The sequence below is a fragment of the Pseudorasbora parva genome, chromosome 24 (genome assembly GCF_024679245.1).
Source record: "Pseudorasbora parva isolate DD20220531a chromosome 24, ASM2467924v1, whole genome shotgun sequence".
Classification (NCBI taxonomy): domain Eukaryota; kingdom Metazoa; phylum Chordata; class Actinopteri; order Cypriniformes; family Gobionidae; genus Pseudorasbora; species Pseudorasbora parva.
In genome coordinates this window covers 30,967,562-31,028,509 of record NC_090195.1, presented here as the reverse complement: position 1 = coordinate 31,028,509, position 60,948 = coordinate 30,967,562, and the positions used below count along the sequence as shown (strand labels likewise).

The 60,948-nt window shown below is 43.0% G+C and overlaps 1 protein-coding gene across 1 annotated transcript; it reads left to right on the top strand.

The window, feature by feature from the left end:
* Positions 1–1,970: 1,970 nt before the first annotated feature.
* Positions 1,971–15,752, top strand: LOC137063757 (uncharacterized). Its single transcript, XM_067435027.1, has 7 exons — positions 1,971–2,185; positions 2,646–2,718; positions 5,465–5,672; positions 8,742–9,733; positions 10,043–10,112; positions 10,724–10,898; positions 15,247–15,752. Exons 4-7 carry the CDS (start codon positions 9,056–9,058, stop codon positions 15,404–15,406), a joined length of 1,083 nt encoding a protein of 360 aa, XP_067291128.1. The 5' UTR covers positions 1,971–2,185; positions 2,646–2,718; positions 5,465–5,672; positions 8,742–9,055; the 3' UTR covers positions 15,407–15,752.
* Positions 15,753–60,948: the final 45,196 nt, after the last annotated feature.

Here is a 60,948-nt window from a genome sequence, read left to right as displayed (position 1 = left end):
CTATACGTACAGTGTACTATCAAGTTTTATCAATAAGACAGTGTGAAAATTATATACTGTCACTGTAAAAGGCCAGCGACTCTCAGATAATCCAATGAAGTGCTGAATTAATTAACACTAGCCTACACTAAGAAAAGCCCAATGTACTGTCTGTGCTAATATGAAGGAATTTTGATTTCCGCAGGGGTTTTATCCGTATTTTGAATTTCTGCATTGTTTTAGGGTTTAAGAAAATGTCTGTAAAATGGCAGAAAATTACCAGTACCTTTTCTGTTTTTCTATGGATTTTCTTTCTTGTAGCATTGAGTAAATCAAGTGCAAGATCCATAAAAATGAAAGGGACTCTCGGTCAGAAAAGGGGATTCACACTAGACACGACGAGCAACCAATGAAAAGAGAATCGTGAGCGAGATGGATGGTCAATGGCATCTGGGTTGACTTGTCAGACTCCTAGATAAGGCTGAGACAGCAATGAAACAGAATTGCCCCTTATCTGGCGAGCATGAGAAATCTTTAACCACAGTCAGGCATTCTTTGGTTGCAACACCTTGTTCCAGATATCATTGCAGCCATCAACTTCTCATGGCCCATGTCATCGGGGGAATTTGCAGCGTGAGCCGGTTATCTGATGAGGGGAGAGCGTTGGAAAGTATGCCTGCTCTCGTAAAGCATTTACAGGGCACTTGTTGACTATCTGCTTAGGCCTGGACCTGATTGAAGGTCACCAGAGCGAAGCCTCAGCTTTATTGCAAGGGATGCTAAAGGTTGTCCCAGTCGTACCATATCTGTCAGACTTATCTCCATCTGGAGGCTCTATAATTGTCCACTTGTGAATTTTCTGGCAAATGAAAAAAAAAGACCTCTGTGCTATACATCTGTTTTAATACCATTGAATAATGTACAGTCACCCGGAAATGGTGATTATGGCCATATTGCTTTTGTATCACTCTAAAAAGTAAAAAAAAAAAAAAAAAACTTGGGGGGACGTATGCCCAAATATAACTGTGCCAGCTTCATTCGGGTTATCTTTTTGTTTTTAGACCACAAAATCAATGCTAAACCACACTGTTTCTGGTTGTGAGGGCAAGATAATCTTGTCCAGCTTTACAAATAATTCAGTGTTAAGGAAACAGTGGATGCAGTTTGTCTTGCCAAAGCAGCAATGGAGTTCTGCAAGTGTGTTTGTTTGTTCCCGGTCATGAGTGGAAACCACAGGCCATAACTGAAACTGCATCAAATGTCTGTTTTTTGTTGGCAATTGCCTTGTAAGTGCATATAATGCAAACAACACAAACGTACAGTGAATCAAAAGTTATTCCAGGGATAATGCCATGCTGTGTGTGTATGTGTGTGTGTGTGTGTGTGTGTGTATGTGTGTGTGTGTATGTGTGTGTGTGTGTGTGTGTGTGTGTGTGTGTGTGTGTGTGTGTGTGTGTGTGTGTGTGTGTGTGTGTGTGTGTGTGTGTGTGTGTGTGTGTGCTTGCGTGCGTGTGTGAGCATCAACGAAAAGAATCGGTGCAGTGAATCTGTCTTTTATAAATATGATAAAACTAAAGACTCTTCTGACATATGAAGGATGTAATACTACTCTATAGATGCTCAAGATTAACATGCGATTGGCAGAAACATTGTGTAATGTACCCTTTAGCATATACACACATGAATATACATGAATATACAGTTACATTAGGAGTTTTGTTCTCATATCAACTAGCCATGTCATGCAATAAATACCCTACATTTTAAAATGACTTCAAATGATCATTATCTTCACTGGAATAACCATCATTGGGGTTAAGGTTAGGGTTATTTACCAAAAATAAAATAAAAAATCTCTTTGCAGCACATAGACGGTCTTTCCCTGGTCGTACACCCTGCGCACATAGATTCCAAAGCAAATATTACTCTTTGAAATTTACTACACTGTAATGGATTTTTGTAATTTGAACAGTATTTTACTGTAATATGTACAGTATAATACTGTTAAATGTACCTACAGTATAATACTGTTAATAGCAAAGGATTATGGGAAAATATATGTTTACTACTGTAATTATTCTCTACTGTAAATCGATTTACAGTAGCGACAATGCCCGCGAAAAACTGACCAATGACAATGGAGACTTCTTTTCAAGTTTTTTTTTTTCGGTTGGTGGGGGCAACTGAGGAAAGACTCAACAAAAAGGTTAGTATTATTTCTGTCATTATTTTATGTAAAACTGAGATATTTTCAAATGCATTCACTTAACAACAACATAACATGAACCAGTGCTACAAATTGAGTGAGTTAAGCAAATTTCTTGTCAGGAGCCTTTTTTTCTGCCTGTTTGTCAAGGCGAGTGTTTACGTGACTGCCGTCATCCTTGTGATTTAACGTAACGTTACTTCAACGGGGTGAATAAAGTTTACATTGACTAATAGTTAGTGAAACAGAAAAAAGAAGCTCTTTTATTGTTCCTCTACCTATTTAATGTAAATTAGCTAAGCAGGGGGACTTTACGTTAACAGCAAACTATCTTAAAATACCGAAAGAAAAGTGAGGCAACACTAAAGACGGCGGTTTTTTTTTTTTTTTTTTTTTTTTTACTAAAGACGGCGGTTGTAATAACAGTATTTTGAAGTGAATCTTTTGTTTTTGTTTAAAGTTCGCCGCCATTTGGAACGTCGGAGGTGTCTTGGGAGTTATTTTCTGGCAGTTACCGTCATCTGAGGAAACTGGTAAGCAGAAGCTGGTGATTATATGACGTTATAAGACTCTTATATTAAAACGTTAACCTTATATCGTTAACAGACGGTTTAACAAAACAACAGTCAAGATGGTTGCGCAGTTTGTGTGCAAACACTGCAAGTTATCTGTGCGAACGCATTGCAGATTTTACCACCATATCATAATGCATAGGAACCTGGCTAATTTTAGGTTCAACTGTGGTTTGCCGACTTGTCCTTGTAGTTTTCAGACTCTGTCTGCACTAAAGTCACATATGCGTCGTAAGCACACACAGACAAAAAAGGTTAACTGCAGACCTGCTCAAATGGATGCTGTGCTTTGTCAGTTTGCGGGATGCGAGCATACATCTCCCAATTTGTATAGCTTGTGCGACCATTTAAAATGGCATATACGAGATGGGAAAAAAGTTACCTGCCCCTTTCCCAACTGTGAAAAACATTTTCATGTGAAATCATCCTTCACAGCTCACATCAGCAGAAAACACAGAGCGTCTTTGGAGAACCCTTTTATAGCTAATGAAGCATCAAACTGTATACATGACAGTGATATCCATGATGACACTGACATTCATGATGACAGTCTTGTGCATTTTGAGGTTGATGATAATTGCAATGATAAAGACACATTTTTGACAAATTTGGCACTCTTCTATTTGAGGATGCAAGCTAAAATGCTGCTACCAGCCACCACTATCCAAATTTTAATTGATGAATTTCAGGTGATGCATGACAGCAACATGCAACATATTTTTTCTAAACTGAGAGATGAGTTAAGAAAGCTAAATATACCATCACCGGATATTGATAACATCATAGCTGGTCTAAATAAGAGCAATCTTCTGAGGTTGTATAATGAGGGAGTATTTAGGTCTGATGACACTCGGAAGACATATTTCAAGAGGAATTTTAATTATGTGGCACCTGAAAAGGTGTATCTAGGTAAAAATTCCAAAGGAAAGGACTGCTTTTTGCAGTATGTTCCAGTAAAGGAGACCCTCAAAGCACTTTTGAGCCATGAGTCAGTCAAAGCACAGTACATTGATGCAAAGTCACACAGATCAGATGACCCACATTTACTGGAGGATGTAAGAGATGGCAGGATTTTTAAAGAAAAGGATATTTTTCAGCAGTGTATGTCCTCAGTCTCCATTATCCTGTACCAGGATTCATTTGAAGTGGTGAATCCCCTTGGATCAGGGAGGAAAAAACACAAGCAACTCGCTGTTTACATGTCGCTGTCAGAAATCTCTCCTCATAATAGGTCATCTATAGACCCCATACAGCTTGTTTTGCTTTGTAAGGAGGACGATTTGCGTTTTTTTGGGCAGGAGAAAGTGTTTAGTCCACTTGTAAGAGATTTGAGGGATCTTGAAGAGGCAGGAGTTGAGCTGGGAAGTGGTCAAATAATACAAGGGGCAGTGCTTGCAATAGCTGGAGATAATCTTGGGTCACACATGATTGGTGGCTTCACAGAGAACTTCAGTAGAAGTAAACATTTCTGTCGCTACTGTGTTATTGACAGAGAAACTTTTCAAAATGCTCCAACAGAATTAGGCCTTCCACGCACAAAGCAAAGTTATAAGAACTCTGTTATTGAGCTTAACAGGAATCCTCAGTTATCTGATGTTCATGGCATAAAATTTGACTCTGTGTTTAATATCCTAAAACACTTCCATGTATGTGACCCAGGACTCCCACCATGCTTGGGACATGACCTTTTTGAAGGTGTCGTTTCAACAGATCTGTCTCTGTACATCAAGCAGCTTGTCACTGTGGGAAAACATTTTACTTACAACCAGCTGAATAGGATCATTTCTACTTTTAAGTATGCTGAGGCCGATGGCAACAATAAACCATGTGAAATTCGAGCAGACAGTCAAAAGTTGGGTGGTAATGCAGCTCAAAACTGGTGTTTGCTCCGGTTACTCCCACTGCTAGTAGGTGATCGCATAAAAAATCCACTGGAGGATGAGATTTGGCAGTTGTGCCTGCTGCTTCGAGAAATAGTTAATATGGTGACAGCTCCCAAAATACATGCTAACCAGGTAGCATATTTGAAAGCTCTCATTGAGCAGTATATTGATTCTAGATTTTCACTGTTTCCAACTACAACACTGAAACCAAAGCACCATTTCTTACTGCACTATCCAGAACTCATACTTCATTTTGGTCCACTAATTCGGTTATGGACTTTGCGTTTCGAAAGCAAGCACACATTTTTCAAGCAGTGTGCAAGAAAGCTGCATAACTTCAAAAATCTGAACAGTACTTTGGCAGAGAGACACCAGCTTCTGCAAGCCTATCTTCAGGCTGGCAGTCTCTTCACACCAATACTTCAAATGCAGCAAGCTAATGAATTTGATAGCCACTTATATAACCTTGGCATCCAGGAAGCTGTTAGGTTGAGAGGTATTCATGAGGCCACATTAGTGACACCAGCTGTTACTTACAAAGGCACCAAATACCAGAAATCTATGATTGTACTTATGGAGGACAGTGACATGGGATACACCTTTGGAAAAATTGCACTGATATTGAACAACTCATCAGATGTTTATTTTGTCATTGAAAAATACCAATCTGTGCCTTTAGTTGACCTAGGTGTGCACTGTCTCATTGACTCAGGTATTTCCTATGTATGTGTCAGTGTGGAGGACCTGGCTGATTACTACCCACTGTCTTTGTACAAAATATTTGATGTTAATCTTGTGCCTTTGCATCATTCTGTCTGTCTAAGGTAAATAAAAAGATGGACTCAGTGGAGGACGTCATCAGGAAGGTGCTACCCATGCTTCAGGAGAATGACTTTAACAATCTCATGACACATTTGACTGGTATTGGTGTGCAGATGGGCTGTGATCTCCAGTTTGTTACCTTAGAAGACATAAAAGATATTGTTCCTCTCATTGCTGCCCGAAGACTCATACACCACATCAATAACAGAGGTAAGAAATACTAGTGGAGCCCCTTGTTTACAATGCAAAATTCCTGCATTTATAATATTGGACATAAATAATATAGCGTTGTCCTATTTAAATACTAGAAACTATAGAAAATGTTCCCAATAGTTCATAATCAATGTTACCAACACGTCAAATCTGTCAGTAAGGTTATTTTTTCTCTTTTATAGTCAATTTAAAAGTGCCGTGTTAACTTTAGATTTACTCACATTCAGTCTGTGTGTTATTTGTTTTTAAGTTTTAAGGTTTGCATCTGACACCTTGGTGTTAGAAAAACAGAAGTCCACGCCTGGTGGTTCTGTTTGTGCCTAAATAGGGTATATTTGTACAAAGTTTGTTTGCAGTGGGTTGGACCCTGGCATATACATATTTCAATATTCAGTTAAAAAATGACATTTTAAAAGCTGATACCATTTCCTCAATGTACTTTACAAGGTCCACTATGCCTACCTTTTTGCATACATTTTAATTTATTTTGTTTCCTATATTGAATGATAGTTTTACAGTGTCTGATATCTCTCTTTTAGAAGTTTTAAGAATTGCATCTGATACCTTAGTATGAAAAACAGAGGTCCGCGCCTGGTGGTTCTGTTTGTGCATCTAGTGTTTATTTGTACATAGTTTGTTTGCAATGGGTTGGCCCTTTTGTATACTAATTTCATATGTTTGCTATGTTGATTTGCTGATAGATGTTCTATTAATCATGATGGTTCTGGTTGTGTCTATTAGTGTATATTTTGTGTATAGTTTGTTTGCAATAGGTTGGATCCTGAAATATTCATACATGCCCAACAATAAGGACTGCCCACTGTCCCAGGGCCAGCGTAAAAGACATTCAGTTGATTTTTTTTTTCTTGTTATGAATTGTATCCTATTTACTACAGTGAAATACGTGCAGTGATATGGAACGGTAATGCGGTCAAGATCTACTGAAAGTACTTTAGCCGTGCGTTTCCCTGAAAATAATTCCACCCCTTAGATTATAATGTTCGTCAACCAATCAGATTCAAGGATTCAACAGCCCCGTTACTATTTCTGTACCTGAGAATCTAGTTTAGACCTAATCTGAAAATAACTTCTTTTTTTTCTGTTTGTTTTTTCTGTTTGTATGTATTTGTACTAATGCTCATAATTTGATTATTTGTTTTTGATTATTTTATTTTATTACGGACTGTCAGTGTCCTTAACCATATTTAAAATTTTAGACCGGTAGAGTTAGACTAGTAGGTTTTGGTGTCACAACCTTATTTATTAAGGTTACATGGATCAAAATCAACTAAAACAATAACTAGGCCTATTTTATTTATTTATTACTTTTTTTGTGGTGGGACCAGTGAAAATTTTGGCAGGGCAAGTAGCATTTTTAAACACTGGCCCCACCATAGAAAAGTAGAAAAAATCCCTGTAATCTTTTAATATTCAGTTATGGTATTTTAGGAGTTTGGATAAAGTAGTAGCGGTGTTAGATGTTGACACAAAATCGTATCCCAATATTTTGGGGGATTTTGTTGATAACAGTGATTAGACAATATTTTGCTCAGTTCCTTTTTGTACCAGTACCTTGACTCTGTAAGCTTTTCATATTTTTTTTATATTCTGTGTGGTGGTCAGTTCCTTATGAGCCACCTGAAGAAACATTTTCATTAAAGGATTAGTTCACCCCTAAATGGAAATTAGCTGATAATTTGCTCACCCCAATGCCATCCAAGATGTTCATGACTTTCTTTCCTCAGTGGAAATTTTTTTTTTAGTTTTTTGAGGAAAATGTTTTAGCATTTTCTCCACAACAATGGACATCAATTGCAACCAATATGCTGGAGTCCATATCAATGCAGTTTCAAAGTACTTTAAAGTGCTTCAAATGACTCTCCTCTATCCCAGCTGAGGAATAGGGCCTTATATAGCAAATTGATCAGTCATTTTCTAAAAAAAAAGTGCAGGACTGCGACGCACGTGCAAGAACCGCCCGATTGTTTACTAGCGTGGAGAAGGAGGATCGTTAACATTTTATTGTATGTTGAATGACATATTTATGTCTTTTTGTCAGTTTATTATTTAAAATGGTCCTTTCGTGTGCGTATCCTGGATGTTTTATGAATGTTTAATTATGTCACCCGTGACCTTTCCAACGTGATGACGTCATGCCCAGCACGTCACAGTCCTGCAGGATATAAGTATTTATATCATCCATTATTAATATAAAAATATATTAATCTAGCCAGCTTTAAACATTTTATAATGACATTTTTTTGTAATGTATTCACATGAACCTGTGGACAGTATAGTGTACACTTTTTGTAAATATATGTAGTGGATATTAAATAGTTTTTCAGCTTTGGGTTTCAAAAGATTACCGTTGCTCCGGAGTATAAGTCGCATCAGTCAAAAAATGCGTCATGAAGAGGAAAAAGTCGCACTGGACTATAAGTCGCATTACACTGGACTATAACGCCAGCTTCAAACCGCACGCGCAAGTGTCGGCAGGGCAGAAGCAGTGCGGAGAGCGGGAGCCAGGGGACTCGTTCCTCCAGCTCTGGCCATCTTGCTTTCAGTCCGCGATTAGCTTTTTTTGTTTTCTTCATTACAGTTAAAGTAACCTCTGCTTTTCGCCAGTCCCTCACAAGTTTCTCACTCACTCCAAACTTTCTTTCTGCTACTCAATTACCGTTTTCGGCTGCATATTTTACTACTTGCAGTTTGTAATTTGCTGAATAGGATTTTCTTTATGGAGGGGCATTTTGTTTGTGTTCTCAGTTGTTGTCTTAAAGTTAACATTTCAGTTAACAGTTTTTTTTTCAGTTGTTTTCTTCAGGGGTAGGCTAAAGGAGAAGCATAGAGTGTCCTCTCGCGGCTGTTGACGCAGCTAAATGTTTATTCTAGTCAGTCAGTATGAATTAAATTTGATATATAAGTCGCACCTGACCATAAGTCGCAGAACCAGCCAAACTATGAAAAAAAGTGCGACTTATAGTCCGGAAAATACGGTACATATTGTGACTTGGCTCAAACAATACCTCCAATAATACAATAAAGATGTTTTAATTCATCACACAGGCCATGAAGATCATACATCTGGCCAGCTATCCAACTGTCCAGAAGGCTCTTCATCTTCAGGCCAAGCAACCCATGTCCCTGTTCAAGTCCCTGACTGGGTCTCATCATATGAAGTACCGTGGGAGAAGATGCCACCAAATTTGCGACAATGTGTTGCACAAGGCAAGCGACCCAGGAAGCAGGAGCTTTTAGTTATGGTGAGAACTATTGTAGACTCGATTCAAAAGGTATGCTTGAACCCTACTAGAAGCCAGTGTTCAGAAATTGCATGAAGAATCGTGGAAAAATATCCAAAAAGCTTTGCAGATGTAACAATGGAAGGAGAGCTGATTGGCTGTGGTTATGGATCCTTGCTAAATCAGATAAAAACAAGGGTTGAACATGTCAATCGTGACAACACACTGGTGAGAGTTAGAAAAGCAAAACGTTTCAACGACAAGGAGTCTACACCCAGCATTGAGAGCACCGCATCCAAATGTGCAAAAACTGATAGCTATGGCTGCATCAATTGGCACCCAGTTGACCTCCCTGAAGATGAGACTCCAGAATCAGTGGAGGAAAAAAGAAAGGAAATGGTTAAGTTATTTTCTCAAGAGGGACCCCGAGCAGCAGAGCGTGGCCAGGTGGAAGAATGGATGAAGATAACATATGCTTCTCAGCGATATGCCATCAATAACAACCCCCCACCCAGCATTGATGAACTCAAAGACCAGTGGCCATTCCTGTTCATGAAGAGATTTTTGTGTGCCCATTTCAACACTCTCACTGGGATTGATGTTAACACTAGGCTCACAGAATCTCTCAGCCTAAAAGGAAAAAAGGTGCTTCATTTTTTTGAAAGTCAACTTTCAAGGTGGAAAAAGGATGTCAGGACAGTCCTGAAAGACATCGACCAAGCTGGTAAAGAGGATGTCGACTATGGTGTTGCATCTATAATTACCACAATGGCTTACTTCAAAGAGAAAGAAGATGCCTTCTTTCTTCTTGCTGATGTAAGTATTAATGCTATTTGAATACTTATTGTAATTAATGTCATAGTTTAAATGACTATTACTGTTTTTGTATTTATGTGTCATGCATTTGAAGTTCAATTTCATTTTCATAATCATTTATCATCAAACTTCTATTTTGCAAGATACATGGCTGGTCAAGGGGTTGTATCACAAGATATCACAAAGTGACATATAAGCATAAACTTAATTGGAGAGTACATTGAGAAGTATTTTAAAACAATATGCAAGTATGTTCTTTATATATGTAATTCATTTCTCCCAACCTTTTGTTAATTGCTCTACTTTTAGGTTACTGCAACTCCAGCAGATGTAGAGGGAAGTCTCTCTCTGCCCAGTACCCCAAGACTGATTGCACTTGGTAAGTCTATTAAAATGCTTTTTTTAATTGATAGGCTGAGATTAAAGTTGGCCAAGTCCAACATCTACCAGCAGACCGACACACAAGAGCTGAACATCTGCTCTTGCGTCAACACAGCATGTATGCGTCGCAGTGCTCTTGTGAACGCATGCTGGAGATTAATATTTGTACATAAAATGGTAAATTATGTTTAATTATTTTAGGCAGCAGCCAATCCAACCAGGCTGTACATCACAAGCACTTATCTTAAAGCTTTTAGGCTGCATTTATTTGATCAGAAACATCAAATAATATTTGTAATATTTAATATTTTTAAATATTATTGCAATTTAAAATAACTTTAAAAAAAAAAAAAAATTTTAAAATGTAATGTATTCCTGTTATCATTACTCCAGTCTTCAGTGTCACTTGATCCTTCAGAAATCTTTGTAATAAGATGACTTGCTGCTCAAGAAACATTTCTGATTATTATCAGTGTTGAAAACAGTCATGCTGCTTTTTTATTTGCGTTGAGAAAGTGATAGATGTTTTTTTAAGATTCCAAAGAACAGTATGTATTTAAAAAAATCTGTCTTGCTAAAAAAAATCTGCTATGATGATGTCTGTTACAGGAGAATCTGTTTTCATTGCTAAAAAATGGATGCTGACAATGGAGGGCAGAGTCATCATTGAGCCACAAGAGCTAACAGATTTTCAATCTGCATTAGCTATCTTGTTTGGCTGCTACTATGTGTTCAATGTGCAGTACCAGGAAGAGGCAATGAATACGCTGGAGTTCATTCAGAGGTAATCATAAATTAATTCAAAAGCGTTATGATATTGACCAACAATGATGTAGAGCAGTGTTTCCCAAACGGTGTGCCGCTGCATCTGGGGTGTAAAAACGGCATACAACTTTTTTTAATATGTAAAAAAATACAATAAAAAAAGTGCAATACAAATACAATAAAAAAAAGTGCTCTTTCGCACTTCAATGAATAATAACACAATTATGCCAAAACGTCCGGTTTGTTGAGTATCCTCAAAAGAGCAGTTTTAAATGAGCGTAAAGAGTTGTGAGAAAATGGGATGCATGCTCCACATGTGCAGCAGTGACAGCAGAATCAAAGAACACAGGTAACAGAGAAAATTACGGAAGCCCTGAACCGCATGGTGATACATATTTTTTTCACTCAATTATGTCGTAATAACGAGATCTTATGTCGTAAAAACGACATAATTTTTTTGTTAAAACGACATATATTTTCTCCTAATAAGGACATGTGTTGTATGATGTGTACAAAATATGCCTTTATCCACATTAGAGAATTTATAAAGCATATGTGCCTTTGTCACACTTCCATGTTTGAAAAGCAGACGCAAGCTCAGCGTAATCTTCCGCTGCATGTATTAGTGGCAGTGCCCAAAGGACGAAATTGTTGTAGATAATTGATGTAGCTTACAGTTCATAACAGATCACCATCTTCTAAATGGACCACTCGTAATTTCGACGGACCCCGGTGTAGCCACGAATATCATAACTATCTATAGGCCTGTAAGACATATATTTTAGACGTATTAAAAACAGAAAGACTCTATAATTTCAGCTTCACTGGAAACAGGCCAGTGGGTTCGTTACGCACTCCAATTATAATGTAGTGTTGAATGGCAATACTTAATGTTTAAAATTGAAAAATAATAATAATTGAAGACATCAGTTGCAGTATTGGTATCAGTGATACTGGCCTTCATTCATAAAAAGATGCCATTAAACAATAATTTAAAATAACTTTATGTTGTTTCCACATTAATTTGGAGATTAACTGTGAAATTATTTTCTGTTTTTCATGCTAGTAAGTCAGTCAGGACAAAATGTATATAAATATATATAGCACAATTTGAAGTAGAGATCGATTTAAGATTCAAACTCTTCGTAACAAAAACATACCCTGTGTGAGTTACTGTGTTTAATGTTGATCACATACGAATATTCACTCAATTGCAAATGTGACATTGATTTTATACAACAGTTCAACAAACGAAAGGTATTAATATTAAGTGATGTTCATATTAAACACAGTTATTGTCAGTATTCTTTGCTACAAATAATAGCTCCAACGAAAGCCACTGCAGCACACAGCAGTGTTTGTGAACGAATCTGCGGCTTTGAATAAAGCATGAGAGTCAATGATTCATTCATAATTACAGCCACTTGCTTCGTTACTAAATTACCAGTAACATAGTTATACACTTGCCAAAAAGTGTATTGATTGACCCTTTACAAGGTATTTCCATAAGTAAAAAGGACTGAATGAGCTGTTAAATATAACCATCATGAATGAAATCAAGCAATATTTAGGCAGAAAGAACAGTTCAATCAATAAGTGGAGGCTTTAAATCACTTTTTGGCAAGTGTATAACTATGTTACTGGTCTAACTTGCCATTTAAAGACATTTCAAGAGGTAAAATGAGTGGATAAGATATAATCTGTCAAATATAATAACCATGATTGAAATAACGTCATTTACCATGCACAAAATGTTATGTCTATTTGCAGGTTATGGCCATTTGTTCCTGATAAAAGGAGCTAGACGTGTAGAAACGGGGGCGATAGCTTTAACATGCTGCGGGCGCTCCTTCTGCGCGATGGCTTCTGGTTCATTCAAGCCAGCAAATTTCCGACGAAAAAGCCCATTCAACTTAAGAATGCGCTTCAGTGTCTTTCACTTAATAACATAACCATTAGGGCTGGGACAACGCGTCGACGTCATCGATGACGTCGACGCAAAAAATACGTCGACGCAAAATATGCGCGTCGATTCGTCAGATTCAAAATAAAGATGGCGGCGCCGGAGAGTAGTAGCAACCATAGATGTACATAATAAAGTATATTATGTAATTAAGTATATTATTTATTATGTATATCTATGGTAGCAACACGAGTGGCTCCTCAGACTTTCAGAAGTGCAAGGCTTGCGGGTTGGCCACAGTCTATGCGGGTTGGCGCGCGGTGCGCACGGAGCATCACAGGCATGCGCGTCTGTGTTAAGAGCGCCTGCTCCAGGCGCGCACGCGTTTTGTTGTCACGGCTACATAAACAAACTTCTGAACACAGGAAGACAGATGTTTTGGTAATATTTGATGTATTTTAATCACAAAAACAAACGTTTGCATCAAGTGAAAGCATCGGACACATTGGCTACGTTACCTACATAATAAGCTGTTTTAAATTTAAAATGTTCAATGTCTAATCGCGCTGATGTGACCGAGGGTATCCATCCTCTAAGTGAGCAGTTTCATCCCAGGACTATTCCGGTTTTAAACGGAATATTGGCGCCCATAATGCACTCTACATGTAACTGTTTTCACTGTCATGCCGCGGATGCGCGTGGCGTTTCTGTTGCGGGTCAGCCACGGGGCTGCGTGGCGTTTTCTCTGCCTTTGCACACTAGAAGCGTGTCTGACGCGGCGCTGCTGCTATTGATGCGGAGGGAAGCCCTATTCCTAATGTTAAACATAAATAGCCTACTGATACAGCAAAGAAAACGTCGGGAGTAGCCACATATCTATGGTATTGATGGCAAATACTAGGCTACAGAATATTTCGTTCTGTATTGACAGTTGCAATATTTCAAAATCGATAATTGACGTTTTTTATTATTACAATTAGGCCTATATCTGCATTTATGTAAACCTACAGACTTTCAAACATGAAAATGTAATTTAATAATATGTATTCGTGTCAAAATTATATATAAACATCTTTTCCTATTCTATTTTGCCTGGAGACGCTCCCAACACACGTGAAAAATAGGCGCTCTTCTATTTCCAGCATGCACGCGTTTTCCGCGCGTCACAGTCAGTGTGCAAACTCCAACCTGTTAACATGGGAGCCGAAACAAAAACGGACACGCCACGCAGCCGAGACGCTCACGCTTGCAGTGTGTCCCTGGATTTGATTAACCAACTTGTTGATATTTAATCGATGGGCATAGCCTGTAGGCTGAGTTGCATACATAGAAAAATCGTATAATATGTTACTTTGTTGTAGGTTAATACTTATTTATTTGTGTGTGTGTGTGTGTGTGTGTGTGTGTGTGTGTGTGTGTGTGTGTGTGTGTGTGTGTGTGTGTGTGTGTGTGTGTGTGTGTGTGTGTTTACTTTATGTTTTGAAGGTTTTATTGAATGCATTGTATAGTCTTACTTTGGAATTTTAAGAGCAATAAACATATATTGCAATGTTAAGGAATTTGTTTTTTCATTCAGATAATTAAATCAACATGTATAAATTGCTATTAGGCAATTAATGGGGAGATAATCGGTAATCGAATCGAATCGCAACCGAATCGGACAGGAAAAATTAATCGTTAGATTAATCGATGCATCGAAAAAATAATCGCTAGATTAATCGTTTAAAAAATAATCGTTTATCCCAGCCCTAATAACCATGTCTTCATGCTAGAGACTGCACTATATCTGTATATGCCATTCCTAAATTAAAGTAAAATGATGTTTCATCAGTCATCTCCATCTCCGACTGCTGTGGTTACAGTAGGCTATACTGTGTGGTTCCCTAAACATAACTCGTGGCCACGAGAAATAAATGTCGTTCTCTCAAAATATGAAGTCGAGGCCACGACATGATGTTGTTAACTCAACAAAATGATCTCGTGGCCACGATTAATTATCACGTTCCCACGGCTTAATATGACATTCCCACAAATTAATATCTCGTGGCAACAACATATTATCACGTTCCCACGAGTATATATGTTGTGGCCACGACAAAACTAAGTGAACAGAACATGTCCCCTCCCGGTCACCGTACTGAATCACATAAATGTTTCCCGATAAATTATCTTCATTCACAAACCACTGTTAATTTTAACAGAAAATCAAGCTTAGGCTACTGGATGTTTGAGTTGGCATGGCAGAAAGCATGCAAAGAGCTGTCCCTTTATAATCACTAAAAATGTGTCCCTCGTTTTAATTGCAATCTCACAAAGTTCCATTATAATCTGTCTACACTGTACAATTAATTATTTATTTATATAGTACATATTGCTTTTATTAACATCAATGTGCATACAGCACCATGTTATGACTGTTGAGAAAGCAGTGGTTTGATAAATGTGTTTTTTCTTGTGCTTGCAGGTTCATTCTGAGAATAAACCCTGATGGCACCAAATGCCAATCAAAATCACAGATCAGCCGGACATCTGGAAAAAGGGTCCAGAGAAAAATCACCAGCATAAATCCCCTTGTGGCATCTTTCATCAGAGAGCTTGTTGACTTCGATTGGCAAAATTATTGAAGGCTTGTTCTGCTTTTCAGCATGTTTACATTTTTAGCCATGTTAAATACACAGGATGAATTCAAAAACATTTGAAAAATGTACTTTTTAAAGTAAATGTTAAACAGTTAAACAATTAAACAGCATATTTTAATGACAAATGTTCATGCGGACTCATGAATTTTTTGGGGGGTAAAAAACATAAAGTTTACAGTGCTGTAGTGGTTTTTCATTATTTAATCATCAGTTACACCTGTTGTTAATTTCATTAATTGGTTTGTCTTTTTAAACTCTGTGTTTGGTTTGGTTGTTTTGTTCCTTTGTTTTCTGAGTGTTTTGTGTTAAATAAAACTGACTGCTGTGATTAGATCCGTTTCATCAACTTTATTGCAACCTTACCTATGACATGTAGATTAAAATTAAATGAATTTTGTTTAAAGTAAATTAAGCTAAACTCAAATCGTAAAAAAAAATATAATTCTGTAAAAGGAAATCAATTCTAATACTGTAAATAAAAATACGGTACTTGTACTGTAAATAATACAATATACAGTATTATTACTGTAAATGAAAATACGGTACTTGTACTGTAAATAAAAATACAGTACTCATACTGTAAATATCAATACAGTATGCATTAATATTACTGTAAATTAAATTACAGTAAAGATACTGTAAACACTTTTACAGTAACTTACTGGCATCCAGCTGCCAGTAAGTTACTGTAAAATTTACAGCAACCTTTTTACAGTGTAGGCATTTGCTTATTTTCCTTTCAAATAGAACTCAATTATTACCGTTGGGTTTTTCACTCATGTGCGAGCGTCAGTGTAAATAGACCACACATACTGCGTAAACAGCCATGTAATTAAGGAGACAGCAGTTAAAGGCTGGTCAAAAGGCTAATTTGGATGGATTCATGAATTAATTCCAACAGATCTGTGTGCAAACACATTTAGCGACTTTAAAGTGTTACTACTGTGTTAAACGTGGTTCTAATTGAGTATCTCATGACTTTATGCATCTTTAAGGCCAGAGACCTGAGTAAATTAAGGTGAAGGCACAACAGTGTTTGTGGGGGTTAATAGTTTTTCAGGTTTGCTACATAAAAATACTTCCATTTGGGGTAAAGAAAAATACCTGAGATGGTTTTACTGTTACAGTATGAAAGTGCTAGCAGTCTTTATTCAATAAACACAAAAAAAAAACAAAAAAAGATAATCCAAAGGGAAAGCAAAAGGCTTTAATCTAAGTCCAAAAGTAAGACATGAGTAATCCACAGGGCAAACAGCTTTACATAGGTGCATAGTGAAGACAAGGACTGACAACTAAAGACTTAAACACAAGGGTACACACTAAGCTAAAAATGTAAACTCACAAATATTTCTACAATCCTGATTACAGAAATATTTTATTCAGAATACAACATAGAGGACATATAAAACTGAGAAAATGTATAATTATAAGGGAAAAATAAGTTGATTTTAAATTTCATGGCATCAACACATCTCAAATAAGTTGGGACAAGGCCATCCCCTCTTCTTTTTATAACAGTCTGCAAATGTCTATAGGGACTGAGGAGACAAGTTGCTCAAGTTTAGGAATAGGAATGTTGTCCCATTCTTGTCTAATACAGGCTTCTAGTTGCTCAACTGTCTTTAGGTCTTCTTTGTCGCATCTTCCTCTTTATAATGTGCCAAATGTTTTCTATGGGTGAGAGATCTGGACTGCAGGCTGCTCATTTCAGTACCCGGATCTTTCTTCTACGCAGCCGTGATGTTGTAATTGATGCAGTATGTGGTCTGGCATTGTCATGTTGGACAAGACAAGGTCTTCCCTGAAGCATCCAGTATGGTTTCCGGTCTTGAGCCTTACACACAGAGATTGTTCCAGATTCTCTAAATCTTTGGATGATATTATTCACATTAGATGATGATAACTTCAAACTCTTTGCATTTTTTCTTTGAGAAACTCCTTTCTGATATTGCTCCACTATTTTTCACAGCAGCATTTGGGGAATTGGTGATCCTCTGCCCATCTTGACTTCTGAGAGACACTGCTACTCTGAGAGGCTCTTTTTATACCCAATCATGTTGTCAATTGACCTAATAAGTTGCAAATTTTTCCTCCAGCTGTTCCTTGTATGTACATTTTACTTTTCCGGCCTCTTATTGCTACCTATCCCAACTTTTTTGTAATATGTAGCTCTCATGAAATCCAAAATCAGCCAAAATTTGGCATGACATTTCAAAATTCAACATTTGATATGTTATTTATATTCTATTGTGAATAAAATATAAGTTTATGAGGTATGTAAATTATTGCATTCTTTTTTTATTTACAATTTGTACAGTGTCACAACTTTTTTGGAATCGGTTTTTATTTGATTGGTGTATTTGGATTCTGGTGTTGTTTTGGTGACTTTTTTATGTTTTAACCTTTCTTTTTCCCCTTGAAAAGGCTCGACACATCCTGAAACCAGTGGCGTAAGCAGAAAGTGGATGATGGGTGGGCCTCTAATATTGTGAGGAGGCCGGATTAATTTGCATCACCCTTCATTTGGAAAAATCCCAAAATCAAATTTGAAAATGAATTACATTTAATCATTACATTTAATCACACAGCCCTTATACTTTATATTGTTGCAGCACCTCTCTTCACAGTCTGTCAGTAACACTTGGCTTAGTTCCTGTCTCTATGAAGCCCCTCATTCCTGAAAATGCACAATATGCTCTGATTGGTTGGCTGGATCTATGTGTTATGATTGGTCGACCAATTTGTGCGTTTGGGAGATGTCACACCCCTTACCACAACCACACGTTTTGACGCTCTACTAATACAACGCAACCAGACCATCCCTTTATTTTTCATTTGCCCTAGGAATTATTTAATTAGGAATTAGGAATACTGTGACATGTGCGGTCCTGAGAGAAAACTACAATCAAGGCATTTGATTGAAACATTGACACTAATATAGAGGATAACTCCCTTTTGAGTGATTTTGTGCTTTGTAACTTTGCAGAACTTGTTCATGATCAAACTGTAACATTGCACACTACAGAAAGTTGAACATTTAAAAAAAGCATAATAGGGCACTTTTAATGACTTATACATTGATTTTGACCGTGAACCCTGCGAGATAGTCTGTGAATGTTTGCTTTCAGGAGTTTATCTCTTCTCGTTTATATCCTCTCTCTCTCTCTCTCTCTCTCTCTCTCTCTCTCTCTCTCTCTCTCTCTCTCTCTCTCTGTGTGAGTGCGTGCGTGGTGCGCGTGCATGCGTGTTGGGAGTGAGTGTGGTTGTGAGAGCTGCTGAGAGCGTGCTGAAGATTGTGAGTTTTCTAATTCTCTTTTTCCAAAACTCTTTGTTTCTCTGTTGATGTGTTTTGTAGTATTGTTTAGAGAAGTATTGTTTGTTGGGGTTAATTTGTGTTTTGTGAAGGCGGCGGCTGCCACCGGCGTGGTTGGTCAGCATGGCTGCAGGTGAACAGTTCAGTTTGCACAAACTCACGCGCCGTCACGCTATAAAACTGTCCCCGCCTGACGGGTGCTCGGTTGAAGAGTGTAGTTTGGCGGTGGGTGAAGTTGTTGGTTATGAGAGCATTAAATCTGCTTCTAGAATGAATAGTGCCGTGGTAATTTTTCTAGACAATGTGGATAAAGTAAATCAGCTGCTTGAGAGTGGCCTTGTGATTCAAGGTACTTATATACCAGTTTTGTCTTTAGTAACTCCTGCCAAAAAAGTTATCCTCTCGAATGTACCTCCGTTTCTGAAAAACGATCTTTTGGAAAAAGAACTAGGAAGGCACGGAAAATTAGTGTCTCCGATAAAGATGATTCCCATTAGTTGTAAATCTCCTCATCTTAAACACGTTGTGTCTTTTAGGAGACAAGTTCAAATGATTCTAAAAAAGAGTGATGAAGAATTGAACTTAGTGTTTAAGTTTAAAGTTGATGAGTTTGATTACACTGTGCACGTAACCTCAGAAACGATGAAATGTTTTGGGTGTGGTACTGTTGGGCATGTGATTCGCTCGTGCCCGGAGAGAGTAGCTGAAATTCAGACAGCTACAGATGCAGCGGGACCGTCGTCCGTTCAAGCTGAAAGCGGGGCCTCTTTATCGGATGAATCGCATGGTATTGTGCAGGACGAAAATCGAGATGGTAGTAATAAAGAGAATGAGGTGATGGAAGTTTTGGCGGAGGAAAAAAAAGTACAAGATGACGTGGAAGTAGACTTGAATGTTGGTCACACCGCGACTAGAGTAGCAGAGTCTGTGTTGTTCAACGAGGAAGATGTTTTGATGGATGTTGATCTTTCTAAATTGTCAACAAAAAGAAAAAATCCAGAAAATAAATCTAAAACTGAGCAAGTTACAAAAGTGTCAAAGATGAATCCAATGAGTTGTTCTTCCCAGTCAGATGACGGTTTATTAAACTCACAGGATTATGAAAGCGATGTGAATGGAGACACACAGCTGGATGTGGAGAGTGCTTACTCTTTTACTAGAATTCAATCATTCTTACAAAGAACAAAAGGCATGAGATCTGTGAAAGTTGATGATGTTTTCCCAGATTTAAAACTGTTCCTTGACTCAGTTAAACTATTCATGAAAAACACAGACCACACTGGCCAATCAACTTTTACTGACCAAGAAGTGTTTCGTCTTAAAAAACTGATGATAAAAGTTAGAGCGCAAATAGCGAATGATGGTTAGGCATGTTTTCTTTTTCTTTTTTTATGTTAACCTCTCTGTTGGTTTCAAGTGCAGTTTTACATTTAATATGTGTGAAATAAAGTTAGGTTCTTTAAACATTAATGGTGCCAGAGATGATATGAAGAGAGCTTCTCTTTTTAATTTGTTTAAAGTTAAGAAAATAAATGTCATCTTTTTACAAGAAACACATAGCACTTTTGAGAATGAAACTGCATGGAAGAAAGAATGGGACGGGGAGGTTTTTCTGAGTCATAAAAATAGTAATAGTGGTGGAGTGGGAATCTTGTTTTCTAGAGATTTTTTACCCATTTCTTCTGTTACTGAGGAAATTATTGAGGGTCGTTTATTAAAAATACAAGCTGTTTTTGAAAATGTAAAACTGACCTTTATTAATATATATGCTCCGACTGTAGGCACAGAAAGAGTGGTCTTTTTAAACACCCTTAATACTGTTATTAGTAATTGTAGTGATGATGAATACATGTTCCTGGGTGGTGATTTTAATTGCACTGCAAATGCAAATTTAGATAGAAACCACCCGGAACCACATGGAGCCAGTAAGACATGTCTTGTTAAATTAATTGAGACAAATAATCTATGTGATATTTGGAGGTTGTTTCATAATACTCAGCGCCAATATACTTGGTCTCATGCAAAAGATAATGTGTTATCATTGGCTAGACTTGATAGGTTGTACTGCTTCAAGCATCAAAGTAATGTACTAAAAGATTGTTCAATACATCCAGTTGGTATTTCAGACCATTCCCTTGTACACGTTTCTATCTTTATAAAAGATGTGAAATGTAAAAGTGCTTATTGGCATTTTAATGTGTCTTTACTTTCTGATAAGGTTTTTAAAGATGCCTTCAAGTTTTTTTGGAGGTGTTATACAGAAACCAAATCTGAATATACTTCTTTACAACAGTGGTGGGACATAGGGAAGGGTAAGATAAAACAGCTGTGCCTACAGTATACTCTCAATGTCACAAGAGACATGACCAGATCTATGAAAGCTTTGGAGAGAGAAATAGAGAATCTGCAAGATTCGGCAGACTCCACAGAAGGAGGAGAACATTTTAAAATTCTAAAAAGTAAAAAGTCAGCTCTATCTAACCTTTTGGGTTTTTCTGCCCAAGGTGCTCTGGTTCGCTCCCGTTATCAAAATATTGTAAAAATGGATGCACCCTCTCATTTTTTTTTCGGCCTTGAGCGGAAAAATGGACAAAAACGACTTATGCACTCTCTGCGGTCCAGCACCGGGCAGCTTTTGCAGGAGGCTGTGGATATCCGGAAATGTGCAGTTGCTTTTTATGAGACACTTTTCAAGAAGGAGTTCCAAGAGAGACCAGAGGTGGCGCAGTCCTTCTTTGATGACTTACCTAGAGTTCCCGAGGAGGCTAACGCAGAGTTAGATGCACAAGTCTCTGCTGATGAGCTATTTTCTGCGTTACAGAGTCTTGAGAGTGGCAAAGCTCCAGGCATTGATGGTCTTCCTGTGGACTTTTACAAAGCTTTCTGGCCTGTGATTGGCAAAGATTTGCTGCTTGTTCTCAGAGACAGTTTGAGCAAAGGACATTTACCATTGAGCTGCAGAAGAGCAATACTTACTCTTCTCCCTAAAAAAGGAGACTTACAAGATATTAAGAACTGGCGACCAGTGGCTCTGCTGTGCACCGACTATAAACTTTTGTCAAAGGTGTTGGCCATGAGGCTGAGAAAAGTTATGGAGCATATTATTCATATTGACCAGACTTATTGTATACCCAATAGGTTGATATCTGACAACATTTTTTTAATTCGAGATGTTTTGAATCTCTCCAATTCATTGGGATGTGAAGTTTGTTTAATTTCAATAGATCAAGAAAAGGCGTTTGACAGAGTTGAACATGAGTACTTGTGGCAAACGTTAGATGCGTTTGGGTTCAGCTCTGGTCTTATAAACATGATTCGAGTCTTGTATAGTGACATTGAGAGTATTTTAAAGATCAACGGTGGTTTAAGCGCTCCCTTTAAAGTTCAGAGGGGTGTCAGACAAGGATGTTCTTTGTCTGGCATGCTGTACTCCTTGGCTATAGAGCCTCTACTGCACAAATTAAGGCAGACTCTTTTGGGTGTAACCCTTCCTGGGTGTGAAACTGTGTTTAAACTATCTGCTTATGCCGATGATGTTGTTGTTATTGTCAAAAAACAACATGATATTGACACCCTCATAAAAAATGTTAATGATTTTGGTGTATTGTCATCTGCTAAGATTAACTGGAAAAAAAGTGAAGCTGTAACAAACAGTGATGTGTTAAATAGAAATCTTGTTTTACCTGATGGGTTAATTTGGAACAAGGGTGGGTTTAAATATCTTGGTGTTTATATTGGTGATGATACTAGTATGTGTAAAAATTGGGACAACGTTTTGGAAAAAGTTGAAGGCCGTCTCAAAAAATGGAAATGGATCTTGCCACACATGTCTTTTAGAGGTCGGACATTAGTGATTAACAACCTAGTATCATCCATGTTGTGGCACCGATTATCTTGTGTAGATCCTCCAGCGCAACTGCTAGCCAAGATACAGGCTGTGATGGTGGACTTTTTCTGGAATCGTCTGCACTGGGTCCCACAGAGCGTACTGTTTCTACCAAAAGAGGACGGAGGGCAGGGACTCGTTCATCTCGCCAGCAGGGGCGCTGCTTTCCGACTCCAGTTTATTCAAAGACTACTTGTAGGGCCTATAGGCCTGGTATGGAGACCCTTAGCCCGAACCATTTTAACTCGAGGTGGAAATTTGGGTCTTGCTGAACCTTTATTCTTGATGGACCTGAGCTCTCATAAACTCTGTCATCTCCCAAAGTTTTATCAAGGACTGTTCAGTGTATGGGGGATGTTCCATAAGAAAAGAAAAACAAGCTGTGAGTCTTTGGCATGGCTGTTGAAAGAACCAGTAGTGCATGGCACTCGCTTTAATGTTGAACAAATAACAGGACCCTTTGTGATGCGTTTGTTCTCTTCGGCTGGGGTTACTACATTGGGACATGTGGTTGAACTTTGTGGACCAAATTTGATAAACGTTGAAGTTTTAGCATCTCATGTGGGAGTTAGATCCATCAGGTTCTTAAATCATCTGCTGAATACGTGGAAGTGCGAACTTACAAAGACTGAAATATCTTTGTTAAGTGATTACTGTAATGGACATTGTCAACCAGCTGCTGATGAATCTTTTCCTTCATTGACTCTTTTCCCTGATTTTAAAGACACTACTGGTCAACTGTTGGAGTCCAGAGAGACTCTCACAAACGAGTTTGATGTCATGGGAGGAAAAAATATGTATCAAATGTTTGTTAAGGTTTTAAATAAAAGTAAACTTAATGGTCGGACTGACACTCCTTGGAGAGCTCATCTAGGGCTTGACAATGAGGTCAGACCTGTGTGGAGAGCGGTTTACAAACCACCGTTGACAAAAAGAGTCGGAGATTTACAATGGAGGATCCTACACGGTATTGTGGCTGTTAATGCTTTTATTTCGGTTATTAATCCCAATGTAAGTGAAAATTGTCCTTTTTGCTTAAAGCGGGAAACAGTTTATCACTGCTTTTTGGATTGTAGTAGATTGGACTCTTTATTCCAGTTGTTACAACAAATGTTCATGATGTTTGGAGAAACGTTTTCTAAGCAAATGTTTATTCTTGGCTTTAGATACAATCAGAAGTGGAGAGTGAAATGTCAGTTGTTTAATTTTGTATTGAGTCAAGCAAAAATGGCTATCTACCTCAGTAGACGAAATAAGGTAGAAGAGTCCTTAGATTGTGATGTAAATACGTTTTTTGTCAGAATGATAAAGGCCAGACTAAAAGTTGATTTTGATTTTTACAGTGCTACAAATAATGTAGAAGAGTTCACAAACACTTGGTGTTTTAAAAATGTTTTGTGTTTTGTTGTGGAGAATGAAATGTTTTTTGGGAATGTTTTATGTTAATTTTTTTGCATTTATTCTGTTACTTATTTTTATTGTTTTATTTATTTTTTTGGAAATAGAGGATTGTTGTGTCATAGAAAGCTCTACTTTGAATAAATAAAGAGGTATTGAAATCTCAAATCTCTCTCTCTCTCTCTCTTTCTCTCTCTCTCTCTCTCTCTCTCTCTCTCTCTCTCTCTCTCTCTCTCTCTCTCTCTCTCTCTCTCTCTCTCTCTCTCTCTCTCTTCCCCCCTAGAGATGGGACGAGAAAATTGTTTTGGTCACTGCACAGACATTACGAGCTTATAAATATTTACACAACTTCATCTTCCTTTATTTGGCCAGAGTAATCAAAATACAGACAGCAGAAAGTACAGATGGCAAAGTGGTGACTGACCACTAAAGCTTTGCAGCGTGCATCATTACTCTCGAGTAGCCAGATTTTTGACTAACAGCATAAGGTCTGTGCTCAATCTTCACTGAAATATGCCATGGGCCACCCACTTAGTCAGAAAAGGCTATTTGACTGACATGTAGTGACCATTCATAGTTTTGTTATGTTCAACATAATGTTCGGGTGGATACACGTCAGTACAGTAACAGACCAGCATGCTATTTCAGGCTATATGTCGCATTAATTCCCTTCTCAGTGCATCACCTGAACTTCCATTATAGATGTGAAAAGGGAAACACAACTAATAAAATAGGATCACTATAGGAATCCAAAGGTTTGATCATAAAACGTTTCCCATATCCCGTTTGTAAACCTGCAAACGCATCTCAAGCGCCTCAAACTAAATGCTTGATGTCTTGATGTCTTCTATGCTGTGGACTTCAGAAACTTTTTAACTTTTTAATCTAGCGTTTAGTTGCTCCTCTTAAGCATTTAATGCTGCAGTATATTTCAGATTTAGTCCGAGGGCTTTCTGTCCTTTGAATGTAAGTGTATGCACACTTTGCTGTCCACGTCCAGAAAAGTAATGAAAACATCATCACAAGTTGTCCATATGTGACATCAGTTGGTTAGTTAGACTCTTTTGAAACATCGGAAATACATTTTGGTAAAAACAAAACAAAAAAACCCAACAAAAAACCTCTGACTTTATCACTTGATTTCAGCAGTTTGATACGCGATCTGAATCATGAATCAATAAGCTGATTCATTACCGTTTGATTCCGTCCACTATGATCTTGGATACCACTACAAATGTCTGTCCCATCAAATAGTACCCTATTTAAGATTATAGGAAGCTATTTCAGATACAGCCCTACATTATTCCCAACATTACACTAATATAGTCCTTATGAGGGAGTGAATACAAACGAGTGAATGAATACAGACACTGAGTGCGCTGGAAGGGCCATCATCTGCTGAGCTGAAATCACATACCGTGACAAAAGAAGAATGTCCGAATTTACAGTAAAAAGAGTAAGCAAAAAGTACCCAGATGACCTATTCCTGCCAGTTTGATACTGAAGTGCACATGCGATGGACACTTTAATATCCCATGAGGCCACGGGAGAGGATTTATGAATGGCAGTGAAGCGCCACAACTGATGCAGGTCAGTCACCTGGTAATGACGACACAAAACATATTACAGAAAGGAACTTTTTAGTTAATCTAGGTGACTGTATACCAAAGACACAAGAAATATTGCGTGGTGCACCACAAGGATCAATCCTTGGGCCTGTCTTATTTTCATTGTACATGCTCCCTCTGGGTAGCATAATTCAAACTTATGACATGAACTATCCTTTTCTATGCTGATGTTATATATTTCAGTTGAGATCAGAGACACTGTAGTATTAGAGAGGCTGTCTGATTGTCTGACTAGCATTGTAAAGTGGATGAACACCATTTTTTTTAAACTAAGTGAAGAAAAAAAATGAAATTCTTATTGTTGGGCCGAAACAATAGCGGGAGAGGATAGAAGCGATAGAAGATTTAATTTGTTGGATACCCTAGCCCAACAAATTAAAAAGGAAGTAAAAATCCTCATGTTGGAATATGACCTGGATTTTAAGTTTCATATTAATCAAGTGACAAAAACATGCTTTTATCATCTGAGAAATATTGCTAAGATTCGTCCTTTTTTAACCCAGGATGATGCTAAAAAACTCATCCATGCTTTTATCTTCTCTCATTTTGATTATTGTAATGCTATATATACTGGCTTACCAAAGGGCTCTATAGCAAAGCTACAACTGAGACAAAATGCAGCTGCCAGAGTACTAATGAAATTAAAAAAAGAGAGAGCATAGTACACCATTTTTATTTTAATTAAATTAGTTACCAGTTCATTACAGGATTGACTTTAAGGTTCTTGTATTGGATTATAAAACACTGCATAATCTGGCACCTCTATACATTTCACTGTCTGTCAAGATGTGTTCCAAATCATTGTTTGAGGTCCTCTAGTGCAAATCTTCGGTCATAATATACATGTCACATGCCTGTCCTGTCTTGTGTGCACATGTGGGTTTTGTCAGTATGGCCTTTGTGCTTCTGTTATTGTCTGATCCCTCCCCCTTGTTATCTGATTAGTGTTGATTTCTCCCACCTGTTCCCTCTTGATTTCTTCCCCTTATAAGCTCCTTGTGTTTGTCAGTCTGTGTTGGATCCTTGTGTAATGTCTGCGTCTCCCGTTCCCCCAGTGACTTCTGTTGGTATGTTTTGAGTTTTAGTTTATGTTCTATTATGTGTTTTGCCCCCTCGTGGGTGTTTGTTTTGTATTTATGTTTTATTTGTTATAAATAAATATATCCTTTTCTGCACTTGAGTCCTCGCACCATTTCCTTTGTGTGTACGTGACAGAAGGATCCAACCGTAGAGGACTCAGCAAGAGGATTGTTTATCTTTGTTTGTTTGCTCTTTGAACTATGGAGCTAACCAGGCACATACAGGTGATGCGGCAGGTGAACTCTAAATACATCCGCCAACAGGGGGCGGGTGTAAGAGAGTTCGCCTGCCAATTCCTTATTGAGGTGCATCACCTGTACCTCAATGAGACAGAGAAGGCAGAGGTGTTTAACCTCTGCCTGGACATGCCTCTCAGCCCCATGGAGGTTGAGAGAATGGGAACCCCGGACTTTTGGGAGTTTGTGGAACAGCTGGACTCCAGTCCCTCTAGGACCAGGGGCTGGATAGCTCCGGTGGTTCCTGTTCCAGTGGCCCCAGTTCCAGTGGCCCAAGCTCCGGTGGTCTCTAAGAGGAGGAGGAGAAGGAAGGCTCCCTCCGTGCCTGTTCTTGTGGTCCCAGTTCCAGTGGTCCCTGTGCCGGTGGTCCCAGTGCCGACGGATCGTATGCCGGTGGTCCCAGTACCGGCGGATCGTGTTCCGGTGGTCCCGATTCCGGTGGATCGTACTCCGGTGGTCCCACTGCCGGCGGATCGTGTTCCAGTGGTCCCTGTGCCGGTGGATCGTGTTCCGGTGGTCCCTGTGCCGGTGGATCGTGTTCCGGTGGTCCCTGTACCGGTGGATCGTGTTCCGGTGGTCCCTGTGCCGGTGGATTGTGTGCCGGTGGTCCCTGTGCCGGTGGTCCCTGTGCCGGTGGATCGTGTTCCGGTGGTCCCTGTGCCGGTGGATCGTGTTCCGGTGGTCCCTGTGCCGGTGGATCGTGTTCCGGTGGTCCCTGTGCCGGTGGATCGTGTTCCGGTTGTCCCTATGCCGGTGGACTCTGTTCCGGTGGACGCCGCTGGGCAGGAGATGCCTCCCAGGCGCCCTGCTCTAACCGCGCCTCCCAGGCGTCCAGCTCTCACCGCGCCTCCCAGGCGTCCAGCTCTAACCGCGCCTCCCAGGCGTCCAGCTCTCACCGCGCCTCCCAGGCGTCCAGCTCTCACCGCGCCTCCCAGGCGTCCAGCTCTCACCGCGCCTCCCAGGCGTCCAGCTCTCACCGCGCCTCCCAGGCGTCCAGCTCTCACCGCGCCTCCCAGGCGTCCAGCTCTCCCTGCGCCTCCCAGGCGTCCAGCTCTCCCTGCGCCTCCCAGGCGTCCTGCTCTCCGTGCACAGCTGAGGCGCCCTGCTCTCCGTGCGCCGCTGAGGCGCCCTGCTCTCCGTGCGCCGCTGAGGCGCCCTGCTCTCCGTGCGCCGCTGAGGCGCCCTGCTCTCCGTGCGCCGCTGAGGCGCCCTGCTCTCCGTGCGCCGCTGAGGCGCCCTGCTCCCCGTGCGCCGCTGAGGCGTCCTGCTCTCCGTGCGCCGCTGAGGCGTCCTGCTCTCCGTGCGCCGCTGAGGCGTCCTGCTGTCCGTGCGCCGCTGAGGCGTCCTGCTGTCCGTGCGCCGCTGAGGCGTCCTGCTGTCCGTGCGCCGCTGAGGCGTCCTGCTGTCCGTGCGCCGCTGAGGCGTCCTCCTCTCCGTGCGCCGCTGAGGCGCCCTGCTCTGACTGCGCCGCTGAGGCGTCCTGCTCTGACTGCGCTGCCCCGGCGCACTGGCCTGCCCGCGCAAAACCAGCACCCTGCTCTGACCACGCCGCCCTGGGTGCCTGAACTTTGTGGGCCACCATGGCCTCCTGAAAATTTTGTTTTCCCTATTCCCTCCTTGTTGACCCTTCCCTTGTTTGTTCCTTCCTTCTCTGTTTCCCCTGTCCCTCCCGTCCCGCCCTGGTCTGTCCCTCCCGTGCCCCCCTGGTCTGTCTCTCCCGTGCCCCCCTGGTCTGTCCCTCCCGTGCCCCCCTGGTCAGTCCCTCCCGTTCCCCCCTGGTGTGTCCCGCCCATCCCGCCCTGGTCTGTCCCGCCCGTCCCGCCCTGGTCTGTCCCTCCCGTCCCGCCCTGGTCTGTCCCGCCCGTCCCTAGTGGAGCGTCTGGTAGCCGCTCCTTAAGGAGGGGGTAATGTCACATGCCTGTCCTGTCTTGTGTGCACATGTGGGTTTTGTCAGTATGGCCTTTGTGCTTCTGTTATTGTCTGATCCCTCCCCCTTGTTATCTGATTAGTGTTGATTTCTCCCACCTGTTCCCTCTTGATTTCTTCCCCTTATAAGCTCCTTGTGTTTGTCAGTCTGTGTTGGATCCTTGTGTAATGTCTGCGTCTCCCGTTCCCCCAGTGACTTCTGTTGGTATGTTTTGAGTTTTAGTTTATGTTCTATTATGTGTTTTGCCCCCTCGTGGGTGTTTGTTTTGTATTTATGTTTTATTTGTTATAAATAAATATATCCTTTTCTGCACTTGAGTCCTCGCACCATTTCCTTTGTGTGTACGTGACAATACGGTAGTTCATGAATGATCGGGTGGTTCTTCTTTAGCCACTATGCTCTAAATATTTGGAATTATCTACCTAATGAAGTGAAAGAGGCTCCAAGCATTCATATTTTTAAAAAGTGCGTTAAGACATATCTTTTTAAAGTTGCTTATCAGAATAATAATATGCTGTGAAGGTTTCTTTATTGATATTGAGTTGATATTGCAAATTATTTTATTTTACATTTTGCGCTTGTCTGTTGGTTATTGTCTTTATGTGAATTTGTATTCCTATTATTTGTTTTATGCATGGGAAGCACTTTGAGATGCATTTCATGTATGACAAATGCTATACAAATAAATGTTTATTATTATTATTATTATTATTATTATTATTATTATTATTATTATTATTATTATTATAAATGGAAGTATGCCCAGATTACATTCACTCATATATAAGTTAAGTAATTACTTATTCAAGTACCCACTTAAGAGAGTATGGGATCTCAGACACAGCCCAGCAATTCATTCAGCTTGACCCTCACAGTGCATTATGGGTATTCTCTACCCGTTACACATCAGTTGTACACATTTTATTACAGTGCATTGTGAGACTGAATGAGTTCACTTGATAATGTCCACTATGGTTTCATACACCATATGTTATGGTTTCATAAACCACTGCAAATGCCTGTCCCTTTAAAAAGAGGACTATTTAGTTGTATAGGGGCAATTTTAGACACAGCCCTGTAGAAGTCAGCCAATCAGATTAAGACTTTTACACTTGGGCAGTCTGTGGTTGTGAAGTCTGAGGATGAGACTCCATATATCATCAACACCTAATGTTAAATTACTCACATATGCCTTTATTCACAGATTGCCTTCATAACTTACAGAGTATAAGACTATATTTGGAAGTTTCCTAAATTTGTGTCTAATTATTATAAATACAGTTTTTAGTCACTGGTAGCAAGTAAATGTATGTTCCATTTTTTTCTGAGTAATATCTGAAAAAAAATCTAATTATTTTTGTAAATTCAAAAGTAATCTGCATACATTTTACGCTGGTTTCTGTTAAGATGGTCACTGACTGACATTGCTGAGGAATTATCGTTTATTTGTTTTTCCTGACTGGTCAATTATTCTGGCTTCAGCGTTGTCACATAATTCGCCTGTAAACACACTTAAAAACAAATGTTTAATCAAAAGTCTAAAATAGCGTATAATTATTGTAAGATGTGGGAGAAAGTTGGCAAAACATTGTGGTGTTCCTGGGTGTGGGGTCGGCATCACACTACCAGCTTTGCATAAAGAAACAAGTGGCTGAAGTTTATTTTTAACAAGGTCCCTGATGATTTCAATCTAACCTCAACTGTTTCTATGGCACATTTCAGGGGCAGTTTTTTTGTTATCCTGTCACAGTGTAATGTAGCTTTGCAAAGAAGATGTTATAGATGGGGCAGTGCAGGCTATAATTGACACAACAGTAAAGCACATGAGCCCAAGCTGTTGTTTAACTTAAAGTGTAACTTTGCCAATTTTGAACCAGCTTTTTATTGTTATAATGTCGGTATTATGTAAATGTTTCCTCGCCATTCTCTGTGTTTGGGCAATTTTTAATTTCAGGGAAATTTTAATTTCATGAAAACTACAGATTATACTTCAGCATTTTGTATCCTTGCCCATGGACAGTCAGATTAGCAGATGGTTATTAACAGAACAATGTAACAGTAGGTTTATTATTGAAAAAAAATAAAATAAAAAAATAACATTATGATATTCGTTTTCTTAACCGTTAGCGGAAGTGTTTTACTGTTGGGTGCCGGGTGTGATTTTGCTGGTCATCCAGTTTGAAATGTTATCAGAGTAATCAAAGTTTGCTATTAAGTACACTATATTGGCAAAAGTTTTGGGACAACTGCCTTTAAATGCACATGCACTTCAATGACATCCTATTCTTAATCTGTAGGGTTTAATATGGGGTTGGTCCACCCTTTGCAGCTATAACAGCTTCAGCTTTTCTGAAAAGCTTTTCCACAAGGTTTAGGAGTATAGGTTTAGGAATTTTTGGCCATTCTTCCAGAAGCACATTTGTGAGGTTAGGCACTGTTGTTGACAAGAAGGTCTGGCTCTCAGTCTCCACTCTAATTCATCCTAAAGGTGTCCTATTGGGTTGAGGATAGGACTCTGTGCAGGCCAGTCAAGTTCCTCCACACCAAACTCACTCATCCATGTATTTGCAAACATCAGATTGCCAGACAGAGAAATGTGATTGGTCACTCCAGAGCACACGTCTCCATTGCTCTAGAGTCCAATGGCGGCATGCTTTGCACTGCATCTGACACATTGCATTGCACTTGGTGTTGTAAGGCTTGGATGAGCTGCTCGACCATTGAAACCCATTCCATGAAGCTCTCTACGCACTGTTTTTGAGCTCATCTGAAGGCCACACAAAGTTTGCAGGTCTGTAGCTATCGCAGAAAGTTGATGACTTCTGTGCTCTGTGCACCTCAGGATAAGCTGACCCCGCTCTGTGATTTTACGTGGCCCATCACTTCATAGCTGAGTTACTGTTGTTCCCAATTAGTTTCACTTTGTTATAAAACCACTAACAGTTGACCATACAATATTTAGTAGTGAGGACATTTCACGAATGCAGTTATTTCACAGGTGGCAACCTATCAAAGTACCACCAGATGGCCCCCTTCCTTACTTCGTGGGGGGTGAGCTGCACCCCTACCTCCATATTCAGGCAGGATACGCAGATTCCTTACCCTCGGAATGCCAATTACGAATGGGGCCTACTCCAAAGAACTTGGTTGCTTGCTGAGCTCCTAAATAAATGTTATTGTTACAGCATTAATTCTCCCGAGTCTTTCTAGCAGAAGTGATTGGATTGTGATTGGAACACCTGAATTCAATTATTTGGATGGGTGTCCCAATACTTCTGGCAATATATTGTGTATTCCCTACTAAAACCATGCAGTATTCAACTCTGGTCAAGCATATCCTTAGCAGACTAGTAGGAGTGTCCATGAACAGCAACATGCCTAGAGCATTATGGGTGTAGAAGTTATACTCCTTTTTTCAGCATAATGGAACACATCATCAAACACGCCCGCCCGTCAGTTAGCACTAATTTCTTTTCATTTTATTGAAAGTCCATTTTGTCAGCAGTAAATTACCCCATAAAGTCTTAAAGGCACAGCAGCATGAAAATAATCTGAAAGTCGTCCCTGGTTACGACTGTAACCTTAGTTCCCTGAGAACAGGGAACGAGACGCTGCGTCAGCTGACGCTATGGGGAACGCCTCCAGCGTGACCGGTGTCTGAAACGTTTATCCAATCACATCAGTCCTACTGACCGGCGACAGCCTCTGACGTCATAGACGTGCGACCAGGAAGTATAAAAGGGCGCCTTGCAAACACAACCGCATTCAATTCGTCTGAAGGGACTGTTCGCAGGCAGGCCCCGAGGCATGGCAAAAGTGACGCAGCGTCTCGTTCCCTGTTCTCAGGGAACTAAGGTTACAGTCGTAACCAGGGACGTTCCCTTTCGAAAGGGAACTCGAGCTGCGTCAGCTGACGCTATGGGGAACGATATACCCACGCCGCCATGCCGAGGGGAGTGCATGCCTACTGGCAGTGACCACTGTCAGGACACGCAAATTCAACTGAAATGCCTGAACCACTCCCCCTCTGGTCACATTAGGCTGTCAGTGACAGCATTCCCTACGGTCATAGCCCGAGCTGTGGCCTTGGGGCACCTTCATGTACCCTACCCCGGCCGCTCAAAGGCCTGGAACCAACCTGTTCGACAGAAGGGGTTCCTTTAAGGGAATGTGGCTAGGGGACCCGAGGGCGCCCCAGCCAGTCACTATTCGGGAAGAACTTCACCGAATGCCACCAGGGAGGCTTGACCTGGCGTCACTATGCGGGACGCTTCCGTCTGCCAGCCCAGTCTGTTAACAACAGAGCCTCTGGAAACTCGCCTCTGGAGAGGCATCAGGCTGAGGGACTGCGAACTGGCAGTGTCCGCCTCAGGCCGGAACTCAGAGACGGGCTATCCTGGAGAACAGCGCTCAGCGTAATGCTTTCCCACCCTTGCTAGCGAGGGGAGTCAGCTGCTCAATCCTAGGATCTACCGAGCACATACATTACAGGGGTGCTCAGGAGGCCTGAGAAGGCCTACAGGCTGATCTCACAGGGAGGCCCCGAGGGGCCTACGACCAACTGACCAGGCCCAGGCGGCCGTAAGCTCACAGACAACCCTCCTAAGAGGGGAGCTCTTAAGCCTGCCTGGTAGGTACCATGCTGTAGGCAACCTATGCAGGTCCCTGTCCTATAAGGACCGCATAGCAGCAGTGTAAACTCGTCGTGCTAGAGTATGCACCTGCCATCAGGTGCTGCCGGCTAGGACCGAAGCCTGACGGCAGGAACCACTAGCTGTCAGCTTGAGTTCCAGTTCTGTGTCTCCTTCCAAGGAACTCGTTCCCCCAGGGAGGCCCCGCAGGGCCTACTACCTGCCAGGCTACTCATAGCCGGCACTTCGGCCGGGGAACGACCTCAGGGCGGCCTGGTGAGGCCTGCTACCTGATAGCAGATCATGCTAACCGCCCCGGCTAGCAACCATGCTCCCTGCTCACCTTCCGGGGAGGCCTAGCGAGGCCTAACCCCTGTCACCCAGAGGCCGAGGCCCTGGGCCACCCCCTCAGGGGAAGCCTGATGAGGCCTGCTGCAACCCAGCAGGCCCTCCGGGAGGCCTGGTGAGGCCTGCTACCTGCCATCTGGTGACTGGAGCCCGGGAGCTGTTATCCGGCGCTGGTTCCCTGGAGTACCCCCTCAGGGGAAGCCAGATGAGGCCTGCTGCATCCCAGCAGGCCCTCAGGGAGGCCCCGCGAGGCCTACTACCTATCATCCAGTGACTGAAGCCCAGGAACGACCCCTTAGGGGAAGCCAGACGAGGCTTACTGTTACCACAGCAGGCCCTCAGGGAGGCCTGGTGAGGCCTACTACCTGCCGTCTCACACCTGAAGCACGGGAATACCCTCTCAAGGGAGGCCCGGCAAGGCCTGCTGCACCCCAGCAGGCCCTCAGGGAGGCCTAGGGAGGCCTACTAACTGGGCTTGTAGCCATGCCAGCGATGAATACTCGCTGGCAGGTCGGATGAATGCTGGCCGCTCCATGTCGGGCTAACCATGGCTGTCTGCTTGGCTGACGAAGCCTGTTGACGAGACAATACTGTTTGTGACAACAAAAGGGAGATTTTTTTTTTTTTTTTTTACCATCCCGCACACGGGCCCCGATGTCGTCACTCCAACTAGAAGGCCCGTCGAGGCCTCCTGTTCAGAGACTACTGCCTGGACTGTCCGGGCTGGCTGCTCACAGCTCACAGCTGGCTTCATTCGGAGGCTCACGGGGTCCTCCCTGCGAAGCCCAGTCCTCCGGCAGAACCTACAACACAGACCTAATTGCATCGCCAGAGCGGTGTACTCAACACATTGCTCTTACAACCCCTTTAAGTAAGGGGAGTTCATTCCTTACCACACCAGCCCCGGGGAGACCGCTGCTATTTCCAGCAACCCGCAGTTTCCTCCAAGGCGTCGCCATGGTGATGCTTGGCTTCCCAGGGGAGCATCCAACGCTGGGCCCTCAAGAGGCACACAGGTTGTGCGTGTCGCTCACCCCGAGCCCTACGAAAGGTGGAGCAAAAAACACAGGGCAAATTATTGCAATATGTGAATAATGGTTACCACAGTCCCACATCCCTTGGATGGGGTAAAAGTATTTGGCCCAGGTGACCCACAAACCTTACTTACCGCCTTACAGGCTAGGTTGCAAAACTATAATGCTCTCACCTTTTCCCATCTGTATTACCGCACCCCCGAGCGCAGACCCGGGGGCGGGCCCTGGCCAGGCGACTCTCACATGAGAGGAGGCTGAATAGGGGTTTTTATCATCCTGTAAAAACACAGCCTAAGCTAGCTGCCTGTATACCAGTCTCTGCTAAGGCTGCCACCATAGCAACTTAACGTCCCAAGCCCATATCTCGAGGGTTGGGTACACATATCTTCGTTCGTGTGTTAGCCTACTCACCCTCGCGCTTACTTACGTCCGCAGGGGTTAATGCTACAACACTTGCCCTCCGGTGGCCCGGAGCTTTTAGCCGAACCGCTAGGGACACCCACACTCGCTTAGTTTCCCTCTTGAAACATATTTCCGCGAAAATGAGCGGTAACCGCTCTCAACGCACTGAGAGAACACACCAAGTAACATGTTTACTTTACTGGCTTAACGTGACGGCTACTCTCCACTAGCGAGGCTAGCTTCTCTCACCAGCCGTCTCACGGCTTCCTTAAATAAATCGTTCCGGCCACCAAACGGGGACACCGTACAACACACCCTCGGCGGGGAGCACACAGCATTTTAAGAACATAAAACGTCCCTCATACTGAGGCTTACCCGCTGTCCACCGGCGCGTGATGACATCCGTGCACAGGCATATACTCACAGTATCCATTGCGCGGACCCCGAGGGTTGTTTCCCGATGAGGCGTCCAACGCTGAATCTTCCTCCTCATGCCCACTCAGGGAAGCGGTCGAGTTTACTCAGACGACTCCTTTCCCACAAGGAAAACGCCACTTTTCCGCTTCTAGTGCTTATGATAACTTCTCTATAAGCTCATAAACGAAAGCACCCCAAACCTGACGGGGGCGCCTGCTCACCAGACCAGACGGGCCGTCAGAGTCTCACGTCCGCTCATCATTGGCCCCGCCCGGCCTGATGTCAAGCGCCAAGGAAAAGGGTGGAAGGAAGGGCTCACCTACTACCTCCGCTTCGCCCTCGTAGGCGGAGTTTCCCCCCGCCTACGCTGGTTCCGGTCTTCGGCACCGGCACCCTTCCTCCAGTTCCGGGTGTCCCGCCTCTTTTGCGCCCTACTCCGCCAAGGAGGGGGCGCCCGAGAGGCCACGCTCGCTCGTTGGTCTTGTCTGCGGTCCTCAGACCGTGACGTACCAGGGACACCCGCCTGCCTGGGCGCGGCCCCGGACCTCAGTGGGATGCAGGTCTTAAAAGCCGCTGAGCGCGCCTTCGCCTCTCTAAACCTTCCCACCACCGCCTCGACGGAGGTGCCGAAGAGCTCAGAGGGCGAAACCGGGGCATCGAGGAGAAAGGACCTCTCTTTCCCCCCGATGTCCGCAAGGTTCAGCCACAGATGTCTCTCCGTGGCCACCATAGCCGCCATCGACCGTCCGATGGCGACTGCTGTTTGCTTGGTGGCCCGGAGAGCTAAATCCGTGGTGCGGCGGAGCTCAGCCATCGCCTCAGGGGGTAGGCCACCCTGGCGTTCCCCCTGATCGAGGTCCCTCAGCAGGTCGGCTTGGTAAGCCTGCAACACCGCCATGGTGTGCAGCGCCGCCGCCGCCTGACCTGCTGACGTGTACGCCCTGCCGTTTAACCGTGAGGTCGTTCTCAACGGCTTAGACGCTAGGGTGGGAGTTCTCAATGTCGATGCCCGGCCGGATGCGAGATAGTTCGCAAACGTCTCATCAACCGGCGGCATCGACACGTACCCCGCCTCGGCCACTCCCTCCACATCAGCGAAATTCGCCCGCTGATGGCGGAATAAGCGAGCCGAGAACGGGGTTCTCCATGCCCCCGCGATCTGCTCGTGGAGATCGGGGAGGAATGGAAGGCTCCCAAGAGCCGGGGGGTTATGGCCGGAGAGAAACCGATCGTCCAGGCGATTTGGACGAGCGGCTTCTCCCCTAGCGCGCCGCCACGGCAACTGTAGCCGCCCGGCGGCCCGCTCCATAACCTCCAACAGCTCCCCGTACACGGGGCAGGATGGCTGGGAGGGTTCGGCCTCGGCCGCTTCACCACCCTCCACTTCCATCCCTTGCTGATGTGGGAGCTCCTCGGCCGACGATAAGGAGGAGTTATCACCCAACTCCTCCTCCGGCGGCCGCCCCTCGTGATCTGGCCCTTCGCCGAGCACAACCTCCGTCTCTAGACGGCGGGCCAGATCCAGCTGGGAGCCCCAGGACATAAGTCGCCGCTCGGCCTCGGCCGAAGCGGGACCACTCCCAGCCGCTGGACCCTCTTCCCTCGAGAAGAGGGCCAGACGAGAGCGGAGCGTCTTCAGTGACAGACGCTCACAGTTCGCACAGGAGGCACTTTCCTCAAGAACCTCCCGTGCGTGCTCCTCACCCAGGCAGAACACGCAGAGTGTGTGTGTGTCCTCAGGTGTGAGGAACCTGGGACACGGGTCTGCACACTTTCTGAAGCCGCGCTTCGACTTGTGCGTGCGCTTCGACATGATGCTTTTTCTTTTGAATCAGACAAACAGTCCCTGAAGACGAATTGGATGCGGTTGTGTTTGCAAGGCGCCCTTTTATACTTCCTGGTCGCACGTCTATGACGTCAGAGGCTGTCGCCGGTCAGTAGGACTGATGTGATTGGATAAACGTTTCAGACACCGGTCACGCTGGAGGCGTTCCCCATAGCGTCAGCTGACGCAGCTCGAGTTCCCTTTCGAAAGGGAACCACGTGATTCGGAACTTGCAACTGACTTTACTGTTGTGACATATTTCCAAGTTAAACTGAATATAAAATAAAGGGTGGAGGGAAGTGGTTAAGGATATTTAACCCAAGCCATCAAGATCATTTCAAATTTTGTTTAAAGATTACCTCAACAAACTATTTTTTTTCTGTGTATTATCAGATAATTTTCACCACAAGACTAGTAATGTGTGCTAATAAAGTGAATAGGTTCGATCTTGATTTGCAACTTCATCATTACAAATGTGTAATTACAATACATGATAGAGAAATGGCATTTAAAAATATATGTAGCACTTTATTTTACAGTCCTGTTCCACATGTACATACTATTTACTTATTAAAGCAATTACAATATCTGTTTCAATATTACAATAACACAATATATGCAATTACAATATTTTATTTTTTATTTTATTTTTTTTTTATTTTATTTTTTTGGGGGGGGGTAAACTGTAAGTACACTTACAGTGCAAGTACACACTTTAAATAAGGGGGTTCACTTTATTTTAAGGTGCCATTGTTAAAGTGTAATTATATATTTAAGTAATATTATTTAACTACATGTAATTACTACAGGGTTATGGTAGGATTATAATTTGGTTGAGGGTTAGTTACATGTGATTATGCATAATTTACTATTATTGCTATGGTAAGAACATGTAACATGAACACTGTTAAAGTCTTATCATAAATACAAATATTGATGTGTAATAAAACTTGCACATAACATTGTATTGTTAATGTAACCACACAGCATTTTTTTAAGCATCTCCATTCATTGTGGAGAAGTGGAAACCTGCAGTGTGGTGGACCCTTCATCTCAAGGTCAGGTTGACTTTCCTTGTCACCTCATTTACCAGGCATGAAACATGCCGCCCATGCCATATAATGGAGTGACAGAAAGTATTGGGCCGGGCCCACTCGGACTGCCTTGATCCTGGTCACTGGTACGGAAAGCTCACGACATGGCCCCACCAAGCAGTCTGCAGCCCTCCTCCATTTCAATACACCGCCTGGCATGTGCAGTTCGCTCAGTGGTACGTCTAATAGGGGCTGTCATTGAGTGACCTGAGCTGATGCTTGCTGATAGGTCACTATGCTCTAATTCGCCGCTCCTTTGCTTAAGTCACCAGGCATCCGTTTCATCAGTTAGCTCCACACGTCTTACTGCATTTCAGCCTCCTCGCCGGGCCCCGGGCTCACTTCAAACGCCATTAGACCATCAGTCCAATCAAATTACCGCCATTCTAGCTACATGCTGACTGGTGTTTAGTGGTTACCGTCTGAGAAGGTTCTTGTGGCTGGCTTGTCTCTCTTCCTCTGTTTCTAACGTTCAGCTGCTTCATTCCTTGCCCACAAAGAGAGAGACTGTTAATTGTTTCTTCATGAGTCGATTTGCTGTTTCACTTCCCCTGCAATAAGAAAGAACACAGCTGTAATAACATTCCTCAAATCTCTGCCATCTCCTTTTCAGTGCCTTGGCTGTGCAAAGAGAGCCCCCGATGTATAATCTCCAACAGGCAGATTATGACCCAGTGCCAAGCTGTTTTAGTAAAAAAAAATCAGCAATAAAGTTATATAAGAGTTTAAAGTTCACTTTATGATGAAAAATCATGATGAAAAATTATTCAAAAATCATTTATGAAAAGTTTGCTGTAAACTTAACTAAAACTGAAGGGAGTGCCAAAATAATAAAGGATGGTTGCATGAAAAACATGCAAAATTAAACAGAAAATTGTTCCAAAGTAATACAAATAATTCATATACAAAATTCTGTGCCTTGCTAGCCCCTGCTTGAAGTTAGTAGAACTACATCGGAGAGAGAGAGAGAGAGAGAGAGAGAGAGAGAGAGAGAGAGAGAGAGAGAGAGAGAGAGAAAGAAAGAAAGAAAGAAAGAAAGAAAGAAAGAAAGAAAGAAAGAAAGAAAGAAAGAAAGAAAGAAAGAAAGAAAGAAAGAAAGAAAGAAAGAAAGAAAGAAAGTGTTCCGGATAGCAGAAAATGGGCAAATAGGCGGGATGTGGTCGGGGCTTAGGTGACGCAATGACGAACAAACAGCGGATAAATGGCTATCAACCTGTCACTCAAAGTGACCACACCCTTAATTATGCAGCACTTTAAGGCTTTATATCATGTAAACGAATGAGTTATTCAAATATTCACCCCCTCACAGTTGTCATGAAGGTCAAAATTTGCCATATAGACCAAAACCACAATTTGTACCAGGCTGTAAACATTTTTTATTCTGTTCCCTTCTGGAGCCTGTCCCTAGTGGCCAGTCAATGAATTGCAGTTTAAGTTACTTCCCTATTGGCTTCAACAGAAACTGGGGGACGTTGCCACATGGAAATAAAGTATTTTTCTAGAAAAATAATAATTCTGACAATTGATTTATTAATGGTAATTGTTGGTAAATTAAAGGTGCACGATGAAGGATTTTTGCAGTAAAATGTCCAAAAACCACTACGCTAGTGTTACATTTTGTTCAGTTGAGTTCTTACAATATCCCAAATGTTTCATACTATTTGTAAATTGTGATAAAATTGCTATTTTAACCAAGGAACCGGGATGTCTGAGGGACTCGCCTGTCAATTGCATCATATCTGTTGCCCTCGGTTTATTTGGCAGAAACGCAGAAAATGTTTTTCACACACTCTTAGCAGTCTGAACAAGTGTGACAGCAGCTGCTGAGCGAACACACAGAGTAATGTCATAACATCGTTTTAAACACACTTAGATGTATCTAATATGATAAACAGAGCTGCGTTACCTCATGACCGGAAAAGCTGAAATGGTGCCGGTGACTGTATCCCATCATAATAAAAGTCCCGCCGCTTGCGAGCTTTGTGTTTGCGTAACAATCGCTCCAGCGGCCTTTCTCAGCTCCACAACACTCGCTCAAGCTCTGCTTCATACTACAGTAACGTTAATAATCACATCTATGAACATGATTTCTGCCCTATAGAACATGAGTCCTATTCCGATTCTTTAAAGTTTTTGATTGTCTAAATACAGAACGTTTTCTATGATGAGTAGGTTTATGGGTAGGGTTTAGGTATAGAATATAAAGTTTGTACAGTATAAAAACCATTACACCAATGGAGAGTCAGTACATAAGAAGATACCTAAACACTCTGTGTGTGTGTGTGCGTGCATTGGAAAATTGTCAGATGAATCATTCTATTGCTGAGCTACTTCCCTTGATTCATTTAGCAATTTACCATTCATTCATTATAATCTCTTAATTCTGTCTCAGAGCCCTTGTGCTTTACTAAAAGGTCCAAAAGTTCAGTGTTGATGCAGACTTTCGAGGGTAAAAGGTTTGCCGTAAACTGCTCCCAGGGGTGGAGAAAGAGGTTTCACTCATGTGCAAGAAGTCATCACTCAAGCATATATTTAGATCATCAGTCAGCACCGCTGTGTCTTTTTGTTTGGATAGTTTGACCCTGGTGGGCGACGTTAATGCTAGAAGACAAAAAAAGGGAGCTAGAAGCTGCAAAGTTGAGATCGTTTAGATGACAAGATCTCTGCTACTCCATCAAGCCATGCTAATATTTGTGTTCACTGTCTGTCTTACAAGTGGACAGGGAAGAGACAGTTGGCAAATACTTACATCCGTTTAATGGAGGACATTATTCTGTGTAAGCTTCTGTCTCTGGTTAAAGTCTGTTTGTAATAGAGGCATACTACCCAGTCTGGGAAAGCACACCTTGTGTGTGTGTGTGTGTGTGTGTGTGTGTGTGTGTGTGTGTGTGTGTGTGTGTGTGTGTGTGTGTGTGTGTGTGTGTGTGTGTGTGTGTGTGTGTGTGTGTGTGTGATGTTGAAAGACGTGACATTGTCTATCTACCTCAAAACTGAAGGATAAAGGCAGTTTTAATCCAACTGATCTGTTTAACAAGTCTTGGTTGAGAATTGCAACTTCAAAAACAATTGCTAAAGCTCTCAAACAGAACTGAGCTACTGTAAATTACATTATCTGAAGAAATGATTCACAAAAGTGTAACGTTATGGTGTTGTTGATGTAGTTTAGGGTCTTCTGAGAGTTGCTGTTGCTGAGGTGTCAGAGTGTTTTTAATGTTTGCTATGCAGTTAGTATGTTGTTAGGTGGTTGCTGTAAGGCTTTTAATGTTGTGTCTCCAATGACATACTACACTTTAAACGTATGCGGTGCTATGTACTCAACCCTATGTATATATTTTATAAAGTTATTTGGTTCATTCAGCATCAGAATCTGATACCCCTTACAAATAAGTATACCTCAAGGTCATTTTATGAAATATACTTATGCAAAAAGTATATTTTTATGTATACTTTATGTAGTAATATACTAATACAAATGTACTTGTAAGTGTACTTGTAAGTATACTATTTTATTACTACTTGGGACTAAACTGGACCCCTTTTAGTGTATAAAGTGTTTAAGTGTATTTAAGTTTTTTTGTTTTTGTACTGCAACTCATGTGAACATAGATATAAGTGATTACTTTTTAAAAGTAAACATTGAAGTATACTCTCAGTAGTTCAGTATTTTTATACTGCGCGTAAGTTTTATTTAAGTGAACATAATATTAAGGGGTGTCCCAGACTAAGGATTTACACATTCAAATCAGAATTGTCAAATCTTTCTATAGTCGACTGATAATCGAATTATATATGTGTGTGAATGCCTGGGTTGGGAGGGGCAGGACACTAGTCACCAGGGGCCTATTGCACAAAACTAAGATAAGGGATTAAGCCGGGATATCTTGATGATCTTGTCATCTGAATGCCAAATTTAGTACACCGCTCTTGTGTAAACTTATTAATGGTTGTAACCATTCTCACACCAAGAACGATAACAATAAAGAAAGATAACTGTATAATAGTAGATAAATTAAGCCAGGATCACCAAGATATCCCGGCTTTATCCCTTATCCTAGTTTTGTGCAATAGACCCCAGGAGGGTAAAATTATTTTTATTTTCCTTTACACACTGCACACAGCAGCAACTTTTAATAAAGCGACCAAAACTGCCTGCCAACTGACAGACCAACTGACAATGGCTTTCTTATTAAGCTTTAAATAAAAGGTAATGTGGTGGTAAAACGTTTTCTCATAACATTTTAAAGCTGCGATCGGAATACAGAGCATCACACAAATATATAAACGAACATTTTGATAAATAAACTTAAAAAGAATACCTGCCTAGAGAGGAAAAGAACACTTTGAGTGCGTTTATATGCACGTTCTTAACCCAAAAATTGTCAAAGAAAAATAAAAAGATTATTGCAATAAAAATAAAAAAATTATAATATGACTTTTTACATCTAGAAATTATGACGTTTTTCTAAGAATTGTGTGATATGAACTCGCAATTGTGAGAAAATATTAGAATTATGAGCTGGGTTTTTTTTTTTTTTTTTACCTTTTTCCCCTTTAGTTTACATACATTATCTTTATTCTAATGGGTTGTAATAATAATAATAAAAAAGATTCAAAATAATTTCAAACTATAAATTGTAAAAGGCAAATTTGCTAAATGGAAACTTGATTATTTAATATGAATACAGATACTGATCATTACAGTAACACATAAGAAACATTGTAGAGAACAAAATTTAGGCCTACATTTAAGATTTATGTATTGGTATTACATACGCAACGCACGCATGTGTGTTCATTGTTTAAACAAATAAATTAATTCAGTTGAAAAGCATGATCAAGGTTAAAATATTGTAGTTGGATAAGCAATACTCTGTCTTTTGTATGCAAAGAGTGTGGTCACATCAAGGCAAATGGCAGTAGCGTATTAATGCTATAGCTGCTAGCTAGCTAAATAAAGTAGATTTCGATCTACCATTAGTCTAATGCGTCTTTTGTGTTACACAATTTCTTAGCTTGACATTGATGTCTTTGTCATCAATTGTCTTTGTCTTTATCTTGACATGTCTTTGTCTTTGTCTTGACATTGAAAGCTGGGTCGGGCTTTCAGGGATGGTCCTCAAATGGTTCAGGTCATACTTAGAAGGGAGAGGTTATTATGTGAGTATAGGTGACCATAAGTCTGAGTGGACATCCATGACATGCGGAGTCCCACATGGGTCAATTCTTGCACCACTCCTGTTTAACCTGTATATGCTGCCACTGAGCCAAATAATGAAAAAGAACAAAATTGCTTACCACAGCTATGCTGACGATACCCAGCTCTACTTAGCACTGTCACCTAATGATTACAGCCCCATTGACTCACTGTGCAAATGCATTGATGAAGTTAACAACTGGATGTGCCAAAACTATCTTCAGCTAAACAAAGACAAAACTGAAATCACTACGTTTGGAAATAAAGATGAAATTCTCAAGGTGAATGCATATCTTGAGGCTAAAGGCCTGATAACAAAAAATCAAGTCAGGAATCTTGGAGTGATTTTGGAGTCAGACCTGAGTTTCAGTAGTCATGTCAAAGCAATAACTAAATCAGCATACTATCATCTGAAAAATATTGCAAGAATTAGATGCTTTGTTTCCAGGCAAGACTTAGAGAAACTCGTTCATGCTTTCATCACCAGTAGGACTATTGTAATGGCCTTCTCACCGGCCTTCCCAAAAAGACCATTAGACAGCTGCAGCTCATACAGAACGCTGCAGCCAGGATTGTGACCAGAACCAGAAAATATGACCATATCACACCAGTCCTCAGGTCTTTACACTGGCTTCCAGTTACATTTAGGATCGATTTTAAAGTACCATTACTTGTTCATGAATCACTCAATGACCTAGGACCTCAATACATTGCAGATATGCTGATTAAATACAAACCCAACAGATCACTCAGATCAGCAGGATCAAGTCAGTTAGAAATACCAAGAGTTCACTCAAAGCAAGGAGAGTCTGCTTTTAGCTGTTATGCCAGCCGCAGTTGGAACCAGCTTCCTGAAGAGATCAGATGTGCTCCAACAGTAGCCACATTCAAATCCAGACTCAAAACACATCTGTTTAGCTGTGCATTTACTGAATGAGCACTGTGCCACTGTACGTCCGACTGATTGCACCCTCTTATCTGTTTATTCTTTTTATAATTGTTTTAGTTTACTTTTGTTCTTATCTTTGGATATTATCTTTACAACTGTTTTAACTATGCTTGTTTTTAATTTTTTATTCGTCCACATGGTATTCTTTTTTTCTCATGCATGTTACCATTTGAATTGCCATTGGGTATGAAATGTGCTATACAAATAAACTTGCCTTGGTTTCAAAGCCATCACAAACATCCTTAGATGGTATTAGTAAAAAAACAACCACTGACTCTATTTGTTTTACCCACACTTTTATTCAGGCATCTTTTGTGTCAGAAATACTTCAGTGACAGATGTATAACACATAATGCTGTAATTTAAATGCAGCAAACTTTAATTGACAGAAAAACAAAGGCAGAATACCATAACCCAGGGCTGACACAGTAACATCTGAACACCTCTGCTAAACAATAGCAGAGTATCCAAACTCAATATGAGTGTTCTAAAACAAATAGGAATGTTGTTCCATCCAAATGTTTTCTCGCTGGACTGCAGGCTGACCATTTCAGTACCCGGATCCTTCTTCTACGCAGCCGTGATGTTGTAATTGATGCAGTATTTGGTCTGGCAATGTCATGTTGGACAAGACAAGGTCTTCCCTGAAATGATGACGTCTGGATGGGAGCATATGTTGTTCTAGAACTTGGATATACCTTTCAGCATTGATGGTGCCTTTTTAGATGTGTAAGCTGCCCATGCCACACACACTCATGCAACACCATACCATCAGAGATGCAGGCTTCTGAACTGAGCACTTATAACAACTTGGGTTGTCCTTGTCCTCTTGAGTCCGGATGACATGGCATCCCAGTTTTCCAAAAAGAACTTCCAATTTTGATTTGTCTGACCACAGAACAGTTTTCCACTTTGCCACAGTCCATTTTAAATGAGCCTTGGCCCAGAGAAAACACCTGCCCTTTTAGTTATGGCTTCTTTTTTAACCTATATGTTTTAGCCAGCAATGGCGAATAGCAACGGTAGATTGTGGTCTAGGGGCCTGAAGATCACGAGCATCCAGTATGGTTTTCTGGCCTTGACCCTTACACACAGAGATTGTTCCAGATTCTCTAAATCTCTGGATGATATTATGCACATTAGATGATAATAACTTAATAAAAACTTCTTTCTGATATTCTCTATTTTTCCTGTATTGAGGGAATTGGTGATTCTCTGGCTATCTTGACTTCTGAGAGACACTGCCACCCTAAGAGGCTCTTTTTATACTCAATCATGTTGCCAATTGACCTAATAAATTGCAAATTGGTCCTCCAGCTGTTCCTTATATGTACATTTAACCTTTTAGACCTCTTATTAGGGTGGCCCTGTAGTGCAGCCGTACTAAATTAAACCACAGCACAACGAAATTGCCACAACACAATGGAAACAAGGCACAACACAACGAAATCGAAAAACGTTTTTGAGTATAAAAATGCAGCTATAATGCATGTAGGTGATTTTGAATTGATATTTCATGTCGATATACAACGGTTACACACTTAAAACTGATCGTAGTGTTTATATCTTTGTAAGACTGGTCAATCTATAGAGCAATGGCAAGGAAAACAGGAGCATTTTCGTTGTGCTGTGGCTCGTTTCCGTTGTGCTGTGGTGATTTTGTTGTGTTGTGACTCGTTTCTGTTGTGCTGTGGCTCGTTTCCATTGTGCTGTGGCAATTTCGTCGTGCTGTGGTGATTTCGTTTGTGTTGTGGCTTGTTTCTGTTGTGCTGTGGCTCGTTTCCATTATGTTGTGGCTCGTTTCCGTTGCGTTGTGGCAATTTCGTCGTGCTGTGGTGATTTCGTTGTGTTGTGGCTTGTTTCCGTTGTGTTGTGGCAATTCCCTCGTGCTGTGGTGATTTCGTTGTGTTGTGGCTCGTTTGCGTTGTGCTGTGGTGATTTCGTTGTGTTGTGGCTCGTTTCCGTTGTGTTTTGGCTCGTTTTCCGTTGTGTTGTGGCTCGTTTCCGTTGTGCTGTGGCGATTCCGTTGTGCTGTGGCTCGTTTCCGTTGTGTTGTGGCGATTCCGTTGTGCTGTGGCTCGTTTCCGTTGTGTTGTGGCGATTCCGTTATGTTGTGGCGATTACGTTGTGCTGTGGCTCGTTTCCGTTGTGCTGTGGCTCGTTTCCGTTGTGTTGTGGCTCGTTTCCGTTGTGTTGTGGCTCGTTTCCATTGTGTTGTGGCGATTCCATTGTGTTGTGGCGATTCCATTGTGCTGTGGTGATTCCGTTGTGCTGTGGCGATTCCGTTGTGCTGTGGTGATTCCGTTATGTTGTGGCGATTCCGTTATGTTGTGGCTCGTTTCCGTTGTGCTGTGGCTCGTTTCCATTATGTTGTGGTGATTCCGTTGTGCTGTGGTGATTCCGTTGTGCTGTGGTGATTCCGTTGTGCTGTGGCTCGTTTCCGTTGTGTTGTGGCAATTTCGTCGTGCTGTGGTGATTCCTGTTGTGTTGTGGCTCGTTTCCGTTGTGTTGCGGCAATTTCGTCGTGCTGTGGTGATTTCGTTGTGCTGTGGTGATTTCGTTGTGTTGTGGCTCATTTCCGTTGTGCTGTGGTGATTTCGTTGTGTTGTGGTTAATTTCCGTTGTGTTGTGGCGATTCCGTTGTGCTGTGGTGATTTTGTTGTGTTGTGGCTCGTTTCCATTGTGTTTTGGCTTGTTTCCGTTGTGTTGTGGCGATTCCGTTGTGCTTTGGTGATTTTGTTGTGTTGTGGCTCGTTTCTGTTGTGCTGTGGTGATTTTGTTGTGTTGTGGCTCGTTTCTGTTGTGCTGTGGTGATTTTGTTGTGTTGTGGCGATTCCGTTGTGCTGTGGTGATTTTGTTGTGCTGTGGCTCGTTTCCATTGTGCTGTGGCAATTTCGTCGTGCTGTGGTGATTTCGTTGTGTTGTGGCTTGTTTCCGTTGTGTTGTGGCAATTCCCTCGTGCTGTGGTGATTTCGTTGTGTTGTGGCTTGTTTCCATTGTGTTGTGGCAATTCCATCGTGCTGTGGCTCGTTTCCGTTGTGTTGTGGCAATTCCCTCGTGCTGTGGTGATTTCGTTGTGTTGTGGCTCGTTTTTGTTGTGTTGTGGCTCGTTTTTTGTTGTGTTGTGGCTCGTTTCCGTTGTGTTGTGGCGTTTCCGTTGTGTTGTGGCTCGTTTGCGTTGTGCTGTGGTGATTTCGTTGTGTTGTGGCTCGTTTCCGTTGTGTTTTGGCTCGTTTTCCGTTGTGTTGTGGCTCGTTTCCGTTGTGCTGTGGCGATTCCGTTGTGCTGTGGCTCGTTTCCGTTGTGTTGTGGCGATTCCGTTGTGCTGTGGCTCGTTTCCGTTGTGTTGTGGCGATTCCGTTATGTTGTGGCGATTACGTTGTGCTGTGGCTCGTTTCCGTTGTGCTGTGGCTCGTTTCCGTTGTGTTGTGGCTCGTTTCCGTTGTGTTGTGGCTCGTTTCCATTGTGTTGTGGCGATTCCATTGTGTTGTGGCGATTCCATTGTGCTGTGGTGATTCCGTTGTGCTGTGGCGATTCCGTTGTGCTGTGGTGATTCCGTTATGTTGTGGCGATTCCGTTATGTTGTGGCTCGTTTCCGTTGTGCTGTGGCTCGTTTCCATTATGTTGTGGTGATTCCGTTGTGCTGTGGTGATTCCGTTGTGCTGTGGTGATTCCGTTGTGCTGTGGCTCGTTTCCGTTGTGTTGTGGCAATTTCGTCGTGCTGTGGTGATTCCTGTTGTGTTGTGGCTCGTTTCCGTTGTGTTGCGGCAATTTCGTCGTGCTGTGGTGATTTCGTTGTGCTGTGGTGATTTCGTTGGGTTGTGGCTCATTTCCGTTGTGCTGTGGTGATTTCGTTGTGTTGTGGTTAATTTCCGTTGTGTTGTGGCGATTCCGTTGTGCTGTGGTGATTTTGTTGTGTTGTGGCTCGTTTCCATTGTGTTTTGGCTTGTTTCCGTTGTGTTGTGGCGATTCCGTTGTGCTTTGGTGATTTTGTTGTGTTGTGGCTCGTTTCTGTTGTGCTGTGGTGATTTTGTTGTGTTGTGGCTCGTTTCTGTTGTGCTGTGGTGATTTTGTTGTGTTGTGGCGATTCCGTTGTGCTGTGGTGATTTTGTTGTGCTGTGGCTCGTTTCCATTGTGCTGTGGCAATTTCGTCGTGCTGTGGTGATTTCGTTGTGTTGTGGCTTGTTTCCGTTGTGTTGTGGCAATTCCCTCGTGCTGTGGTGATTTCGTTGTGTTGTGGCTTGTTTCCATTGTGTTGTGGCAATTCCATCGTGCTGTGGCTCGTTTCCGTTGTGTTGTGGCAATTCCCTCGTGCTGTGGTGATTTCGTTGTGTTGTGGCTCGTTTTTGTTGTGTTGTGGCTCGTTTTTTGTTGTGTTGTGGCTCGTTTCCGTTGTGTTGTGGCGTTTCCGTTGTGTTGTGGCTCGTTTCCGTTGTGTTGTGGCGTTTCCGTTGTGTTGTGGCGATTCCGTTGTGCTGTGGCTCGTTTCCGTTGTGCTGTGGCTCGTTTCCGTTGTGTTGTGGCGATTCCGTTGTGCTGTGGCTCGTTTCCGTTGTGCTGTGGCTCGTTTCCGTTGTGTTGTGGCTCGTTTCCGTTGTGCTGTGGCTCGTTTCCGTTGTGTTGTGGCGATTCCGTTGTGCTGTGGCTCGTTTCCGTTGTGTTGTGGCTCGTTTCCGTTGTGCTGTGGCTCGTTTCCGTTGTGCTGTGGCTCGTTTCCGTTGTGTTGTGGCTCGTTTCCGTTGTGCTGTGGCTCGTTTCCGTTGTGCTGTGGCTCGTTTCCGTTATGTTGTGGCGATTCCGTTGTGTTGTGGCTCGTTTCCATTGTGCTGTGGCGATTCCGTTGTGCTGTGGCTCGTTTCCGTTGTGTTGTGGCGATTCCGTTATATTGTGGCGATTCCGTTGTGCTGTTGCTCGTTTCCGTTGTGCTGTGGCTCGTTTCCATTGTGTTGTGGCGATTCCGTTGTGCTGTGGTGATTCCGTTGTGTTGTGGCTCGTTTCCGTTGTGTTTTGGCTCGTTTTCCGTTGTGTTGTGGCTCGTTTCCGTTGTGCTCTGGTGATTTCGTTGTGTTGTGGCTCGTTTCCGTTGTGCTGTGGTGATTTCGTTGTGCTGTGGCTCGTTTCCGTTGTGTTGTGGCGATTCTGTTGTGTTGTGGCTCGTTTCCGTTGTGCTGTGGCTCGTTTCCGTTGTGTTGTGGCGATTCCGTTGTGCTGTGGCTCGTTTCCGTTGTGTTGTGGCGATTCCGTTGTGCTGTGGCTCTTTCCGTTGTGTTGTGGCGATTCCGTTATGTTGTGGCGATTACGTTGTGCTGTGGCTCGTTTCCGTTGTGCTGTGGCTCGTTTCCATTGTGTTGTGGCGATTCCATTGTGTTGTGGCGATTCCATTGTGCTGTGGTGATTCCGTTATGTCAGTGTTTCTCAAACTTTTTCTGCCATTCCCCACTTTGGAGGTAGAGAAGGGCTCCGAGCCCCACCTGTCCCCAATCACCCCAACAAAATGGTAATTATCTAGGCTTTTAAGTTTGTTAACATTTATTTTATTAACATCACATTTAAACCTTTCATGCATACAGTCAAAATATTTTAGCTGACTAAAAGTGTCAGCTGACTAGAGTGTGAGTTTTATTTTAAGGCAACGTTATTTTAGAACGTTTCACCTTAATGTTTCTATGGCAATGCGTCATGTTTATCACGTGACTCACCACAACCAAAAAAGCGCTGTATGACAGATGTATCGCTTTTATTACGTTATTGAACCGTTTGAACAAATGCACTGCAGTTCAGAGTCCTGTCAATTGGATTTACAGCACGTATATTCAACAGCTTCTCCTGGAATAAGTAAGTGACCGTTGAACTGGGAGAAGAATCGAGCAAACTTTATAGTTACTTACACTATGTGTATCTGATATGAATAAAACATGTCAGCCAATTATATTTGAATGGATTGTTATTGCTGCTTCCATAGCCACTAGTGTGTATTACAAACTCTAACATTAAATGTATTGTTTTACTTGTACTTGTGTATTTAAATGTTACCTATTAAATTAAACCTAAAATAAACAGTAAGTGGTTGAAAACTGCATGATGTATGTCAAGAGCTGAGCGCGTCCGCATTTGGCTCAGTGCCAGCCGAAGCGCGACCCACCGTTTAATTCTGGCAGTGATGTCACGTCACTGAACATTCTAAATCCCTTATGTGGGTCCGTACTCTCAGGGGCATAGACATAAAAATCCCATGTGGGACCGCTCAAAAGGTTAATAGAGATGGGCACAAAAAATTAACACATTTCCTCCTGTTTGTCGCGCCCCACTTGTCATGTCTCTATTCCCCACCAGTGGGGCGCGCCCCACACTTTGAGAAACGCTGCGTTATGTTGTGGCGATTCCGTTATGTTGTGGCTCGTTTCCATTATGTTGTGGTGATTCCGTTGTGCTGTGGTGATTCCGTTGTGTTGTGGCTCGTTTCCGTTGTGTTGTGGCAATTTCGTCGTGCTGTGGTGATTCCTGTTGTGCTGTGGTGATTTCGTTGTGTTGTGGCTCGTTTCCGTTGTGTTGTGGCGATTCCGTTGTGCTGTGGCTCGTTTCCGTTGTGTTGCGGCAATTTCTTCGTGCTGTGGTGATTTCGTTGTGTTGTGGCTCATTTCCGTTGTGTTGTGGCGATTCCGTTTTGCTGTGGTGATTTTGTTGTGTTGTGGCTCGTTTCCGTTGTGCTGTGGTGATTTTGTTGTGTTGTGGCTCGTTTCCGTTGTGCTGTGGTGATTTTGTTGTGTTGTGGCTCGTTTCTGTTGTGCTGTGGTGATTTTGTTGTGTTGTGGCTCGTTTCTGTTGTGCTGTGGTGATTTTGTTGTGTTGTGGCTCGTTTCTGTTGTGCTGTGGTGATTTTGTTGTGTTGTGGCGATTCCGTCGTGCTGTGGTGATTTCGTTGTGTTGTGGCTTGTTTACGTTGTGTTGTAGCAATTCCCTCGTGCTGTGGTGATTTCGTTGTGTTGTGGCTTGTTTCCATTGTGTTGTGGCAATTCCATCGTGCTGTGGCTCGTTTCCGTTGTGTTGTGGCAATTCCCTCGTGCTGTGGTGATTTCGTTGTGTTGTGGCTCGTTTTTGTTGTGTTGTGGCTCGTTTCCGTTGTGTTGTGGCGTTTCCGTTGTGTTGTGTTGTGGCGTTTCCGTTGTGTTGTGGCGATTCCGTTGTGTTGTGGCTCGTTTCCGTTGTGCTGTGGCTCGTTTCCGTTGTGCTGTGGCTCGTTTCCGTTGTGCTGTGGCTCGTTTCCGTTGTGTTGTGGCGATTCCGTTGTGTTGTGGCTCGTTTCCATTGTGCTGTGGCGATTCCGTTGTGCTGTGGCTCGTTTCCGTTGTGTTGTGGCGATTCCGTTATATTGTGGCGATTCCGTTGTGCTGTGGCTCGTTTCCGTTGTGCTGTGGCTCGTTTCCATTGTGTTGTGGCGATTCCGTTGTGCTGTGGCGATTCCGTTGTGCTGTGGCGATTCCGTTGTGCTGTGGCTCGTTTCCGTTGTGCTGTGGCAATTTCGTCGTGCTGTGGTGATTTCTGTTGTGCTGTGGTGATTCCGTTGTGTTGCGGCAATTTCGTCGTGCTGTGGTGATTTCGTTGTGCTGTGGTGATTTCGTTGTGTTGTGGCTCATTTCCGTTGTGCTGTGGTGATTTCGTTGTGTTGTGGTTAATTTCCGTTGTGTTGTGGCGATTCCGTTGTGCTGTGGTGATTTTGTTGTGTTGTGGCTCGTTTCCATTGTGTTTTGGCTTGTTTCCGTTGTGTTGTGGCGATTCCGTTGTGCTTTGGTGATTTTGTTGTGTTGTGGCTCGTTTCTGTTGTGCTGTGGTGATTTTGTTGTGTTGTGGCTCGTTTCTGTTGTGCTGTGGTGATTTTGTTGTGTTGTGGCGATTCCGTTGTGCTGTGGTGATTTTGTTGTGCTGTGGCTCGTTTCCATTGTGCTGTGGCAATTTCGTCGTGCTGTGGTGATTTCGTTGTGTTGTGGCTTGTTTCCGTTGTGTTGTGGCAATTCCCTCGTGCTGTGGTGATTTCGTTGTGTTGTGGCTTGTTTCCATTGTGTTGTGGCAATTCCATCGTGCTGTGGCTCGTTTCCGTTGTGTTGTGGCAATTCCCTCGTGCTGTGGTGATTTCGTTGTGTTGTGGCTCGTTTTTGTTGTGTTGTGGCTCGTTTTTTGTTGTGTTGTGGCTCGTTTCCGTTGTGTTGTGGCGTTTCCGTTGTGTTGTGGCTCGTTTCCGTTGTGTTGTGGCGTTTCCGTTGTGTTGTGGCGATTCCGTTGTGCTGTGGCTCGTTTCCGTTGTGCTGTGGCTCGTTTCCGTTGTGTTGTGGCGATTCCGTTGTGCTGTGGCTCGTTTCCGTTGTGCTGTGGCTCGTTTCCGTTGTGTTGTGGCTCGTTTCCGTTGTGCTGTGGCTCGTTTCCGTTGTGCTGTGGCTCGTTTCCGTTGTGTTGTGGCTCGTTTCCGTTGTGCTGTGGCTCGTTTCCGTTGTGCTGTGGCTCGTTTCCGTTGTGTTGTGGCGATTCCGTTGTGTTGTGGCTCGTTTCCATTGTGCTGTGGCGATTCCGTTGTGATGTGGCTCGTTTCCGTTGTGTTGTGGCGATTCCGTTATATTGTGGCGATTCCGTTGTGCTGTTGCTCGTTTCCGTTGTGCTGTGGCTCGTTTCCATTGTGTTGTGGCGATTCCGTTGTGCTGTGGTGATTCCGTTGTGTTGTGTCTCGTTTCCGTTGTGTTTTGGCTCGTTTTCCGTTGTGTTGTGGCTCGTTTCCGTTGTGCTCTGGTGATTTCGTTGTGTTGTGGCTCGTTTCCGTTGTGCTGTGGCTCGTTTCCGTTGTGTTGTGGCGATTCCGTTGTGTTGTGGCTCGTTTCCGTTGTGCTGTGGCTCGTTTCCGTTGTGTTGTGGCGATTCCGTTGTGCTGTGGCTCGTTTCCGTTGTGTTGTGGCGATTCCGTTGTGCTGTGGCTCTTTCCGTTGTGTTGTGGCGATTCCGTTATGTTGTGGCGATTACGTTGTGCTGTGGCTCGTTTCCGTTGTGTTGTGGCGATTCCGTTGTGCTGTGGCTCTTTCCGTTGTGTTGTGGCGATTCCGTTATGTTGTGGCGATTACGTTGTGCTGTGGCTCGTTTCCGTTGTGCTGTGGCTCGTTTCCGTTGTGCTGTGGCTCGTTTCCATTGTGTTGTGGCGATTCCATTGTGTTGTGGCGATTCCATTGTGCTGTGGTGATTCCGTTATGTTGTGGCGATTCCGTTATGTTGTGGCTCGTTTCCATTATGTTGTGGTGATTCCGTTGTGCTGTGGTGATTCCGTTGTGTTGTGGCTCGTTTCCGTTGTGTTGTGGCAATTTCGTCGTGCTGTGGTGATTCCTGTTGTGCTGTGGTGATTTCGTTGTGTTGTGGCTCGTTTCCGTTGTGTTGTGGCGATTCCGTTGTGCTGTGGCTCGTTTCCGTTGTGTTGCGGCAATTTCGTCGTGCTGTGGTGATTTCGTTGTGTTGTGGCTCATTTCCGTTGTGTTGTGGCGATTACGTTGTGCTGTGGTGATTTTGTTGTGTTTTGGCTCGTTTCCGTTGTGCTGTGGTGATTTTGTTGTGTTGTGGCTCGTTTCCGTTGTGCTGTGGTGATTTTGTTGTGTTGTGGCTCGTTTCCGTTGTGCTGTGGTGATTTTGTTGTGTTGTGGCTCGTTTCTGTTGTGCTGTGGTGATTTTGTTGTGTTGTGGCTCGTTTCTGTTGTGCTGTGGTGATTTTGTTGTGTTGTGGCGATTCCGTCGTGCTGTGGTGATTTCGTTGTGTTGTGGCTTGTTTACGTTGTGTTGTGGCAATTCCCTCGTGCTGTGGTGATTCCGTTATGTTGTGGCGATTCCGTTATGTTGTGGCTCGTTTCCATTATGTTGTGGTGATTCCGTTGTGCTGTGGTGATTCCGTTGTGTTGTGGCTCGTTTCCGTTGTGTTGTGGCAATTTCGTCGTGCTGTGGTGATTCCTGTTGTGCTGTGGTGATTTCGTTGTGTTGTGGCTCGTTTCCGTTGTGTTGTGGCGATTCCGTTGTGCTGTGGCTCGTTTCCGTTGTGTTGCGGCAATTTCGTCGTGCTGTGGTGATTTCGTTGTGTTGTGGCTCATTTCCGTTGTGTTGTGGCGATTACGTTGTGCTGTGGTGATTTTGTTGTGTTTTGGCTCGTTTCCGTTGTGCTGTGGTGATTTTGTTGTGTTGTGGCTCGTTTCCGTTGTGCTGTGGTGATTTTGTTGTGTTGTGGCTCGTTTCCGTTGTGCTGTGGTGATTTTGTTGTGTTGTGGCTCGTTTCTGTTGTGCTGTGGTGATTTTGTTGTGTTGTGGCTCGTTTCTGTTGTGCTGTGGTGATTTTGTTGTGTTGTGGCGATTCCGTCGTGCTGTGGTGATTTCGTTGTGTTGTGGCTTGTTTACGTTGTGTTGTGGCAATTCCCTCGTGCTGTGGTGATTTCGTTGTGTTGTGGCTTGTTTCCATTGTGTTGTGGCAATTCCATCGTGCTGTGGCTCGTTTCCGTTGTGTTGTGGCAATTCCCTCGTGCTGTGGTGATTTCGTTGTGTTGTGGCTCGTTTTTGTTGTGTTGTGGCTCGTTTCCGTTGTGTTGTGGCGTTTCCGTTGTGTTGTGTTGTGGCGTTTCCGTTGTGTTGTGGCGATTCCGTTGTGTTGTGGCTCGTTTCCGTTGTGCTGTGGCTCGTTTCCGTTGTGCTGTGGCTCGTTTCCGTTGTGCTGTGGCTCGTTTCCGTTGTGTTGTGGCGATTCCGTTGTGTTGTGGCTCGTTTCCATTGTGCTGTGGCGATTCCGTTGTGCTGTGGCTCGTTTCCGTTGTGTTGTGGCGATTCCGTTATATTGTGGCGATTCCGTTGTGCTGTGGCTCGTTTCCGTTGTGCTGTGGCTCGTTTCCATTGTGTTGTGGCGATTCCGTTGTGCTGTGGCGATTCCGTTGTGCTGTGGCGATTCCGTTGTGCTGTGGCTCGTTTCCGTTGTGTTGTGGCGATTCCGTTGTGCTGTGGTGATTTTGTTGTGTTGTGGCTCGTTTCCATTGTGTTTTGGCTCGTTTCCGTTGTGTTGTGGCGATTCCGTTGTGCTTTGGTGATTTTATTGTGTTGTGGCTCGTTTCCGTTGTGCTGTGGTGATTTTGTTGTGTTGTGGCTCGTTTCTGTTGTGCTGTGGTGATTTTGTTGTGTTGTGGCGATTCCGTTGTGCTGTGGTGATTTTGTTGTGCTGTGGCTCGTTTCCATTGTGCTGTGGCAATTTCGTTGTGCTGTGGTGATTTCGTTGTGTTGTGGCTTGTTTCCGTTGTGTTGTGGCAATTCCCTCATGCTGTGGTGATTTCGTTGTGTTGTGGCTTGTTTCCATTGTGTTGTGGCAATTCCATCGTGCTGTGGCTCGTTTCCGTTGTGTTGTGGCAATTCCCTCGTGCTGTGGTGATTTCGTTGTGTTGTGGCTCGTTTTTGTTGTGTTGTGGCTCGTTTTTGTTGTGTTGTGGCTCGTTTCCGTTGTGTTGTGGCTCGTTTCCGTTGTGCTGTGGTGATTCCGTTGTGCTGTGGCTCCTTTCCGTTGTGTTGTGGCGTTTCCGTTGTGTTGTGGCAATTCCGTTGTGTTGTGGCTCGTTTCCGTTGTGCTGTGACTCGTTCATTTGTGCTGTGGCTCGTTTCCGTTGTCCTGTGGCGATTCCGTTGTGTTGTGGCTCGTTTCCGTTGTGCTGTGGTGATTTCGTTGTGTTGTGGCTCGTGTCCGTTGTGTTGTGGCGATTCCGTTGTGCTGTGGCTCGTTTCCGTTGTGTTGTGGCGATTCCGTTGTGCTGTGGCTCGTTTCCGTTGTGTTGTGGCGATTCCGTTATATTGTGGCGATTCCGTTGTGCTGTGGCTCGTTTCCATTGTGTTGTGGCGATTCCGTTGTGCTGTGGCGATTCCGTTGTGCTGTGGTGATTCCGTTATGTTGTGGCTCGTTTCCGTTGTGCTGTGGCTCGTTTCCATTATGTTGTGGCGATTTCGTTGTGCTGTGGCTCGTTTCCGTTGTGCTGTGGCTCGTTTCCATTGTGTTGTGGCGATTCCGTTGTGCTGTGGCTCGTTTCCGTTGTGTTGTGGCGATTCCGTTGTGCTGTGGTGATTCCGTTATGTTGTGGCTCGTTTCCGTTGTGCTGTGGCTCGTTTCCGTTGTGCTGTGGCGATTCCGTTGTGCTGTGGTGATTCCGTTGTGCTGTGGCTCGTTTCCGTTGTGTTGTGGCAATTTTGTCGTGCTGTGGTGATTTCTGTTGTGCTGTGGTGATTCCGTTGTGTTGTGGCTTGTTTCCGTTGTGTTGTGGCGATTCCATTGTGCTGTGGGGATTTCGTTGTTTTGTGGCGATTTCGTTGTGCTGTGGCTCGTTTCCGTTGTGTTGCGGCAATTTCGTCGTGCTGTGGTGATTTCGTTGTGTTGTGGCTCATTTCCGTTGTGTTGTGGCGATTCCGTTGTGCTGTGGTGATTTTGTTGTGTTGTGGCTCGTTTCCATTGTGTTTTGGCTCGTTTCCGTTGTGTTGTGGCGATTCCGTTGTGCTTTGGTGATTTCATTGTGTTGTGGCTCGTTTCCGTATGGCTGTGGTGATTTCGTCGTGTTGTGGCTCGTTTCCATTGTGTTTTGGCTCGTTTCCATTGTGTTTTGGCTCGTTTCCGTTGTGTTGTGGCGATTCCGTTGTGCTTTGGTGATTTCATTGTGTTGTGGCTCGTTTCTGTTGTGCTGTGGTGATTTCGTCGTGTTGTGGCTCGTTTCCGTTGTGCTGTGGTGATTTCGTTGTGTTGTGGCTCGTATCTGTTGTGCTGTGGTGATTTCGTTGTGTTGTGACTCGTTTCTGTTGTGTTGTGGCGATTTCATTGTGCTGTGGCTCATTTCCGTTGTGTTGTGGCAATTTCGTTGTGCTTTGGTGATTTCGTTGTGTTGTTGCTCGTTTCCGTTGTATTGTGGCGATTCCGTTGTGCTGTGGTGATTTTGTTGTGTTGTGGCTCGTTTCCGTTGTGTTGTGGCTCGTTTCCATTGTGTTTTGGCTCGTTTCTGTTGTGTTGTGGTGATTCCGTTGTGCTGTGGTGATTTCCTTGTGTTGTGGCTCGTTTCCGTTGTGCTGTGGTCGTTGTGTTGTGGCTCGTTTCCGTTGTGTTTTGGCTCGTTTCCGTTGTGCTGTGGTGATTTCGTTGTGTTGTGGTTAATTTCCGTTGTGTTGTGGCTAGTTTCCGTTGTGCTGTGGTGATTTCGTTGTGTTGTGGCTCGTTTCCGTTGTGTTTTGGCTCGTTTTCCGTTGTGTTGTGGCTCGTTTCCGTTGTGCTCTGGTGATTTCGTTGTGTTGTGGCTCGTTTCTGTTGTGTTGTGGCGATTTCGTTGTGCTGTGGTGATTCCGTTGTGTTGTGGCTTGTTTCCGTTGTGCTGTGGTGATTTTGTTGTGTTGTGACTCGTTTCCGTTGTGTTGTGGCTCGTTTCCGTTGTGTTGTGAATCGTTTCCGTTGTGTTGTGGCTCGTTTCCGTTGTGTTGTGGCTCGTTTTCGTTGTGTTGTGACTCGTTTCCGTTGTGTTGTGGCTCGTTTCCATTGTTTTGTGGCTCGTTTCCGTTGTGTTGTGGCTCGTTTCCGTTGTGCTGTGGTGATTTTGTTGTGTTGTGACTCCTTTCGTTGTGTTGTGACTCGTTTCCGTTGTGTTGTGACTCGTTTCCGTTGTGTTGTGACTCGTTTCCGTTGTGTTGTGGCTCGTTTCCATTGTTTTGTGGCTCGTTTCCGTTGTGTTGTGGCTCGTTTCCGTTGTGCTGTGGTGATTTTGTTGTGTTGTGACTCCTTTCGTTGTGTTGTGGCTCGTTTCCGTTGTGTTGTGACTCATTTCCGATGTGTTGTGGCTTGTTTCCATTGTGTTGTGGCTCGTTTCCGTTGTGGCTCGTTTCCGTTGTGTTTTGGCTCGTTTCTGTTGTGCTGTGGTGATTTCGTTGTGTTGTGGTTAATTTCCGTTGTGTTGTGGCTAGTTTCCGTTGTGCTGTGGTGATTTCGTTGTGTTGTGGCTTGTTTCCATTGTGTTGTGGCTCGTTTCCGTTGTGTTTTGGCTCGTTTCCGTTGTGCTGTGGTGATTTCGTTGTGTTGTGGTTAATTTCCGTTGTGTTGTGGCTAGTTTCCGTTGTGCTGTGGTGATTTCGTTGTGTTGTGGCTTGTTTCCATTGTGTTGTGGCTCGTTTCCGTTGTGTTGTGGCTCGTTTCCGTTGTGCTCTGGTGATTTCGTTGTGTTGTGGCTCGTTTCTGTTGTGTTGTGGCGATTTCGTTGTGCTGTGGTGATTCCGTTGTGTTGTGGCTTGTTTCCGTTGTGCTGTGGTGATTTTGTTGTGTTGTGACTCGTTTCCGTTGTGTTGTGACTCGTTTCCGTTGTGTTGTGGCTCGTTTCCGTTGTGTTGTGGCTCGTTTTCCGTTGTGTTGTGACTCGTTTCCGTTGTGTTGTGGCTCGTTTCCATTGTTTTGTGGCTCGTTTCCGTTGTGTTGTGGCTCGTTTCCGTTGTGTTGTGGCTCGTTTCCATTGTTTTGTGGCTCGTTTCCGTTGTGTTGTGACTCGTTTCCGTTGTGTTGTGGCTCGTTTCCATTGTTTTGTGGCTCGTTTCCGTTGTGTTGTGGCTCGTTTCCATTGTTTTGTGGCTCGTTTCCGTTGTGTTGTGGCTCGTTTCTGTTGTGTTGTGGCTCGTTTCCGTTGTGCTGTGGTGATTTTGTTGTGTTGTGACTCCTTTCGTTGTGTTGTGGCTCGTTTCCGTTGTGTTGTGACTCATTTCCGATGTGTTGTGGCTTGTTTCCGTTGTGTTGTGGCTCGTTTCCGTTGTGCTGTGGTGATTTCGTCGTGTTGTGGCTTGTTTCCGTTGTGTTGTGGCAATTCCGTTGTGCTGTGGTGATTTCGTCGTGTTGTGGCTTGTTTCCGTTGTGTTGTGGCAAATTCGTTGTGTTGTGGTTTAATTTAGTACGGCTGGAATGTGTAGCTCTCATGAAATCCAAAATTACCCAATATTTGGCATGATATTTCAAAATGTCTCACTTTCAACATTTGATATATTATCTATATTCTATTGTGAATAAAATATAACCTTATGAGATGTATAAAATGATTGAATTTTTTTATTTTTTATTTTTTTATATATATATAGGATCAGACATACAAGGGCCAAATTGAGATGGCAAGAAGACTGGGTCAGAGCATCTCCAAAACTGCAGCTCTTGTGGGGTGTTCCCGGTCCCATGCTGACCCATGTCCACCACCAAAAGCGCCAACAGTGGGCATCAGAACAGACCACGGAGCAATGGAAAATGGTGGCCTGGTCTGAGGAATCATCTTTTTTTTTTTTTTACAGCACGTGTATGGCCAGGTGCGTGTGCGTCACTTACCTGGGGAACACATGGCACCAGGATGCACTATGGGAAGAAGGCAAGCCGGCGGGGGCAGTGTGATGCTTTGGCCAATGTTCTGCTGGGAAACCTTGGGTCCTGCAATTTCGGTTACTTTGACAGGTACCAACTACCTAAGCATTGTTGCAGACCATGTACACCCTTTCATGGAAATGACATTCCCTGATGGCTGTGACCTCTTTCAGCAGAATAATGCACTCTGCCACAAAGCAAAAATGGTTCAGGAATGGTTTGAGGAGCATAACAACAATTTTGAGGTGTTGATTTAGCCTCCAAATTCTCCAGATCTCAATCCAATCGAGTATCTGTGTGATGTGCTAACCAAACAAGTCAGATCAATGGAGGTCCTACCTTGCAACGTACAGGACTTAAAGGATCTGCTGCTAACATCTTGGTACCAGATGCCACAGCACACCTGTGCCTCACAAGTCCATGCCTCGATGGTTCAGGGCTATTTTGCAAAGAAGGGGCCAACACAACATTAGTAAGGTGGCCATAATGTAATAGCTAATTTGTAATAAACTAATTTATTCGCATTTTGTAATAAAAATGGAGGGACTTTTTATATGCAATTCAAATACCCCTATACTCCTAACACAAAGTAAGAAATTACTGCCTTTCCAACATTATCATAAAAAAGTGCATATTGTGGCTTGGGTCTTCTCAGACCCTTGACACTCATGAGCAGAATGGATAGAAGTGCTTGTTTCAGCAAGTTTTAGTTTGAACGCATTTCAAACCTATAGCGAGGCCACTTTACAACTATGTCACGGTGCTCCCCTCCCT

What these genes read in the sequence shown, in the direction of transcription:
- LOC137063757 (XM_067435027.1), top strand. Translation starts at nt 9,056, where the DNA reads ATGGAAGGAGAGCTGATTGGCTGTGGTTATGGATCCTTGCTAAATCAG. An exon ending in CCTTCTTTCTTCTTGCTGAT is followed by an intron (nt 9,734 to 10,042) that starts GTAAGTATTAAT and finishes CTCTACTTTTAG; the next exon opens with GTTACTGCAACTCCAGCAGA. An exon ending in ACGCTGGAGTTCATTCAGAG is followed by an intron (nt 10,899 to 15,246) that starts GTAATCATAAAT and finishes TTGTGCTTGCAG; the next exon opens with GTTCATTCTGAGAATAAACC.